The following is a 72,089-nucleotide window of genomic DNA, read 5'->3' as shown; positions in this document are numbered from 1 at the left end:
TTTTAGGATGACATTAATTTCCATTATTCATTTTCCTTTCTTTATTTTCTATTTATGAATTCTAGTGGAGGTTTGAACTACAACAGTGGTTTAACTTTTTCCAAAAATTTTGTAAAAATTACAGTGGGTTGCCATTGGTCAATATAGCCCATTCTAGGAAGTTGAGGTTCAAAATAAAAAGGCTATGCTTTAGACAAAAATAATCAAAAGTTGTGTAAAAGGGCCACTTTGCACTACAACTCTCAACTAGGAGTGGGTTCTGTCCTAAGGGTTATTTTTATTGGCATATAACAGTAATAGTAAGCTTCTGTGCCAAAAATCACAGAAAGCTAAGGGATGGTTATTTAGTTGTGATTTTCCAAAATTTAATGCCAAAAAGGCACTTTCCACTACCTTGCTATTTGAAAAAATGTCAAACAGCAGATTTCATATTTTTCCTATGTTCTTTATAACAAAAGATTTATTATCCCAAAGGTTAGGGTGTTTTCACCTTGGGGTTATTTTTGTAGGGCTTTTCTAAGTTTTCCTTGTTTTCTTAAAATAAAAGGTATCCTATTTATTTTATGCTAAACCAGGGTATAATCAATTTTTCTAGTAACCTACACTGAATAAGTATACTAACAAAAATATGGGGGCTCCCTGGTTCTTTATTTAAATCACTTTTCCTATTTTCTTTAACTTTAAGCATAATGTAAAATAAATGGCAAACTCTACCTTAATGGGGGTGTACAGAGGGGTTTAGCATTTTTAAATAGGTCAGTAGGTGGTCATAAACTTCTCCAAATTTTCTTAACTCCAGTTAAATAGTGCAACTATTTTTCTTCTCATTATTTAGTTTTTGGTCAAATCAGTATTTAAATCAGAACCCTAAAGTTTTCTATAGTACATAGGGGTTTTATATTTTTCCTAAGTAGTTTATATTATTTAAGATCTGACAAAATTGGTTTGACTAAATTTGGATGAATAAAACAGAAGATATGAATTATTCAAGTTCTGTTCGAATTTTAAATCAGATTTAAAAAAGGTTTCCTGGAAAATCACTTTGCACTGAGGTCCTTGGGTTATTTCCGAACTAACTCTCTCAGTTATACCCCCGCACTACTATTTATCTGAGTCACTGACAATGCGCAAAACCCCCTAGCTTTCTTTTCTTCTCCCCCGCGGTCCCTCCCTAGGTTTAAACAGTACCCGCGAGAAAGAAAAGGGTGGCGCGGCTTACCGGCGGCGAGAGAGGTCCGGCGAGGGGCGGGGTTGGCTCCGGGAGGTCCTGGAGGTCACAACGGTGTACGGCTCGACGGCGGGGGTGGCCGGAATCGTCCGGTCCACGTGCGCAGGCGGGGGCTCTCGTCGGCGGCGAGTGTTCCGGTCAAACCACGGCGATCTAGTTCAATCCAATGGCACGGTGAGCTTCACGGGGTGATGTAGAGGCTATCTGTGCATTGAATCGAAAAATGGCGCAGTGACTTACCCGGTCCACGTGCGCCGGGGGGTTCTGAACTCCGGCGAGCACGATTTCGCTATTCCGGTGGCGCGGGTCCTCGGTTCAAGCTCGTGCAAGCTTTACGGCCTCTCAAGGAAGCTATCCGAGGGCTTGGACCGAGCGGAGGAGGGCGGGAAAGGGGTTGGCCACGGTGGTTGCCCTTGGGCGGCTCTAGCGGGTCGCGGGGAGGTCGCCAGAGCTATGGGCGAGCTCGGGGGAGTTAGGCGTGGTACGGAGGAGGCAACGGGGAAGGCAGCCGGGCACTGGGACGGGCTTTATAGCCGTGGCGCGGGCGTGGTCACGGGCGGCCACGGGCGCGCGGGGGTTCGCGCACGGGCGTGCTCTGAGCGCGCCCCCGAGTGTCAGCCCGCGTCGAACACGTGGGAGCTCGCTTCTGCCATGGTTCAACGGCGGATTTGAGCACCTTAGCGTGCGTATCTTGGCAAAACCACTGTGTACGATCTCTTCCCTGCTCCATATCCTATCTTTTTGCTGTGAGTTCCAAGCCAAGATACGGTCGGGGTAGGGAGATAGAGGGGTGAGAAGTTGCCTATGTCATAGCTGTCCAAACCGGGACAAAAGCTATGCCAAGTCGTGTCAAACGACTTAGGGTAGGTGTCAACTTCCACCAGGGCATTCTAGGGGTAATTTGGCGCTACTTTGTCAATTGGGTCGAAGTGTTTTGAATTTTGGATGAGGGTGAACATGTGTGATCTTTGTCCAAAGGTTAGTTTTGGACTTAGACAATTTCTGGTTTTTCTTTCATTCTCAATCCTTTGGTGAAACTTTTGGGGTTTTTCTGAAATCTTTTTGGGGTTACTTTCTTACTATTATTTGTAGGTTATTTAGTGTACTACAACTTTTATATTTGGCCCAAGCCATGATCAAAAGGTTTTCATGACCTTTTGGTCATACTTACATCTAGGGTTCCCATTGCCCAAAGGGGTGTGCTTCAGGGTTTTGGGCAATTCTCCCCTTTAGATGTGCATGATAAGTTAGGGTATGATATCCAAGATGGGTTGCACTTGCTTAGGACTTTGAATTATAAGTTTGATGTACTTTGCTCAAACTAGCCCACATGTGATAGTAGATTTAAATGGTGTAGCCCTGGGTGGACACCCTGAGTAACACCTGGGGTGTTACACTTCCCCCCAGTCATTTGCGCCCTCAGCCGAGCTCTCTTGCCCCCTCTCTTGCCCTGCGCACGCGACCAGCCAAGCTCCGCCCCCGCACACCGAAGACCGCCGTCGTTCCACGACCGCCGTTGAGTCCCTTTCGCTTCCATTGCCCCGGTGAGTTCCGCCTCGCCGTTAACAACTCGGGACACCCCTCGGTTCGCCCCCAGCCCCTCTGGTTTGCCTAGTCCTTGCTCACCGGAGTGTTTCCCGTGCAGCTGGAGTCTGCCGCCGTCGACCCAGGACTTCAATGCCTTCCCGCCGTCCTCCAGGCGCTCCGGAGTTCGTGCTTGTGGTAAGAAACTTCCCCGCACCCATATTTCTCTGTTTATTGTCCTGGTCATCACGCAATTGCTCATCAGAGTAGGTTGTGATGCCCACGGTTGTGTTCATCGTGTCACCTTGAGCGTGCCTGACCCCTTCCCTAAGCTCCTAGAGCCCCGCCATGGTCGTCCCCCTCGTCTCTGATGAGACCTTGCCGCGAGACCGAGCGGCGCCACCGCGCTCATGTCCGGCCACCGGCTGTTGGATCTTGGGCATCCGTCCGAGATCTAGCGGTTTAAATTTAATTAGAATAGATCTGATCTCAGCCCTCTGATCTAGATCTGACCGTTCCCCACCCTCTCCCTCACCCGCGCCCCTACCTCTGGGCCCGGTCTGTCAGCCCTGCCCTAGTTCGCTAACGCCTCGAGCCCACCTGTCAGCGCTCGCCCGCGGATTTAATCTTGGTCGTTGATTTTAGATCTAACGGCTGAGCAGACCCGATACCCCTTCGCGCGGTAATTTTGTTAAAGAGACTCTCGGTTTGTTTGGAATCAACTCGCCGTCCCTGGTTTTCGCGCGCAGGCCCCTGTGTTCTTTTAAACACCCCCCTTTGCTTTTAAATAATTACAGAATTAGACCTAATTTCATATTTTAAACTTCAAAACTTGTTTATTTGATATCTTTTTCATATGAACTCCAAATTGAGTGGTTCAAATTGCAAAAAGTTCATAAGAATATTCTCTGTTAAAATAAATTATGTTCATGTACAGTTTGTGTACTCTAATTTTTGGTCTAAGCTATTAGTTAGTTTATGAATTGATTTATTTATTTAAGAAAATAAGTAAAAAGGAAAACCTTAACTATAATGGATATTTAATCTTGTGAGATTAATGATGTGTATTAGAGGAATTAATCTCTGGTTTAACTTTTAGGTCTCAATAAAATGAATAGAATTAGATTATGTAATCATGGACAACACTTAAAAGAATAATCAACTCCTAAATGAGATTAGTTCATCTTATAATTTGATCTCCTGTTTGTTTAATTAATACTTTACCTTTTGAGATGTGTTCCAATGTTGGTACATGATTCATGTGCTGTTCATTTGTCATTTACCAAATGTATTGAATGCATGATCGCTTTATTTAGACAACGAGCAGCCCGTGGTTCCTGAGTGTGTTGCCGAAGACCTTCCTGAGCAACAATCTAGTGAAGGCAAGTGTCCTCAGTCCTATTATGTCCTACATACTTTATAATTCACTGTCCCGCATTACATTATTGAAAACTTAAGGATTAACTAGTCTGTATCTACTTATCCTTGTTTACCTTTTGGGTTACCATGGTTAGTTTTATGATATTGCTTTACTTTAATCAATGAACATGATGTGAATATTATGATACGATGATGTTATCCCAATGATGTTCTTGTGATACTTTAGGGGACTCGGGCTGTTTCCTGAGTACCTCTTCGTAAGGACCTGTTTGGGGAGTGACAACCCGGGATAACAGTGCAACCATGAGGGTGGAATGGGACGCCCTTAGCTGATTAATTAGAGGAACCAAAGGAGTAGTTGGCTTCGCCGTAGGGCCGTCAATGGGGTCCGGGCACAATACTTGCTCTGCCGAGGCTGGTTGCAGAGGTTCTTGATTTGGTTTTTTTAGTCACCCTTCCTTTGGGGAGATGTACTGTGTTTATCAAACTGGAGAAACCTAACGGGCGGCTATGACCTCTGGGAAATCTTTGTAAATGCTACATAGTGAGACCCTGCTAGGTCACATTGGTAGTGATCAATGGGGAGGCTAGAACCCCGGACAGAATGGGAAAGATGACTTGTGGGTAAAGTGTGCGACCTCTGCAGAGTGTTAGAAACTGATATATCAGTCATGCTCACGGTTAAGAGCAGCCTTGGGATCCTCTTTGATTAGAAGAACTCTGGTTACTTCTATGATGATGGTTAGTAATGATGGTTATAATTTTGATCACTGGTATTCCCTCTTGGAGGGAGTGCTTTTGGGTAATAACTGGGTTTATTACTAAAATTTGGCTCTACTTATAGTAATAAATACTTGACCAACTAAAAGCAACTGCTTAACCTTAATTCCACATACAGCTAGTCCACTTTAGCCAAACGGCAAATTTCCTGAGTACGTTGATGTGTACTCACCCTTGCTTTACAAACCACCCCACCCCAGGTTGTCCCCAGTGTACTCAGTGCTCAAGAGGAGATGCTGGCAACATGGATGACTTTGAGGAGTTTCAGGACTACGACGAGTTTTAGTATATCTTAGTGGCAAACCCCCAGTCAGCTGCCTGTGTAGGCCTTATCTACTACGTTACGTATTTCCGCACTTTGATATTAATGTTAAAGACTATGGCTATGTGTTAGACTCTATGGATGTCTTGGACATCTTGATGTAAATAAAGTACCTTTCCTCTATTTACTTTGAGCATTGTGTGATGATGTCCAATTATGTAATCGTTGTGTACGTGAGTTCTGATCCTGACACATACATGGTTCGCATTCGATTTGTCTTCCAAAACCGAGTGTGGCGCCAAGCCTCTAGATGAAAAGACCTTTAGCAAACTTAGGAATGAGCTAAATATACTTGATTCTTGGAACTTTGATTGAAACATTGCACATTGCTCATTTATATATACCTTTGATCATATCTCTTTAATATGGTACAACTGCATATTTCTTATTCTTCTTGTACCAAGGCTAAGACTAATGTGCTCTCAAGTATACTTCTATGTTTAGCCTCACATTGAAAGGGAAATGGAGTATTTGGCAAAGACAAGGCTTCCACTCTAACTCTGATGGTATCATTTATTCTTTGCCGTTACTCAGGAAACTCTCAATTGGTATAAATATTCACTCATATTTCTTTTACCAAAAGGGGGAGAAATTAGGCCCCAAAAGGGGAGAATTCTAAGGGCTCTCAAGTTCTTCGTTTTTTGTGATTAATGCCAAAGGGGGAGAAAGTATTAAGCCTAAAGCAAAAGGACCCCACCACCATTTTAAAATTTTCGAAAACTAAAGGAAGAAATTATTTCAATTGATATTTCAGTTAATCTCAAAATTTTCGATTGGTATCTCATTTGGTTTCAAAATTTCAATTAGTATAAAAATTTCAATTGGTATAATTGCATTTGATATCTGTTTCAAAAAAGGAAAATCATTTCAAAAACCCCCTTGATAGCTAAGGGGAGAATTTCTTTAGGGAGAGCTTTTATTTAGTCAAAGGAATAGCATTTGAAACAGGGGGAGGAATTTCAAATCTTAAAAATGCTTCTAGAAATCATATTCCTATACCTTTGGCTATTTGCAAAAGATTTTGAAAATATTTTTCCAAAAGATTTGCAAAAACAAGCAGGTGGTGCAAATGTGGTCCAAAATGTTAAATGGAAGAAAGCAATCACATTTACTCTTAGACATATGTATAAAGTCTTTCAATTGGTTTAAATCTAATTAACCTATGCACATCAATCATAATTGCAAACTAGTTACATTTTTACACTCTGTATTTGCTTTGGTTTATGTTGACATCAATCACCAAAAAAGGGGAGATTGAAAGGGAAATTGGCTTAATCATTTCCTATAATCGATTTTGGTGGTTGACGTCCATCACAAACCATGTGGACTAACTAGTTTGCTTAGATGTCATTTATCTCAGGTACACAAGGTTCAAACACAAACCAAGAAAGAAAATAAGTTGAGGACTCAAATAAATTTGGAGCAATGACTTGAGAGTGTGCTGCAAGTGGCGCACCGGACAGTGTCCGGTGCCCCAAGCCGAGCTCCACTCGAACTGGCCACTCTCGGATTTTATCAAGCCGAGCCAACAGAGCAATGGTAACCTGCGCTCAACGGTTGACTGCAAAAGTGCACAGTGCAAGTCAAATGTCAGGCTATGAAGTTAGAACGCACCAGACATGTCCGGTGTGCCACCGGACTGTCCGGTGCAGCTACAGGACAAAGGGTTTCAATGGTCGACCGCTCCAAACCCCAATAGGCGTGCTGACATGGCACGCACCGGACAGTGAACAGTACCTGTCCGGTGCACCACCGGACTGTCCGGTGTGCCCATCGACACCAAAAACAGCCAACGACTAGGAAGTAGTTGGAGGCTATAAATACCCCCAACCACCTCCTTCAATGGCATCCAAGTTTTCTGAAGTTCACATTCAATACAAGAGCAATAGCATTCACTCTAAGACACATTCCAAAGATCAAATCCTCTCCAAGCCTCAAAATCAACTCAAGTGCTTAGTGACTTTAGAGAGGGTGTTTTGTGTTCTTTTGCTGCTCTTGTTGCTTGGATTGCTTTCTCCTTCTCCATTCTTATTCTTATAAGTGCTTTGTAAAGATAGCAAGAGACACCTAAGTGTGTGGTGATCCTTGTGGGGTCTTAGTGACCCAAGTGATTAAGGAGAAGCCTCGACCGGTCTTTGTGACCGATTGAGAGAGGGAAAGGGTTGGAATAGACCCGGCCTTTGTGGCCTCTTCAACGGGGACTAGGTTCTTTGGAACCAAACCTCGGTAAACAAATCATTGTGTTCACTTGCATTGATCTTCACTTGATTTGTTTCCCCTCTTTCCTCTCTCTAACGTTCCCTTGCTCATATTGATTTGAGTTTGCTCCCAAATGCTATCCGCATTGATTGAGCAACTCTAAGCAAGGAGAACTATCCTTTGAACTCTGATTTATTTCTAACGCTAACTCGGCCTTAGTGTGTGCTTAAAGTTTATAAATTTTAGGTTTCACCTATTCACCCCCGTCTAGGCGACTTTCAGAACGAAAGATGAGGGACCTCAACCAAGTTAAATGCATTAAGGATGAGATGGATCAACTCTTGGTGAAAGGTCAAGACATCAAACAGATGTGGAAGATGTATTTTGATAATCTTTTCAATGGCGAGAATGAGACTATGGACATCCAATTGGATGACTCCTTCGATGATTTAAATAGATGCTTTGTACACAGGATCTAAGAATCAGAGGTCAAAGAAGCTTTAAAGAGGATGAAAGGGGGCAAGGCGATGGGCCTGGATGGTATCCCAATAGAGGTGTGGAAATGCCTTGGGGATATTGCTATCGTTTGGCTAATCAAATTGTTCAACCATATTTTTCGATCAAACAGGATGCCCGATGAGTGGAGGAGTACATTAGTACCAATCTTCAAGAACAAGGGAGATATTCAAAGTTGTACCAACTATCGAGGGATTAAGCTCATGAGCCACACTATGAAGCTATGGGAGAGAGTTATTGAGCATCGCCTAATAGGAATGACACATATCACCATGAACCAATTTGGGTTAATGCCTGGAAGGTCAACCATGAAAGCAATTTTCTTAATAAGGCATGTCATGGAGCGATATAAGGAGCAGAAGAAGGACTTGCACATGGTTTTTATCGACTTGGAAAAGGCCTATGGTAAAATACCTAGGAATCTCATGTGGTGGGCATTGGATAAGCATAAAGTTCCAACAAAGTATGTTACGCTCATCAAGGACATGTATGACAAGGTTGTGACTAGCGTCCGAACAACTGATGGTAATACAAATGTTTTCTCAATTAACATAGGACTACATCAAGGTTCAACTTTGAGCCCTTATCTATTTGCCTTAGTGATAGATGAGGTCGCGAGGGTTATACTAGGAGATATCCCTTGGTGTATGCTTTTCGCTAACGATGTAGTTCTAGTAGATGAAAGCCGGGAAGGAGTAAATAGAAAGCTAGAGTTATGGCGTCAGACCCTAGAGTCAAAAGGATTTAGAATTAGTAGGACCAAAACCGAATATATGAGATGTGACTTTGGTACTACAATTAGTGAGGATGGAGACGTAAGTTTGGGAGGCCAGGTAGTGCCAAAGAAGGACACCTTCTGTTATCTGGGATCGATGCTTTAGAGAGATGGTGATAATGATGAAGATGTTAGCCATAGAATCAAAGTGGGGTGGATAAATGGTGTCAAGCATCGGGAGTCCTATGCGACAAGAGAGTGCCACAGAAGTTGAAAGGCAAGTTCTACATGACAACGATTAGGCCCGCTATGTTATATGGGGCTGAATGTTGACCTACTAAGAGGCGACATATCCAACAACTAAGTGTCGCAGAGATGCGTATGTTGCGTTGGATATGTGGGCACACAAGATTGGACCGAGTGAGAAACGATGACATACGCGATCGACTAGAAGTAGCGCCAATTGAAGAAAAGCTTATTCAACACCGATTGAGATGGTTTGGGCATGTCTACCGGAGACCCTCAGAGGCACCGGTGCATAGAGGCATCATAAAATGGGACAATAATGTGAAGAGAGGTAGAGATCGACCAAACTTGACATGGGAGGAGGCAATCAAAAGGGACTTGAAGGAATGGAATATCCCAATGAAGTTGTGTTTGGATAGAAGTGCTTGGAAAGAAGCTATCTACATGTCTGAACCGTGATTAGGCCTTTTTTCTTTTAGTGCTCTCAAAAGCTTTTCCCCTCCCCTTTCTCTCTCTTTATCCTTTTGGTGATATCTTTTTGGGTTTCAACTCTAGCCTACCGCAACTTGCTTGGGACTAAAAGGCTATGTTGTTGTATAGTAGTGAAGATTTTCATTCGATATGAATCACAATCGATCGTTTTCTTCTAATTTTTGGATGGGTCTTCTTCATTCTTATCAAATGAGGATGATAAATCCATTCTTTCTGTAACTCAAATCAAATTACATCACTTATAAATGGATGCGAACTTGATGACAGACGAATGATTTAACGATGTGAATAACACATGGAATAGGCTTCGAGAGTGAAACAACTCTCCAAGTTTGGGACTAAATAGGGATATTTAGAAAGTTGGTATATTTGAGCACCTAATTTAAGAAATTGTTGGAGCATGGTTTTTGGTCAATAACATGCTAAATTAATTTTAGGGATTTTTTTGGAACCAGTGGAGATGCTCTAATTGCCGTGGGTTAATAGTTATTGACCACAAAAAAGATGTATACTGTTTATATACACTTTGTTTAATTATATCGCTTAATATTTAATTAAAAATCGATTTCATATTTGTGTTCTTGATATTTTTCTAAATAAAACTAGACTCCATTTGCTATATAATTTTTTTATTAAAAAATACTTTATTTCATTTATTCTAACCATTAATTATTTTAAGTTAATTTCTATTTGATGTATCTCTTTGTTAATATATCAAACTTAGATAAACGAAAAATAGAGTCTAAGTTGCTTTCTAATTTGTACTAAAAAACTAATTTTTAAGTATTAGCAAAAAAATTAAAATCCTTTAGTTTATCTTCTACTTTTTTCAAAGGAGAAGTAGGTTGAAAAAGCTAAACAACTGAACCAAACACATCCATAAACTTTTACTAGTCGGTTGCCCGTGCATTGCAACGGCTCACAACAATATCCACGTAAACTATCCACCAAAAAGATCTCAAGATTTTTTATTGATTGTCTCCGCTCTCCGCATAATATATTTTTTTATTTGACTAACCGAGTCGACATCGTGGTAAAGGAAAGGCCATATAGATAGGCGATGTCGAGCCATCGAATGGATACCATAGGCAGCAAATCAGGGACCCCCATCCATGGCCTCCTCCACTTCCAAGGTTTCGTAGAGCATGAAGGGAAGGGAAGAGGCAGTCATACCTGTTCGTTGATGGAGAAGGACACGACGAAGACCTGAACATCTAGAGGCGACATAGGTAATATACCGCTAGATACATACAAAGAGAGAGCACGCAAGCGGAGAAAGAATGTGAGTGCCTTCCCAGCCCTGGGCCCGCCAAGGCGACACAACACCACCACCAACTCTGTAGCATATGCCGACTGCTGCCGTGCTACGTGCCTTGGTTATCCAATATCTCAGATCTAGACTCGTCATCGCCAAGATAACCTAAGCGTGGTAAGTGCCATCGTGTCCTCCTCGGTGGCACGCACGAAGAAAATGTTAGAAATATGCCCTAGAGATAATCATAGAGATGAGCATATTTCTTTGTATCCATGATATATATTGCTTAATTGAATATCCATGGAAGGCACCTTGTATTGATTAGCAATTATGTGAATTGTTTGTGAGATTCTTTACTTATATGGTTATTCTAAATGATGTCCCTAGTCAGAGTCGATGACTAGCACATGTATTAGTTGATGACTACATTTCACAAGTCATGAACATGGAGATGTTAAACTAATAATGTGGGCGCATGTATGACATGAGGCTGGACCGACCCACGTGAGATATTGTAATATAGTTCTCTTCTTGCAACATGAATACTGTATCCTTAGACCTGAGATTGTCGCATGTTCTCAAGATGTGAATTGACTTACTTAGGGACTATCAAACGCTATCCCGTAACTGGGTAGTTATAAAGGTAGTTTTGGGTTTGTCAGGAAGCATGCTATGAGGCATGGTCAGTCAAGATGGAATTTGTCCCTCTCTTTGTGAGAGAGATATCTCTGGGCCCCTCGAGTGATTGGATCAAGAAATGCATGGCCGTGCTAGGGTTAAGAGTTAACCATTGAAAGGATTCCAATTCACAGTATCGAGAAAGAGAGGTCAGCTTAGAGCCAGACCAAATATCGTGAGACAAAGGGAACAGCATGTACGTAATGTCGCAATGGTTCGTCTGATATGATCTTTACGTACACATAGGAGTTGACATGTCTTGCTAGAGGCCGCTGTCAATTATTGGGCCAAGTAAGAGTACTCGGGCTATGTCTATTTGTACGTGAACCTATAGGGTCACACACTTAAGGGGAAGGAAGCCTAATTCGGATGAGATCCAAAATTAGACTGGGCTTTAGGGTTAATGATGGGCCTCGGCATCAGAAGCCCACCATAACGCCTATATAATGAGGGGCGGGGGCGCGGTTAAGGATAACCTAATTCGCCACCAGCGAACTAACAGCCGCCGCCCACCTCTCGCCCTCGCCAAGCCGCCGTCGCGAACCTAGCAGTTCGGTACGCGGCGCTTCCTCCCTGTACGTGTGGATACCTCGGAGGTGCTACATCTGGAGCACTTGGACGAACCGTGCGAGGACGTGAAGGACGTCGGCGACTGCACGGCACTGCTCGACGCGTTCGTCTACATCGAGACGTCTTCCGCTGCTCTGCGCGTCTAGTGGTAATTCCATGACCTATAACCGCAGTAGTTCTTGGTATTATGGGGATGAAAAATTTTGTTTTGCGCTAGCGTAGCCTCCCCGTAATCCTACAGTGGTATCGGAGCAAGGTTCTGCGTAGTTTTTAGGTCTGGATCTAGGTTCATGAGATGGATCTACTTGATGCACGGTTTGATTAGATCAATTGGTAAGATAGGGTTGAAGTAGATTACATCGGATATGACTGGAGAGATCAGTTCGTCCTTCTCTGTTGTATGCGCGACTTGCCCCTACCGGCTGGAATCACCATCGGGGCTAACAGCGTACACAACTAGTAGATTGACGTAACAGATCAACGTCATGAGTGTAATCTTCTTCGGGTCGAAAGTCTCGGATTTGGGTTGATTTGATCAACCGCATGAGATTTCCAGTGGAATTTCCATACATACGATGCATGGAATCCTGTGAGGTTTTCAGGGCGCTGACCGGCCAGCGGGACCGCCGTGGCTATCTGCTTTAGTGGCGAACGTATAGAAACGTGTTTGTCTAACCTGTTTTTGCAGGACATGTGATCGGTATGGCTATTATGTGTATGTGATGCATGTTAACAAATTATTCATGACCTGCGTGTCGTGACCAGGGCAATACGGCTGGAGCCACATGTATTGTCCAAATTTAATGTAATGACCTGCGTGTCAACATGTGATGATCCAAAGCGTATATGTAATTTGTTTACCAGCATACGTTAGATAGGTCTTGAAGGACTCATCACCTGGAGGATGGCATACCTATATCATGGAGATGGAGATCATCGTGATGGACAGATTATTGGAGATGGAGATCACCATGTGAAAACAAGCCATACCGAATCACAGCTGTTGTGTGAATGCCATTCTTATTGTTCTACTTGTTTATATTGCATATAATTCCTTGCATGCGATGTTATAAGTAGGACGATCCCTCATAAATGTTTAAGCTTTAATGCCTCTCCAAACCTTGCACTATCATAAGTCTTGTACAATTGGTGGTGGGTCTATGAAATTAGGGTGCCACCAGTTTTCCTTGACTAGATAGGTTTGTATCGGATACGAACTGCAGAAAGGGTTGGTTAACTTAAACAAAGTCAGCTTAATGGTTAAGGACTTTGAGGCATAAGGTTGGGAGCCGAGACATAGAGATGTCACCCAACAACAGGAGTCATATATATGATATGATTAGCAAGGAGTTGCTTACCGATCTACCTTGTCTTCTAGCGGTGATGCTAAAGCTCACTAGTAGACTTGTTAGTTGTGGATTCTGAATCACTAAGTATCAATAGAGGGATATTGATTTTAGTGGGAGTAGACTATTAAATGTTTAATATGATTTACTCTGTCATGGATATTTTTGTCTTAGTATTTTGCATTATTTTGTTGTAGATAAATGGCACCTAGCACACCAACATTTACTTTGCGATCAATTCTTGAAAAGGATAAGTTAAATGGAACAAACTATACGGATTGGATCCGTAACCTGAGAATTGTTCTCAGGGCTGAAAAAAAGGAAGACGTTCTAGACACCCCACTGCCAGAGGATCCTGGTGAAAATGCAACTGCCGCAGCTAAAACCGCTTACAAGAAAGCAATGGATGCTAATCTTGAAGTAAGTTGCCTAATGCTTGCTTGCATGGAGCCTGAGCTCCAGATGCAGTTTGAGACAAACCATGAGGTGTACGATATGATCGTGGCGCTCAAGGATATGTTCCAGACTCAGGCTAGGACTGAAAGGTTCAATGTGTCCAAAGCCTTTCTGGAATGCAAGCTAGCAGAAGGCGCAGCAGTTGGGCCACACGTAATCAAAATGGTTGGTTACAGTCAGAGGTTGGAGAAGCTAGGCTTCCCAATAAGCCAAGAGTTGGCCACTGACTTCATTTTGGCATCTCTTCCGCCCAGCTTTGGAAACTTCATCACGAACTACCATATGCATGGGGCGGAGAGGGGCCTCAATGAACTATGTGGCATGCTGAAAACTACAGAGGGGGACATAAAGAAAAGTGCTGGCAGCAGCGGCCATGTGATGGCGGTCCAAAACAAACCCAACTTTAAGAAGAAGGGTAAGTCTCAAAAGAAAAAGGGCAAGGGAAAGGATACAGTATCCAAGCCCAATCAAAAGCCCAAGGCTGGACCAGCTGCAGATGCAGAGTGCTTTTATTGCAAAGAACTTGGTCACTGGAAAAGGAATTGCAAGCAGTACTTGGCCTCTATTAAGGATCGCGGCGGTAAGGGTACAGCCGCAGCAGGTACACTTGCTATTCACATTACAGAAATTTTTCTTGCTGATTCTTATATTAATTCTTGGGTATTTGATACCGGATCGGTTGCCCATATTTGCAATTCGATGCAGGGAATGATAAGAAGTAGAAGCGTGAAAAGAGGAGAAGTTGATTTCCGGGTAGGCAATAATGCAAGAGTTGCTGCGTTGACCGTCGGGACGATGCAACTCCACCTCCCATCAGGATTTATTTTGGAGTTAAATAATTGTTATCTAGTTCCTAGTATGAGTCGAAACATTATGTCTCCTTCATGTTTGATGAAGGATGGTTATTCATTTGCGAGTGAAAACAATGGTTGTGTGATCTCTAAGAATGGCATGTTTGTGGCTTTTGCATCCATTATGAATGGGTTATTCATTTTAAATCTTGATGATGCACCTATCTGTAATATTAGTGCTAAAAGGCCTCGGCCTAATGATTTAAGTCCTACCTACATGTGGCACTGTCGTTTGGGTCATATAAGTGAGAATCGCATGAAGAAGCTTCATTCTGATGGGCTTTTAACTTCGTTTGATTTTGAATCATACGAGACATGTGAAGCTTGCTTACTTGGTAAGATGACCAAGGCACCCTTCACGGGTTTACCGGAGAGGACGTTAGATTTATTGGAACTCATACATACTGATGTGTGCGGACCAATGAGTACGACAGCTAGGGGAGGATTCCAATACTTCATAACCTTCACTGATGATTTTAGTAGATATGGGTATGTCTACTTAATGAAACACAAGTCTGAATCCTTAGAAAAGTTCAAAGAGTTTCAGAATGAAGTAGAAAATCAGCGTGGCAAGAAAATTAAAGCACTGCGATCAGATCGTGGTGGTGAATATTTGAGTCATGAGTTTAGCAATCATCTAAAGAGTTGTGGAATTGTTCCACAGCTTACGCCGCCTGGAACGCCTCAGAGGAATGGCGTGTCTGAGCGACGTAATCGGACTTTATTGGATATGGTTCGATCAATGATGAGCCAGTCGGACCTACCTTTGTCGTTTTGGGGATACGCTCTAGAAACAGCAGCTTTCACACTAAATAGGGTACCATCTAAGTCCGTAGTTAAGACACCATATGAGATGTGGACTGGGAAGACTCCCAGCTTGTCTTTTCTGAAGATTTGGGGTTGTGAGGTTTACGTCAAGCGACTACAGTCGGATAAACTCACTCCAAAATCGGACAAGTGCATGTTCGTGGGATATCCAAAGGAAACTTTAGGATATTACTTTTACCACCGGTCAGAGGGCAAAGTGTTTGTCGCCCGGAACGGTGTGTTCTTAGAGAAAGAGTTTCTCAAAAGAGAGAAAAGTAAACAAAAGGTGTATCTTGAAGAAGTTCAGGATGAGCCAGTGGGACAAGATTCAACAAGTGATGCTAATGTAGCAGAACAAGTTGAGACGTCTATGGCAAGAGAATCACCACCACAACCACGAAGGTCAGCAAGGCTTCGCGAGGCACGAGGAGAAGTGCTATTGTTGGGCAATGGGGAAGTGTTGTTGTTAGACAACGACGAACCTGCAACATATTCAGAAGCGATGATGGACCCAGATTCCGAGAAATGGCATGTCGCCATGAGATCCGAGATAGATTCCATGGGAGAAAATCAAGTTTGGAACTTGGTTGACCCGCCTGATGGTGTTAGACCTATAGAATGCAAATGGATCTATAAGAAGAAGAAAGACATGGATGGAAATGTTCACATCTATAAGGCTCGACTTGTTGCAAAGGGTTTTCGACAAGTTCAAGGAGTTGACTATGACGAGACATTCTCGCCAGTAGCGATGCTTAAATCTATTCGGATCATTCTAGCTATTGCCGCATATTTCGATTATGAGATTTGGCAGATGGATGTCAAAACAGCTTTCCTTAATGGAAACCTTGATGAGGACGTGTATATGATACAGCCCGAGGGTTTTGTCGATCCGATCAATGCTGGAAAGATATGCAAACTTCAGAAATCCATTTATGGGTTGAAGCAAGCATCTCGGAGTTGGAACATTCGTTTTGATGAAGTGATCAAAGGGCTTGGTTTTCATCAGAATGAAGAAGAAGCTTGTGTTTACAAGAAGGAAAGTGGGAGCGCTGTTGTATTTCTGATCTTGTATGTGGATGACATATTATTAATTGGGAATGACATTCCTATGCTGGAGTCCGTCAAGGCTTCACTGAAAAAGAGTTTTTCTATGAAGGACTTAGGGGAAGCAGCATATATTTTGGGCATAAGGATCTATAGAGATAGGTCGAAGAGGCTTATAGGATTAAGTCAAGATACGTACATTGACAAGGTTTTGAAACGGTTCAACATGGAACAGTCCAAGAAAGGTTTCATACCTATGTCACATGGTAAACACCTTAGCCAGATGCAATGTCCTGCGACGGCTAATGAGCGAGAGCGCATGAGTAAGGTACCATACGCCTCAGCGATTGGATCAATCATGTATGCCATGATAAGTACACGCCCAGATGTTTCATACGCTATAAGTGCTACGAGTAGATACCAGGCTGATCCAGGTGAGGATCACTGGACAGCGGTAAAAGGCATTCTTAAGTACTTAAGAAGGACTAAAGATATGTTCCTGGTATATGGGGGTAAGGAGGAGCTCGTTGTAACTGGTTACACCGATGCTAGCTTCCAAACTGACCCAGACGAGTTAAAATCGCAATCAGGTTTTGTGTTCACAATAAATGGTGGTGCTGTTAGTTGGAAGAGTTCCAAACAGGAGACTGTGACTGATTCTACAACAGAAGCCGAGTACATTGCAGCTTCTGAATCTGCGAAGGAAGGTGTTTGGATAAGGAAGTTCCTCATCGAGCTTGGTGTGTTTCCTAATGCATCTAGCCCATTGAACCTCTACTGTGACAATAATGGGGCTATTGCGCAAGCTAAGGAGCCAAGGAACCACCAGAAAAACAAACACGTACTGCGGAAGTTTCACCTCATACGGGAATTCATTAGGCGGGGTGAGATAAAGATATGCAAAATACATACGTATTTGAATGTTGCTGATCCTTTGACAAAACCTCTTCCACAACCTAAGCATGAGGCACACGTGAGATCTATGGGTATTAGATATCTTCTAGATTAACTCTAGTGCAAGTGGGAGACTGTTAGAAATATGCCCTAGAGATAATCATAGAGATGAGCATATTTCTTTGTATCCATGATATATATTGCTTAATTGAATATCCATGGAAGGCACCTTGTATTGATTAGCAATTATGTGAATTGTTTGTGAGATTCTTTACTTATATGGTTATTCTAAATGATGTCCCTAGTCAGAGTCGATGACTAGCACATGTATTAGTTGATGACTACATTTCACAAGTCATGAACATGGAGATGTTAAACTAATAATGTGGGCGCATGTATGACATGAGGCTGGACCGACCCACGTGAGATATTGCAATATAGTTCTCTTCTTGCAACATGAATACTGTATCCTTAGACCTGAGATTGTCGCATGTTCTCAAGATGTGAATTGACTTACTTAGGGACTATCAAACGCTATCCCGTAACTGGGTAGTTATAAAGGTAGTTTTGGGTTTGTCAGGAAGCATGCTATGAGGCATGGTCAGTCAAGATGGAATTTGTCCCTCTCTTTGTGAGAGAGATATCTCTGGGCCCCTCGAGTGATTGGATCAAGAAATGCATGGCCGTGCTAGGGTTAAGAGTTAACCATTGAAAGGATTCCAATTCACAGTATCGAGAAAGAGAGGTCAGCTTAGAGCCAGACCAAATATCGTGAGACAAAGGGAACAGCATGTACGTAATGTCGCAATGGTTCGTCTGATATGATCTTTACGTACACATAGGAGTTGACATGTCTTGCTAGAGGCCGCTGTCAATTATTGGGCCAAGTAAGAGTACTCGGGCTATGTCTATTTGTACGTGAACCTATAGGGTCACACACTTAAGGGGAAGGAAGCCTAATTCGGATGAGATCCAAAATTAGACTGGGCTTTAGGGTTAATGATGGGCCTCGGCATCAGAAGCCCACCATAACGCCTATATAATGAGGGGCGGGGGCGCGGTTAAGGATAACCTAATTCGCCACCAGCGAACTAACAGCCGCCGCCCACCTCTCGCCCTCGCCAAGCCGCCGTCGCGAACCTAGCAGTTCGGTACGCGGCGCTTCCTCCCTGTACGTGTGGATACCTCGGAGGTGCTACATCTGGAGCACTTGGACGAACCGTGCGAGGACGTGAAGGACGCCGGCGACTGCACGGCACTGCTCGACGCGTTCGTCTACATCGAGACGTCTTCCGCTGCTCTGCGCGTCTAGTGGTAATTCCATGACCTATAACCGCAGTAGTTCTTGGTATTATGGGGATGAAAAATTTTGTTTTGCGCTAGCGTAGCCTCCCCGTAATCCTACAGAAAAGCCAGGAGCAAGACCGACTCGCCTGTACCCGCGTGGACGAGCGTCAGTCGGTTCCCGGCTGCGACCGTGGGCGGGGGCAGCTGGTTGGGGAGGAAGAACATGGCGAATGCCGGGAAGACGAACGGGACGTCCGATGACGATGAAAACGATGGTGCGTGCATGCTGTGAAACATCCTCGTGGACGTGCAATAGCCACTGTGCAGGTCGGTGTCAGAGCTGGTGTCAGACGAATACGGGAAGGAGACACCTGCTCCCACGCCCTCTGTCGAGAATGGGGAACGAGATGGCGGCAGCCGAGGACCATCATTATCGTGCGGGTGTATAGATGACCAAATAGGTCGTGTTTGGCGGGCTGGTCTGGGACACGACCCATTTAATAGTGCCTAGGCCAGCCCGACATGAGCGTTGTGTCGTAGCCTCGACCCGTAGTGCTAACCCGGCCCGACACAATTTTTTTATTTTACAAAAAATCGTATATACATATGTACAATTTATATTCAATATTAAAAACACTTGACCATGATGTTTTACTGGTTAGACGGCTTCACTCAGTGTCTCTTTTTCTTCTTCCATCAGGGTTAGGTTCGAAGCCCACCTCGAGCACCACTTTTTTAACATTTTACGCTAATTTAACCAAATGGTCCAACTTTTTTAACATTTTACGCTAATTTAACCAAATGGTCCAACTGGCTAACGGACCGGACGTAGAGGTTGTGTGCATAGAGGGATGTAGCGGGTTAATTTGAGATAGATGTGAGCTGTTATTTATAAAAATACGACGCGGAACGACCGTTAAAACTGGTGCTTTAATATAAGCCGAGCCTCGATGGGTAGAGGAGATCCGATTGATTGTGGTTGTTTCTGCTATGTTCCCTCTATTGAGCCCATTAAGGGTATGTTTGGAAGTAAAATATTTTTATAGTTATAGTTTTTAATAATATCATAATATTTAATGTCGTAAGATGTATATTTGCAATTCTGAAAACTATGTTTTCAAAATTATAGTATTCAAGATACTATGGTATTTTTGGAGTATTAGAAACTCCACTACAACCTAATTTTTATATAGAGTAACTAGCTTTTATCAAATACCATGATCTATAATGTTGTATCTAAACAATATTTTTTGAAACCATGATATTTTTGGAGCGGGCTAAAACTATGAGATTGTTGACAAAGTATTGTAAAACTATAATTTTGAAAAACATTGTTGCCAAACATCCCTCCTTACCTAGTCACCTCAAGCTGGTGAGAGTGCATACAACCAGACTGTTAGAGGGTAGACTGGATTTGGGGCTGCTGCAGAGTAAACTGTGGCTCCTCTTCACTGAAAATACATATGTACCCCTCATGTTCTCGGTGTTCGTATTACTGCTTGTAGTGCCATACGAGTTTCTCTAGAGATCTTTGGTTTCTTGAATTTTTGTTCGAGGCAGAACAACCTTTTGTTTCCTTTCCTGCCCCCTGGAGGGGGCTCTCACCTCCTGATCCTCCTGTTGCTGATCTGATCATTGCTAAATCTGCCCAACTGAAAGAGGCTTGGCCTCGGTCCATTCTCAAAGGGCTTGGCCCTGAGCTAATCTGCCCAACTGAATGCTGAGACTGAGCTGCTGACTTCTAGTCCGTCATTCAAAATTAAACCATCACTCGATCTTCTAAATTGTTTGCAATGAAACCATAACAAAGGAGATTATTGTTCAAGCAATTTCAATCAGAAATACAATAAAGGATTTCACGTTACAGTTCATTTAGCAGATAACTCAGCACATGAGTTATTTTATTCAAAGTAAAACAACTTGTCTAATTGCTATCCTCCTGTCCCCTTAATTGTGGTACCTTACATATAGATAGAAGGAACATTTTAATATTACCAGCCAAGCTGCACATAAAACTTCAATAAATTTTCAAATCTTCCTACATTTCAAACAAGTGAATTATGAATGGAAATCAATGACCAGATGACAAGCTGAAGTTTAGACAACTGTAAGCTAACCAGGATCATAGAAGATGAATTATCACAGTGAAGTTGGAATTCCATACTTGCTGTGGGAGTTCAATAGCACGTGGTAGATTGGATCTTGATATGATACTTTGAAAAGTTGGATGACAATGTAGCCGCATGTTGTGATGCTAAGGCACAGAAGGGGGGATGAAGGTCAATAAATGACTTGAATAAAATCATCAATATGGCTCACAACTTTGTATACCAACATATCATCTAGTCATACGAAAGCATAATAACCATAGAAGGAAACAAGTTTAAATATATGCACTCCAAATGCAAAACTGATCCATCAAATACTTCAGTTGACAGGGTTAAAGCAGTTTTATATATGTACTAGATCATATTGTATTATGAAGGAAAACGCCAGCCACATATATGAATTGGGCGTGACCCGAGAGAAGTATTACATAAAATTCCAGTACTTAATGTGTGAAAACGTATACGTATCATGATAACAAACTAATAATTTACAGACGTCAAAAAAACAATAACAATTAATTACATCATTAAAGTGACATAAACTAAATAGTTACACCTTACATTAAGATTTGCAAGTAGGTATTCTGACAATTTCTTAGGCCATTCCTAGTGAAAGTTTCATTGCACGGTTTTCAAAAGTGACACAACAACTTTTGTCTATGTAACCGTGTATCCTGAGTTTCATCTGGACGAAACCCTCTCTCCTCCCGTGAAACTCTCTCCATCTCTCTCATCATAAATACCATGTCATGTCATCAAATATGGTGGTGTGTCATCTCATTTAACGAGAATGAAACTATGATAGCCTTAAGAAAACATTGGACTCCAAAAATAATAATTGCAGGGTAATTACTAGTACTGTTTATGAGGATGGGGTACATATATGTAGGCAAACTGTTGCTGGCAAAGTCCAACATCCACAATAGCCCCACCTTGCATGCATGCAAGGGCAGACCCAATTATGGTACTGACATGGGTGTGTGCTGTCATGGGAGTGTGCAGAAATGCAGAAGCTGTGCTAAGGGCAGCTGTACATATGGCCCACCAAGGTGCTTGCACAAAGAACAGCAATATTCTCTCTAAGCGCTAGTGCCTGAACACCTTCCCGATGAATAAGGGCACCCGGTAGGGAAGAGAAAACTCAGGAGAGAACGATATGGCCATGAATGACGTGGCCATTTCTAATAAATAAAGATTACTTCCAACAGAATGATATGCTACACCAATCAATAAACTGAAGATAAGATAGAAAAAACTTGGCTAACGAAGTGTTGCATCAAAATCAGCACACATTAAATGGATTCTACTCTCTGTTCCAAATTGTAAGCCATTCAGGCTTTTGTAGGTACATAGCTTTTACTATATTATCAGATGTAACGTATATCTAGGTGCATAGTAAAATTTATAAAATCAGAAAACCCAGAACGAATTACAATTTGGAACAGAGGGAGTATTAGAGTAAAAAAAGGTGGTAAGATGTTGGTGCTTGGAGCTTTAAAAAGAGATTTATATACCTTCCAAAGCATATCAGCAAGACAATCCAAATGGTAGTTGATATCCATGATGATTCCTTGTGAGCAACCCAGACCTGTAGGCATATTATCAAATATTAATACCTGACCATAATACCTACTAGGGAGTAAAATGTTAATGCTAAAGTGTATTCCTATCTAGAATCATCTTCACATAGGCTTAAAAAAATCATCTTCACCCGGTAAGAATCCAGAAACCATTAAATAAGTCAGATAAATAACCATTTGCTCATCATCGTTTGGTTGGGGAAGCGGTTACATCACAGGTGACCATACCAACATGGCCTCCAATGCGAGTTAGGAAATAAGGGAGGAGCTGCTGGACGGTTCTAACATGCCTCCCAAGTCCCAATGCAGCTATCGCTGATGAATCTGGGGGAGAACGTCGAGTTACTTCGATGACGTCTGCTTTTCCTTCGGAGTTAATGAATCAAGGAAACGATGTGGCTCCCGAAGGGACAGACGTGGAGCCGAATTCAATCGTGCCTACGGCGGCGTCTCCTTTCTATGGTGCGTTGGAAGCGAGCTCCCTTTGTGGGCTACCCGATGTTGCTGGGCCGGCGGGGTTTGTTGGTGTGCCTCTTTCAAGCCCAGGGACAAATTTGGGGAGCGTGTTGCCCTCGCCGACACCCTCTCCAGCTCCATCGGCCCTCACCTAGCTCGTTTCGCTGACACCTAAGTCGCACCCCTATGGAGGGGGGATATGTTGCCCAGGTTCTACTCTAGAAGGACTGGAGGAGGCGTGTTGCCTCTCCAATGCCGCCGTTGATGATCACCATCAATGCTGCTCAAGGGCCGGTTGTGGGTGTCGTAGCGGTGGCGACTCGCATCAAACCTCCCGATTGTTGAGGCTTCTCTATGGGGGCCATTTGCGGGTGTTGTAGCTAGGGCTGGAAAAAAAGATCGAGGCTCGTGAGCCAACTTGGTATCGCTTAGGCTTGGATCCAATGATTTCAAGTCGCCTGGTCGCCTGGTCGATCCCTGGGACCGACCTGGCGACTAGTCGCGATTAGGCGACGACTAGGGCGATTAGTCGACTCCTAGTCGGTCCTAGTCGTTCCCTGGTCGTCCTAGTCTAGTAGTTATACTTATATAGCTATATATATAAATGTACATGTATACAACTACATTATATAAATTAGAAAGTCACTACTTAGCACAGGCTTAGGATTAGGGCAGCTAGCAACCATCCACTAATTTGGCAGAACTGCAGAGAAGGGGGGGATGAGGGGAGAGCAGGAGGAACCTTGAGATGACGAGCTCATCTCCTCAATGGTGCAGGTTTGCTGGAGCTTGGGAAGGGGCAGGGTGGAGACTGCAGCTGGTGAACCATAAGACAGTCGCCGCATGTGGAGACTGCAGCAGGCGAGCATGGGAAGGGGCAGGGTGGTGTAGCCGCTGATGATGTAGCCGTCGGTGAGCTGTAGGTCTGAAGGGCCAGCCACCGGCGATCAAGTGTGAATAAGGGCTGGAACAGTCGAGCTAGCAAGAGAGGAGAGTAGGAGACGTAGTGCACTATTTGGCGGCTAGGTATTACAGAGGAGAGGAGAGGGTAGTCTAAAGTATAATGTAGATGGGTTGAAAATGGCCCAATAACAAAACCCTAGCCAGGACGACCAGGAAACAGCAATCGGGCGATTAGTCGCCCTAATCGGCGATTAGTCGGACGACCACCTATCTAGTCGAGTCGTCCAGCTAATCGAGCTCAAATAGCCGACCAGCCCGACTAATCGCGATTAGTCGGACGACTTGAAATCATTGATTGGATCAACAACGATATATATTGATCTCAAGTATAATATTTATACACGTACAAGCAATGATTAATACAGCAAGCGGGTGTTGCGGGAGCGAGCGCGTCGAGCGGGTGACATGGTGCTCTTAGTTAGATCATGGACGACATGAGCCCGAACAACGCGGTCATGGCCATTGGGTCGTTGTAGTTGTTAACAGATGCAATGACTAGTCCGAGGAGTAGAACGAGAGTCGGGAGGACTGGACCGATTCGACGAGGAGGCCTAGGACATGATTGTTTTAGCCCACTCAACTCTTCAACTTTTTCTGTACTTAATAGTAAATAAACATATGTATAAAAGGTTGTACAAATTTGAGGTGGGGCCATGGCCCACTTTGCCCCCCTCTCGGTCCACCCCTGCTACAGGTGATTGTTGGTTCTGAAGGTGTGCAGCAGGCTTTGGATGATTACTCAAAGCTATTCAAGCATCCCTTAACCCAATCTCATGTGGAGGCCCTGGCGGCCTTGTTCCGGGTGGACTACTCCTGAGGAGTTTTGCTCCCAGTGGGTGTTCTCTCTGCTGATCGTGTTGTTTTTCATCTGTTATCAATGGATCCTTCTAAAATATTAATGTGGAACGTTAGAGGGTTGAACTCCTCTGCTCATCAAAATTCAATTAGGGAATTGGTGTGGTCTGTTCGAGCTGATATTGTTTGTCTCCAGGAGACTAAAATGGTTGATGTGCCAAGAAGCGTTGTTCTCTGTATGCTTGGATCAGATTTCAGTGAGTGGGTCTCTCTTCCTTCAGTTGGAGCGAGTGGTGGGATTCTGGTTGCCTGGAAGAGGCACCTAGGTTCCATTGATCATCTAAGAGTGGGTGATTACAATATATCTATCCAGTTTCACAAAGATGGTGGTCTGGCCTAGTGGCTCACTTGCGTCTATGGTCTGCAAGGCAGCAATGAAAAATCCTCTTCTTCCAAGAACTCACTTGCCTGTAGTGGACCATGGATGGTGGCCGGGACTTCAACCTCATCTATAACGCTTCGGATAAAAATAACTCCAAAATAAATAGAGCTATGATGGGTTGCTTTAGGAGGTTAATTGATGATCTTGCCATAAAGGAAATCCCACTCCTTGATAGAAAGTATACTTGGTCCAACCAACATGAAGATCATGTGTTAGTGAAGCTTGACAGGGTTCACTGTTCACTGTGTAAGGAAAAAGGACCTTGGCCCATTTAACTAATTGATTTTGGTGTTTGATGATCAACATAACCTGTGGACTAATATGTTTGGAAGTGTTTATGTTTGTTGTTCACAAGATGCAAAAGTGGACTTGGACTGAGGCACTGAGGAAGCAATACCTCAAAGAAGACACTAGAAGACCCATAAAAGACCTTCAAGTATCAAGCATATGTCCAAGGCACAAGACTAGAAGAGCATAAGCAAAGAAGATTGAAGAATGAAGAAGTGGGCTGCTTCTGAGTGCACTAGACCGAGTTGCCAAAGGGCATGTTTTCGGGCACCTAAGCCAGCTGGCGCACCGGACCACGGCCAACGGTCAGCAGCGACTAGTTCCAACGGCTCGCTGGTCACTGGACCAGGCCAGTGGTGCACCAGACCTCTGGTCGATTGCAGGAGGCCAATGGTTAGCTAACGTGGGGGGCATCGGACCGGTCCAGTGCGATGCAGAAAAGCCTGCTTTCCTGCAACAGCTACTTTGGGGTTGGGGCTCTATATAAACCCCCCAACCGGCCATTTGAGAGTGTGGGAGCCCAAGCAACATTGCAATAGAGTTGAAACACATTTTCGTAGCTCCGAACACCCAAGTGCTTAATAGAACGATGATTAGCGTAGGTGCTTTGCAAAGTATTTAGGTTAGTTAGACCATTATTATGCTTGCTCTAGGTTGTTCCTAGTAGATTCAGTGGGGTTAGAAAAACTTACAACCAACCTCGGCTCTTGCGTGAGCAGTTGTAACTTGTACCGAGTGGGGCGACGTCTTGCGAGACCACATCTACTGCGTTTGTGGTGTGGCCGCCACCGTGTACCACAGGGAACGAGGCATGCAACGTTTCGGCCGGAAGCTCGATAATGAAGATGGCGGGGAGCATCTGAGAGGAGGCAGGAGGCCGAAAGCGAAGCACCACTTGCGCATTGAGAAGGCCCGCAACTCTTTAGGGAGTTACTCAATCGGGTGCTTGGCCTTCGTCTAAGCTTCCCTTTGCGTAAAGGCACCAATGAGAATTAGTTAGAACCTTGTGCGGATCAAGATACCTCGGTAAAAATACCGGCACGTCAGCGAAAGTTTGCATCTCTACCTTTCTCTTTAAACTTCCACATTTATTGTTTGCTTAAGTTGTGATCTTTACCATTCTTGGCTTAGAATATAGGCTAGTTGGTAGGATTGGAACTTAGGTTGCTAAACTTCTTTTGCTAAACTACTATTTATGGGAAGGGACAACAGAAGGAAACTGAAAGAACATAATATATCCAAAGATTTAGCCTTGAATAGGAGTGCGTGGAAAACAGGCAACAACTATCCATATGCCCAAAGCTTGACCTGTGGGTTTTTGTTCGGTTTTAACTCTAGCCTATCCCAACTTGTTTGGGATTAAAAGGCTTTGTTGTTGTTGCACGGTGCGAAAGGGCCTCTAGTAGGTGGTCTGAGTAGCACTCCCAGGTCCTAGGTTTGACTCCATGTGAGAGCAAATTTTAGGTTGATGTTAAAAAAGTCACTAGTTGGTTCCCTTTGTCGTCATGGGTGAACCGACCTATGGTAGGTAGACCCTCGTGTAAGGGACTAGTCATGTGAGTTGGGCCTCAGCACGAGTTAAGGGCCCGAACCATAGAGAGCGGCATCCCCATGTACGAGGGGGCTAGCTTTCGTGGCTTTTTTCGGTCAGGCTCTAATTGAGCTCTTCTTAGTGAAATATTGTGGGGGAGTCTTTCCCCCATCGGCCGAGTTGTTGTTGTACAATTCCTCATAGATTTACTGTGTTTATCCTAACACAAATTATCTTTGAACTTCATTAGAGATATTACTCCCACCGACTATGCCTACAAAGTATCTCACTTGATTGAGTTGAGGATCTACCAAAAAAAAGTTTGTATACTGCATCTATCTCATGACTTATATTACATAGGAGCCAAAGCTTAAGTTGCCTTACCGATATCGCAAAGACATTTATGTAGAAATCAATTAAGGTTGCCGCCATCCACCTGAGTGCACAATTGAAACATTAAACTTGATTTGTGTTTGATAAATGATAAGTACGCTTTGAGTAGAACTATGCATCTAAACCATCTAACACATGTAGGAGGTTTCCATTTTAATTGTTGGATATTGAGTTGTAGTAGCTCTTGCTTTTAGTTCACATGATGAACAAAAACCTATTCACTTGCCACCCTATATCGTTAAATCAAGTAAATATTTACTGAAATTTTGTCAGAAATTTTTAAAACACTAACAGACAAATACAAAAAATAATAGTTCTCTGATTTGTTGACATTTGCAAAAAAAAAACATTTGTTGAATTCATCACAAGTACAACCTCCCCCCTCTAATCCAGCTGTTATGCCCTGGTGGAGGAATTGGTGGTGGAGGGCCAAGGCTTCTTAGGTGGTAGTGGTGATCAGCCGGTTGTCACGGCTCCTTGCCTCGTCACTCCTGATCTATGTTGGCCGTGAGAAGTAGAGAGAGGATAGGAGGAAGATTGTTTCAATGCTAGATTTTCAGCATACAACGTCGGAATTACATATGCAACAAGCCAACCAGTTCTTCTAACTTTTCTCCCAATCTAACTAATTAATTGACTAAACCTATCACCTTCCTTTCCTCAATCAATCAGTAATCAACCTAATTATGCTGCCTTCTTGTTCTGCAGCTGTGGGTGCGACCCTATATGACACCAGCACTCTCACAAAGAAACAACTATAGTCATCTAGGTTTCCACTACCTATCGCCATGACTTGCAACTGCTGCAGAAGGAAAGGGCAGGAAGAAGTGAGTGATGCCAAGGTTGAGTGGTGTGGCCGTGTGGGAGAGACTGAAGCTCACTTGTCAATACATTGGGACATGGTACCTACTGTTAGAGTGGACACGCTAACTAGTTCAACCTAAAAGTTTAAGCTGATGGTAGAAGGTAATCAATCCACTTATACATTTCAACACCCTCACTCGCGTGCAGTCAGAGAGAAAGGCGCAAACGTGGAAATAAATGGGTGGAGGCATAAATAAAACCACTGTCAGGATTTGAACTCGACACCTCTAGCCTTGATATCATATTAAAGTGGACGCACTAACCAGTTCAACACAAAATCTTAACTTGATGGGAGAAGGTAGTCAATCCATTTATACACTTCAACACCTACTAGAGATTACACACAGCCTTTAACAAGATTCAATGGGTTAGATTTTTTTTGGTGGGTCTGGGGAGGGTGCGAGGTCACATAGACTGAGTTAACCAGAATATCTACGAAACTTAATTTTTTTAGGGATCTGCAAAACTTAACTTGGACATGCAGTTTTTTTATGGTTCTGGAATAATACCTACAGTTTCATTAAAATAACTCAATATAAAGTTTAGCAATTAAATCTTGACTGTAACTTCAGTCATAGCAGGATTCCCATATGTCACATTTACTCCATATTTGGACAGTTAAAACAACCTAGAACTGCACAGTTATTGTTCCTAGGATGCTGCAATCTCGCATTTACTTACTCTTTTCACAATTGCATAGTTACATTGAGCTCAATGAGCTTCAAAAATCATCAAAACAACAAAGTATGAACTGTATACACTTACGGTGTCAACAATTCCTTCCTAAAAGGTAGTCCATCAGTGATGACAGTATATGTGACAACCGCAGCCATGAATATCCCCAAAATGCTGAAAATAACCCTTCCAATTACAACATAAGAGCACTTTCTTTGGGATAGATTACCTTGCCTGAAAATGTTTCAAGAACAAATGTCAAGACAAATTAGCAAGGACTTAATTTTGTTGGATATCTCATTCAATCAACAGGGTCAACATGTGGGACTACAATATGCAGAGTAGCAGAAAGGAATATGGTGGAACAAAATTTGCTGCTTCAGTATATCAGACAACATTTAGAAGCATCTAACCTGGGGCTTTAAGTATGCTAGCTAAGTAGCCCAAGGTATATAAATCTAAATAACTAGTCGTGAAGATTTTGGCACTCTACCTGATAAATAGAAGGTCAAGAGGATCTTGGGATGACCCTGCAGATGTTACTTCAAGAAGTTTCTTAACAATATAAGCGCAAGTGACAGCACTGAAAAAATAAAAGAATAAAAAAGGGTGGATACCATCAAGTCGACAATACCCATCCAGTCAAACAGAAGTATAGAAGCACACAAAGAAGCTATAAAATGAGTCCAAAAATATTAAATATAAGGAGTCAAATACCTGCCAAAGCAAAACAACAGAACCACCCACACAGCAGAACTAACCCAGTTTGCTTCCTTGTAGATAACCCAAGCCTGAAACACCACACCAAAAGCATCTCTAACTTAAGTCAAGTTAGAAATGAAATTGAGTCCACATAAATGTACCAAAAATAATTAGTTCTTGTAAATAGGTAAGAATTAAATTATTCAACATTCTAAGGCTCAATCCCTAGACCTTGTGGCCCAAGTTTAACAGGAGCATTAACTCTTCAGGAATTATTCAAGCTAGTCAGAGGCTAAGATTCACTTAGAATACGACACAAAAAATTATTTGAATGGTAATTTTCTAGCCAGTATGCACAAAGGTCGGAACTGGGGTTAAGGTATCTGCAAAACTCAAAATAGAAAGTTTCAGCTAATAACTTCAATACACAAACTGACAAAGGATAACATAGCTAAGACAGATAATGCACAAAAGAGAATTCCTTCCTTATTATTTGGATGCTCATTTCTGAGATACAAGTATGCAACCAATGTGCGATCATGTTCATGACAACCTGAACCAAAATGGCTAACGCAAGTAAGGCATGTATTTGGTTTTAGTAGAATGGTGATGGATCATCCAATATAACTCCGAACCTAATGTTGTTGTTTAATTTGAGAGAGTGGAATGGGTCGATCCATCACAACCTCATCTGTCAAAACCAAATGGCTAGTAAAATGTGAGGAATGGATAGAGGGACCATTCGAAATAGTAAGTCATAAGACTGATAGCTCCATAATGCACTATTCCGCCTATATGTGAAATATGTTATCAATGGTATAGCTCAATGACTAGACTAGTAGCTGCTTTTACTTCACTTTCCACAAGGACAAGGAGTCATTTTTCCAACCATAGGAGGTACCATCAGATTGTACTTCCAGAAGTACCAAGGAACCTCCCCAAGGCCCAAGTAATAATTTGACGGTTCCTCTTGTTACCTACCAAGGATTATAAAAAGGCCCTACCAGCAAAACCATCCTCATAAAGATGGTAACTTGACAAGTTTTTGGTTGTTAGAGTATATTAGGCAACTCGTGATATGGTTGGTTTATAATTGATTGTAATTTCGGGATAACCTTCCTTATTATATTCTTCCCCTCCAAATCATGTACTCATGTGCTCCTATATATTCTTACCATCCAAATCATGTACTCATGTGCTCCTATATATTCTTCCTAGAGGCTCAATGCAATATATCCAACATATTATACACAATCATTCCTTCTTATATGGTATCAAAGCCAAAGGTCTTGAGTTCGAATCCTGACAGAGGCTTTATTTGTGCCTCCACTCATTTATTTCCACATTTGCACCTTTCTCTCTGACTACACGTGAGTGGGGGTGTTGAAGCGTGTAAGTGGATTGACTACCTTCTCCCACCAGCTTAAGATTTTGGGTTGAACTGGTTAGTGCGTCCACTCTAACATATCACGAGTCTAGATTCAAACCCTTGGGTCTTCGTCTTCCTCTGCCGCTACTGCCCCGCCCCCGGGGAGATCGCTCTCCGCTGGGGGCAGCGCCCTTGTAGGATGCACCGTGGATCCATCTGATCTGCTGCGTTCGTTGTCACATCGATAAGCATAGCACTAGATCAGAACTCACCATCAAGGCCCCGTCAACGATCTTTGTCCACCTTCCCATCGGTTACCCCAACCTGATCTGGCCCATTGCACGTCGTCGTGGTGGTGGCTGTGATGGGGTTGTATCCCCGCCGCTGGCACATCGCACGCCGCCATGGAGGCGGATGCGACCTCCGCTGTCGGTTGGACCGCGGCTGGGCAGTCCTCAGGTCCGGCATGTCGTGGGGAGGATGGGTCAGGTCTTGCTCTGCCCCTGTTCCGCGTTGCACTGCGCTCGTAGTGGCCTTGGCGCCGTGCCGCCCTTTGTCTTCTCCCCGCGCTAGTACTAGGTGATGTACTAGATCTGTTGTTGCTGCGTCTTTTCGTTTTTCTGGCCAGTGATCGGTTTTGCGTCTCCATCGCCCACTGCCCGTTGTCTCGTGCGTCATCGACATCGGCCTAGACAACATCGACTCCTTCATCTTCTCTGACTATGCTGCATGGTGTGGATAGCAGCGTGCCAGGGGACGCCCGCATGCTGTTTCTGCGCCTCTTCGCCGGCACGTCGATCTCTATTGGTTCATCGTCGCCGCTACTGACCAGGAGGTTTTGCCATCGTCATCACCATCATCGTCTTCGCCTAGCACGTCGTCGGTCTGGCCAACCGATCGTGCGCGACCTCACCCTCCCATGACGTCTGTCGTATGGCGTGAGTTTCTTAACCAAGCACGAGGGTTGCCGCTGCATCGCCTCTTCGGGCAGCAGCGTCGCCGACCCCCATTGTTGTATCTATGCTGCGTTGACACCCTCCATCGCTGGTCTGCACCATGTTCGTCATCGAGTTCTTCGCCGACAAGTACCACCGTCACGCTCCCTGCGCGTCGTCGAGTCTCTTCTTCGTGTGTGTCGTGGCTCTCACCACCGCGACTCCGGATCCTCGATGCGTCGCCATGCCTACCTCTTCGCCTTCTTCCCGCACTACCTTGTTGCCAGCGTCGTCATCTCATCTTCGACTACTTCGTCTACTCCACTCTGATAACCGTGAGCTGCGACGGCACTCCCACCATACTGCGCCACAACCGTCGTGGAGGTCTTCTCTGCTGGTCCCTTCAGACGCTAATACTTGGTTGGAGCCTTCTACCTAGTATGTGCGGTACTGGCAACAATGACACGTGCATTCATCTACGACGTGTTTCCAGGTAGGGCTGGAAACGAGCCGAGCCGAGCCAGGCTCGGCTCGGCTCGGTGAGGCTCGGTGGAATAGCTAGCCGAGCCAGGCTCGACTCAGTCACTTCGCGAGCTCGGTAATGAGGCTCGGCTCGGCTTGATATAGGTGACTGGACACTAGTAAACAAACTGACAACACACTGGTCACTGGATCTAGATGAGCCTAAACGAGCCTAAACGAGTCTCCTGATATGGTTGGTTTAGGATTGATTGTAATTTCGAGATAACCTTCCTTGTATCTAGGATAACCTTCCTTACCCATAGGATAGCCTTCTTGCCCTCCAAGTCATGTACTCCTATATATTCTTTCTAGAGGCTCAATGTAATACATCCAACACATTATACGCAATCCTTCCTTCTTACATTGGTAAAAAAGCATTGTAGAAAAAAGGGCTGCTTAAGAATTAAAGTCATAAAAATCAAGACATTACCGAGATTGCAATAACATTAACATAAAAATCAGCCAGTGTTGCCACCATCCACCTACACACAGCAAAGAATCACAATTTTGAATAAATGTATCTTGCATAAATGTAAGCATGAGGAAATGGAACAAAAAGTTTGGTTGTTATAAATGTACCAATCTCTCAAGAACAAGCTTCATTGTGTATAGCAAAACAACCAACACAATTTGCAACAATGAGTAGGACTAGCAACTTTGCAAGATAAACAGACTGATGGAATAATAAAACAGACTGAAAGGATTATAAAACATTCATTGCGTAGTATATACATAAACTAAGGTTAACTCACGATGTGAACTTCAGAACACAACTAACAACATAGACGACCTTGCAGGAGCAACACCATAACCAGTTTCATCATGTCTCCTTAATTAGCATTTCACAATGAAAAATACCACGTACATATGCAGCTTACTGCTTAACACCAGTCACCAGACAACGTAAGGTAATAGGACTGTAACTGTAAGAGTGGCTCGTTGATACTTTGAAATGATCAACGGGCAGACAAGTTCCACAACCCTCACCAATACCCGTTTCCAAAAAATCGCTGTGGGTTCCTACAAATCCGAGCACATAAGAAGCTAGAAACGTTGCTAAAAGCAGCCAGTACTTACGGCGTAAACAGCTCAAGGCGGAACGGCGAGCCGTCGGTGGCCAAGGTGTACACCAGCGTGGCCACCATGAGCAAGCCCAGCGCTGCGAAGACCGCCCTCCACATGACGAGGGATCCCTGAGCCGCCATGGTCACACTCGAGAAGAAACGGCAGCGGATTTAGTGGCGACTGGGGAGGGGCTAATAGTTGCCGGCGGAGCAAGTAATAGGAGGACAATGTGGACTCTGTAGTGGACGGGAAGCTGACACGTCGGCGCGGCGAAAGCGGAGGCGGAGACGCAGCCACGTATGATGTGGGCGCCGCCGCATCGTGCGACTTGGAGGCCGTGCAGGGCGCCGAGTTCGCGGTTGAGAGCAGGTGAGTTGCGGGAATGAGTCGCCGGCGAGGACGGGCCGATCCCGCGATGACTGCGGGGATCGAGATTGTCAGTTACTCGGTGGGTTTTCGGATTTGGTCCGGCGGCCAGACAATGAGACAACGGCCAGCAAGCAGGACATGACGTATCGCACATTTGGTATTCCAAAGCAAATATGGCTTAGTCCGAGAATGGGTATTTGAGTTTGAGGCCCATGAAAGAAACGGGCTGCATTGGTTTCAAACTCTTATAGAGCATAAAATGTATTTCTGTTTTTTGTGATTAAATCCGAGATTCTTTGTCCTTTCTTTCACATAAGCAAAAGACACTGAAGTTGTCTTCTGTACGTCGTCGAAAATTATAAAAAATGATGTGATCTATTTCCTCAAATTTGTAATGTAAATTCATCTAGACTAGTTAGTTGTCCGTGTCTTGCTATGTTATTTAGGTACACCTTATTCAAATGAGATATTCGATCTATCAATCTTTTGTATAACCCAAAAAAGCATGAACTGCAGAGGTAGAGGATGGGCGCTCTGATCTAAACGACCACGGTTCGAACCCTAGCATCCTCATTTTTTCAACAAACAACTAAAAAGATGTACTCGTGACAACAATGTCAAATGTAATATTATACAAGCATCTCCTTTTGATGGATATAATGTGCACAAATCCACTAGAGAGTGTCAGCACATTAAAACAAAAAATTACTATTTTTTATATATAGTCAGATTAATTAAAACCTCACAAATGGTAACCAACGCTACAAAAATCCCTAAAGAACAACATATTATATACGTCTTTTTGGTACAGTTGGACAAACAAAGATAAAATATCATCTTCTTCTGTGCGCATTGAAAATTAGTATAAAACATAAATACAAAACAAAAAACATCACTATGATATGTAAAATTCGTGCGGTAAAATATCATCATAACGATAATATTATATTAACGATATAAATATGTAACATTATTATAAATACGCCGACTCAAATAGAAGGAACTTATGTCGAACAAAGATTATAATATCGCACAAAATTGTTTTTAAATCAATATAGAATTTTGAATGATAGACAAATAAATCGACAAAACACTAATCTCATACATTAATTTAATCTTTTTTAGCGATATTGATAAGTCTTTGTTATATGTTTGCAAAGATGACATATCAGCATGAATTGTCCTCATAACTTAACAGATCGATCACAAAGTTCCTCCAAAGAAATCTTTGCATCCTACATACATCAGAGAATAAGGGCATTTTGATGGGACCGCCCAATCTATAAAAGCACAAGTACCAAAAATATCTACTTCCACAGTTGTTTAAACATACTTGAGCCTATATAGATCCAGTAGACCGCCGAGTATCCTGGAGGACCTCGGTAAATCAACTCACAACCAAGATCACATATTAAGTAAATACACATTCACATACTGAAGTTTTGCAGCGGAAATAATATTACAATGAGTTTACAAATAAGGAGATAAGAGAGTACAAAACTTGATTTGAAAGAAATACAACTTTAAGCAATATAGATATAACCATAGTTTTAAAATACATTGCAGGCTAATATATAGAAGGTCGAGCCCACTGGCACTTATCCACCATCTTCAGCAGGGCTACATCTTCACCTGTAACATGGTGGGATAAACTCTGAGTACTCGAATGTACTCAACTAGACTTACCCGTCTAAAACCAGGAAATAAGAAAGTAAAAGACATCAAGTATCATGCAAGGCTTTATCTGGAGCTAGCTCTTTCTTTTGGAAGAGTACATGAATTAATGGAGTTATTAGCAACTTAAGGGGCATCATGATTATTAATCATATTTTAGCCATTCACTTTTATACCTATTCTACGGTAAATCTAGGTTAGCACCTGATTAGCTAGATGATATTTGCCAATTCACTATGTTTAGTTATAGCTTTAGTGATTAATCAAGTTTGACAAGTATCTTATTGAGTAGACAAGCAAGAGTAACCCAAACCCTTGATTAAAATTATTCATGTCATCATACCTTATCAATATCATCATTCTCATGGTTATCATTGTTCTTACTACGACGAGATAGCTAGAGTCAAGTGCTCACTGTCCAGGAGCGATGGTGATTCGAATTGATTACTAACCAGCTAGCGGGGTATTCCTAACACAAACCGTACCCACAATACTTTGTGGCATACGATCACCACCATACATATTCTAGAAGCAACCCGACTGCATGTCGCAGATTCAACAGGAGCCACCGTATCTAGGGACCTCCCGACTACCAGAGGGTTAGGGCGCACCGTTCACCATGGGTCATCTCGCCGAGTCCCCGTCTCTCCTTAACCACACCAGTAGGTGCAGTGCGAGGTTGAATTTGGCTGGAATAGTACTCTGGCTTCGCGGTCGGAACGAGTTATCCGGCTAGCTAAGTGATTAGGCATGCGTTTAACATTATTCAAGGGACCCCAACAGTATGATCCTTAATCGAAACAGACGGGAATAAGTAGACACCCAAGACCTCCATGCCTTGTTGTTTCCCTATCTACATCCTGTCCGACCTAATATTAACATTCATATTATCATGTATATTTCCCCGATGACAGTACCGAATCAAGCATAAGGTAATCACCTATATCTCGCAAGTGATAGGGAATCACCTGACTTCTACTGGTCTAAATAGGCCTAAGCGTACTTAATTTACCTAGGTGCAAGGATAGGGATAAGAAAGTTAATCAAGGATAAATGCAGCAATTGTTTCCAAACAACTCCTACAACCTAATGCAACAATCATAGACAGGTATGTGAATAAAACAATTATTGCAAACCATGGGAATTAGATGCTGGGGCTTGCCTAGAATCCAATACTAGGTTAGTGTTTCTGTTAATCGGCACCCACTTGATGAAGATCTACTTGATCAGTCCATTTTCTTCGGGTTTGTCTCCAACACCGTCTTGTGATTTGTGCTGGTCCACATTCTTTATCTCGCGTGATGATCACCTAGTGTACCTAAATTATATGCATGATGCACATGTATACATATAATGAAAGATAATATAAAATCATACGACACCACATGGTAGTGAACTAAGCACAAATAGCAACGCACTACAAACACTCATACCCTAGCAGTAGCTATCCATACATCATCAACACATGAATCTAACACCACTAAAGACATGGGATACTCGACCCTATACTTAACTTAATCTGCACGCAAGCATAAGATGGGAAATGGCAAGCACATCAATCAAGGGACACATGCTAACTTGAGTATAGAAACTACAAGTCTTCATTAATCAAGAACTAACCAAACATACTTAGCCAAACAAGAGTAATTCTAAGCAACTAACTTAACACTTGTCGATTTTGGACAGCAACACGGACTGTACTTACTTTAGCCATAACCAGAGACTTAAGCATCCAAAACATGTGATCTAAAACTTTCTAGAAACCTAATAAAATTGTCTACAAAGCGTTTATAATCATCTCTAGGTGATTTAATCTCTATCAAGGTCAATCAACACAAAGAAGTTACCTCTGTTCAGATTTGGACATATTCAGTGTTGGTCACTTGTTCTCAAATGTTGCGAGTCAAGAACAAGGCAACACAATTGTTAATCATTAAAGACCTTCGTCTCTCGATGCTTTATCTCCTTACGGGTATAAAGCTTCTCAGACGAAGGTAAAGAAAGATACCTTCATCGTATCAATACAAGAATAAGAATGTGAAGTAATAAATGTGATAATAATTTCTCCATAATTCATTTATATTCACATCTCACATAACATATATGAATATCGATAATATCAATATTACAATGATACCTTCGTCTTGTTCGAAGGCGAGGATGCGAGAGAGTGAATATTGTAACACTGTAAGGCCCAAAATTTGTATAAGAAAAAAAATTAATAAATAAATCAAATAGTAAATTCAGAAATCTCAAATTATACTTGAGAGTTGAAAATTGAGAACTGAATTTTGAAACCAAGAAATATTTTAGAAAAGAAGTAATAGAAAAGTTTTCTAATCAACTAAATAATTATGTATATCATTAAATGATGCACCTTAAACATTTATTTACATGAATATCTAAGTTTGAAGTAACTTTTAATTCTAGCCCCACAATCAAAATACCATTTTCCTAAAAAGAGAGGAACAGTATGAGTGTGTCTCATATTTCAAACCTTTAATCAATTAAAATAAATGTATATCTATTGTTTCATAATTGATTTGGAGTATGTAGAGAAAATGTGAATTCCTAAACTTTATCTTAGATTGGAATTAGAATTTTGTAATGACAAAAAATATAATATGGGAATTCAAATTATGAATTTGAAAATAAGAAAGAAAAAAGGGCAAATAATAATATTGTAAACCATAGATGTTATAATCACATTAGTGATTAACTTTGACACTTGGGAATTTGAAGTTCAAAATGGAAGTTTGAATTTGAATTTGATTTGAATGGAGAAAAGAGAATAAAGAGAGAGAAACACTATAAAATACAAGATAAATTTGTAAATAAATAAATTTATTCCATAATGGTATGACTCAAATTATACATTCAAAATTTAGTGCAAATTTGCCACAAAACTTTGAATTCAAATCTGGAATAAAAAGAAAATAGAGAATAAAAGGGGAAAATAGAAAAGAGGAAAGAAATCCGGTTTGGGCCGTGATCTTCATTCGGCCTAGGACACCATAGAAATCTCGCAACCCACTTCTCCATTTGCCGCTGACGCGTGGGCCCAATCCATCAGTCCCACTAAACCGCGCACCACACTTCATCAGCCACGTACTGACTAGCGGGACCCCTCAGTCAGACCGCGGGTGAGCGCGCTCAGTCGCGGATGCTGGCTCTGCTCTCTGTTGACCGGGCCCACTGGGCAGTCGCTCAGCGCCGCGCGTGGGCGTCTTCCTCACACGGCTCCACCTCCGTTCCGCATGGCCAGCCTTCCATTCTAGAATCTGTCGCGACCTAGTCAATGGGATACCCCTCGATCTGAAACCCGCGCTGGCCTAAGTCTATCCTCCGGTGCTATCGCGGGCACATGGACCGCGTGCTCAGCCTGTTCTCGTCCCGCGCGGACTTTGCGGCCGGGCGGTTGCGCCGTCCCGGAGTTCTCGCTGCCCTCAGACCACGTTGGCCAGCTACAAAGGCACACCAAACTCCCTCCTGTGCTCTCTCTCCCATAACCTATCCGTGCACCACGTTCAACCGGGTGCGGGTGCGGAGTCCGCCGGTAACCGAGGGGAAAGAAGCGCCGCCGCACCTGATTTCCGGTGTTGCTGGCGGTCAGGAGTCGAGAGGGGCCTCGACGGGTTAGTAGCCGAGCGTGAATCGCGCACACCACCTCCTCGGACGCAGAAGGCTCTGGACGCCGGAGAATTTGATCGTCGGAGCATCAGAGCCACCGCGGATCTCGGTCTTCCGCGGCCAGTTCCCTACTCCGCGTTATCTTCGATATGCATACCTCCCCCGTACCCACCATGTTCCTATCAACGTTTAGCGCGTTCCAATTTGGGGGATTGCGCTCGGCTGGGTCGCTCGTCGGAGTAATCGCCGCCATCATGCGGTCAGCACCGCCGTTGCGTTAGCTGAGCTAGGGGAAGAAGTAGAGGAGACGCGTGCGGGCCGTTGGATCTAATGCAGATGGGCGAGATTATAAGGTTGTATAGCACTTCGTTCGGGTCGTCGGTTCCTCGATGAGCGATTCAGATTAGATCGTGCGCCCCCTTCGCGAGATTCGCTTTGAACCGTTGGATCGCGATCGGGCGGCCACGATTCGATACTGGTTCATAAACACGCGCTAGGTCCACCCACGTGAGATCGGATGGCTCAAAGACCTCCATACCCCTTCGGTCTGTGTCTTTTGCAAATAAGCCCCTGGCTTTATTATGATTAAACCCGCGACCCACATTAGGTGTTGGGGGTATAGGTGTACATTCGGGCCGCCCGGCCCAAGCCCGAAAAGGTCCGTATTGTTTGAATTTCGGGCCGGGCCGGCCCGTTTGAATTTCGGGTCGTGCCGGGCCGGCCCATGGGCCTAGCCCTCGGCCCACGGCCCGGCCCGTAATTGCTTAAACATGCCGGGCTCATTTCGGGCGGCCCGAAATTATAAAAGCCCGAAATTCACATTACGACCCGAAATTCAATTTTTGGCCCGAAATTCAATTTTTGGCCCAAAATTCATATTAGAGCCCTAAATTCAAAAAAAATAATAAAACAAATAAAAGATAAGACAAATAAATTTGAACAAAATCATATTTAATATTTGTATTAAAGTTACCACAGCTATGCAATGACTACCTCGTTTATAAATCATTTTGTTAGAAGGAAAAAGTGTATAATGAGCTCTATACAAAGTTCATAAGTTCAGTTTATTGTCTAATGTTCATAACAAAAGCAAAATTACATCACACACTCTAATTCAAAGCTATAAAAAACATCTAACTAGCATTATCTTTAGCTTTGTGTTCTTTATCAAGTATATGAAAGTGTGGAAAGAAGTGTGGTTTTAATAAATATATGGGCCTTTTCGTGCCTCTATATGGGCCATTTCGTGCCTGCCTTAAACGGGCCGTGCTCGTGCCCGCCCATGGGCCGTGACCTCGGCCCAAACCCGGCTCGATATAACGGGTCGTGCCGGCCCGGCACTAAATTATTTCGGGCCGTGCTTTTTTTCCATGCTTCGGGCTGGCCCACCAGGCCCGGCCCAAATGTACACCTATAGTTGGGGGTTTAAACCATGCCCTCGGGTTTCTCAGAACAGACCCCGAGCTTTTGTCTAATTGTGGTCGCGGTCCATACACGTTTGGTTAGAGATAAAATTAATTCAAAAATGGTTTTTAATGCAAAAGTAATTCCAAAAGCTTAGAAAAAAATATAACTAATTCTTTTTAGCTCCAAATTAATTCATTCCAGTTACAATAATTTTGTTTCAATATTATTTATCACTTAGTAACTCTGTTTAATCATGAAACCAGATCAAAATTTTCCCTTTGATTTATTCTATACTAGCTATTTAATAACTTCGGAAAATCATAACTTGAGAACCATAACTCCAATTTGATCCATTCGAATTGTGTTAGATTCATAATAATATCATCTATACAGTAAGACACTAACATTTATCACACCCCATACTTTTATTATTAGAAATTTGTCTAGCCTATGTTTAATGAATTAACTCCTCTAATCAAAGTTAACCTATCCTTAATTATAGTTAGATTAAAATATGATGTCTAGTTAAGTTATAATTAAGATTAAAGTTGAATTAATTATTCTCATATGGGGTATCTTAATCAATTTATAATATAGTTTAATATTTAAACCACATAGATCTTCAGCAAATCATAACTCTGTAATAGTAACTCCGATCATAGTGATTCTCGTTCCCACGATCTCGTAGCTTCACATAGATCATTATTATTCAATTTGTTCTCATGTTTGGTGTGATGTTGATTTTATCTAGACCATGTTTGTTTGTATTGCTACGACTAGTGCGAGGTTTCGAGGATCTGAAGAATCACCCTGGTAACTGGAATCTCAAGTGCCAGGCAAGTTGTGCCCTTGATCCACTTTTGTTACCCAATAATATTCTTTATTATTACTATTCATGCATAGGTTTAATTTTTATGGGACCCAATAGGTCACCCTAGTCTGTTTATCCTGTTTACCTTGTTTACCTCTGATTCAATTGGGTAGTTATGCTATTGCATTATGTGATTTCGAGTTAATATTTCATTATATCCATGTTTCTATTATTCTGTTATGTTATTTATGTTCATGGTAAGATCATTATGTTAATGGGAACATGGAGCGACCACCCGGGAAAACAGTGCTACCACAAGGGTAGTATGGGATGCCCTTGGCTGATTAACTCGGAAAGCTAGTGGATGACTACCTTACCCGAAAGGGGCAAGGGCAGTAGGGGAGTGGTCAGTGTAGGGAGGTCCTTGGGTTGATTTTGCTGCGATGGCGGTCAGGTGAGGGATTCCTGCACTGGAGCTTCCTATAAACTGTAGCGGGTTTTCTGAAGCTAGTGGAACTTTGTAAAGGCCTCGTAGTGTTACCCTGCCTCGCCTCCTTGGTAGAGGTGTATGGGATTCATGACCCCTTGGCAGATGGGTAGCATGACTTGTGGGTAAAGATGTGCAACCTCTGCAGAGTGTAAAACTGGTATACTAGCCATACTCACGGTCAAGAGCAGCTCGGACCCTCACATGATTAATCTATGGAATTAAAACTCAATTTGTCATTTGCATCACATTGGGATTATTTTATTATTTTTTTAGTTATTATTACTAAGGTTTGGTATTTACTTATACTTAGTAATTGCTAATAAAATTTTGACCAACTTATAAAAGCAATGCTCAGCTTCAACCTTTATTTTATTGATCAGCCTTACACTTCACATGAACTCCCAACTTTGGTGAGTTCATGCACATTATTCCCCACAGCTTGTTGAGCTATGATCATGTGTGAGCTCACCCTTGCTGTCTCACACCCCCACAGGAGAAGAACAGGTGGTTCAAGTGGAGCCATACATCGAGGAGTTCGATTCGATCTAGGTGGCGTCTCCCAGTTGACTTTCTAGCGCCAAGGATGGATTTTAGATCCTGTTATATTTATCTTTTATTTTGTAAGACTTCCGCTATGTAAGAAGTACTCTGATTATATTGTGACATTTATCTCTATACACTCTGTTATTATATATGTTGTCTTCTTTAGCGCATGTATGAGATGCACCCGACTTTGTTCCTTAAAGCGCGGGGTGTTACAGAAGTGGTATCAGAGGAATGTTGACTGTAGGACAAGACCTAGATAGAAATGGACAAACCCTTACCTGCTTACCTTACTCTGATTCTTTTCTAAAACTTTCTTAATCTCTTCTCATCTATTTCCGCTTCACTCTGATTATTCTTACCTTTTCCTTCTAAAGACAAATGTGGATTTCACACTTTGAAATCCTATGCCAAAAGTGACCTTTAGGAATAGGAGACCTACTCTTAGGAACAAGAAAGTAAAACTATTTTTATAGGCATCTATACGCTTGAGTGTTTGTTCTTATGATACTTGTCTGATTTGGATCTTTGATTGAGTGTGATGAGTTGTGGAGTAATGCCCACAAATACATCTGCATATACGTATAGGCATAAATATAAATAAATGAAATTCATGAGATAACTAAACAACTTAGATTATCCTCCATTAAAGTGTATCTATTTTAAATGGATCCTTCTTACCTTAAAATATTCTTTCTTACTTCAATGGAACCCTCTTAACTTAAAGGAATTTATCTTATCTTAAAAGATTCCCTCTTATCTTAATAGATCCATCTTATCTTCAAAGATTCTTTCTTATCTTAATAGACTCATCTCATGTCGAAAGGATTTTCATCTTATCCTAATCGATCTAACCAATCTCAAAAGATTCTGTCTTATTCTTAGAGACTCACCTTGTCCTAATAAGCACACTTATCCCCACCACTTTGCTTATTTCATAATAGTGTAACCAACATGATTTATTCCAAAATAAATTAAGTACAACTTATCTTGTCGAATCCGATTACACCGATTTAATTCTGATCCCATCCAATCTGATCAGATCTAACCTAATGGACAAACATGCTAGATAATACTAGTAAAATAAGGATCCTACTCTTATTGGAGTCTTAGTCCAACCTAGCTATATGCAACTACCTTAACCATCTGTGGTTGCATAACCCCTCTGTTTTAACCTAACCGCGATTCTGACCTACCTACACTATATAATTCATCCTATCTCAAATGATTCTAACACATATTAATAATACATATTCTACCCTGGTAGATCTATCTAACTTAAACTAGTCTAATCTAGTTATATCCAATTTAATCTAGACCCTACCTAATCTAATATGGTCTAATCTATGTTACAAGTATTAACTAAACCATATTCCTATAAATGGGTTTTAAACCTAGATTGGTGTCTTAGACCAACTTGTCCGAGAAACCACAACCTAGCCCATGTTATAGGTTGCCCAACCCATTTATCTTACAAGCAAAGTAAAACTATGTTCAATCTACCTACCCTACCCCATGTAACCGCAATGGTTATCCTAGCTCAGATAAAGGCATCCAACACCGCAACCGATGGTTCTTAGATCAGATCCAAGAAGAAGGTTAACCTCGACAATGAAAGATACAAGTAGAAACAGATCTTCGGATGAATCAAGATCCACCACACAGGATAAAAAGTCTATCTTACTTAACTTTCTTTTACCCCCAAATCTGCTCTACACTCACCAAAAAGTTAAAACATGATGCACCCTTGTTTTCTATGCCACACCTGTTGATGGCATGAAAATTTTAGATGTATAAAAATATATACTAATTGGAAGTTCCACTAAGATAAAAAAATATATATATACACTAGAATTTCATAAAGATAAAGTCAGCTTGATATGCTTAACTAAATGATATTCTTGAATAGAATCATAGAATCTAATGTGATCTAATCTAGTGTGATCCAATCCAATGTGGTCTGCTTAAACAGATTAGTAGTACTTGGACCCTTCTAGCCAAGTGTTAACTTAGCACATTAGACCAACTCAACCATGAGCTAACTCAACCAATAGAGTCATGATGAATTGAATAATCCATCTATTCCCACCTAACCTCAAACAAACTTTTAACCTATATCATGTAGACTTTATCATCTTGACAAAATTCTATCCTACCTTTGGATATTCACCTTATACGACTAGTTACCCCCAATCTGGACATAAAATAGAGATTAAGCCATGTTAAAGAATCTTCAGATCATAACCAGCTACTAGCCTATTCATTCTGCTTACAATTAAATTCCCTTAAAACTATTTTGCCATATGCTTCTGACTTTCATGGTCAATACTAGGAAGGGAAGATTACCAGACAACAGCAAACAGAAATGAATCCTCCAAATCCTCCACCTGTTGGAATCGATCAAGTGGTTGCCGCCCAAATGCTGGTAATACAACTAATGTCAGACATGGTTACCGAAATGCAAAATCAGATAAGACAAGAACGCCAGGAAATACGTCAGGACCGGCTGGAGATACGTCGAGAAATAAGACAAGCACAGTTGGAAAGACAACGACAACAACAACCTCCACCAAGCTACATAAACATATATATATACGTTACTACTATTTGTAAGATCTAAATGTTACTTTAGTTAGTAGTTAATATGATACTATTTTAGGAGGAATAATAAGGTCTAATTGACCCCATGTGTTGTTAATAAATTATGCATCATGCCGAGATTTTTGTTTGTGCATATGTGTTGAGACAATATGAGTATACACCCTTTTCTTACAAATCTCGAAGACGAGATTTCTGTTAAGGGGGGTAGGATTTGTAAGGCCCAAAATTTGTATAAAAATTGGAGATAAATTGGCATGAAAATGGACTGCCAGGCACCACCAAAGACTGAATTATGACCACCAGTGAAGTCAGAGGAACTTTTAGATCGAATTTGAGTAGGATCCAGTGATTAATTGGGTATGGTTTCTATAACAAAATCAAAGCTGGATTAGAGGACAACAACTTTGTTACATATGGATTAATAAGTTGCCACATAAAAATTAGAGATCAAGGCCCCGCAAGTAGCTCTGTCAGGCGCCCTGAATAGAGCTCCCATGGTACAGTACTGAAAAAGATCTTCAGGTGTGATGCACCTCGCGCCGGTGACCCTTGCGCACGGATTCACGCTGGTGCTGTGATTCGCGCCCGGTGATGCATGGATAACGACTCTAGGTGAAAAGATCTTCATCGTGGATGAGGTCAGGGCACTATGGCAGCCCTGTTGTCGTACCCACTTGCGTCGCGACGTGGCCACGCGGCCGTCGCGGTGATGATCGTCGTAAACCCGAGCACGCCACGCTACTGACCTTGTTACAACGCTGTAGTAGGTCGTGGTAGATAGCCCCTCTGTCGCCGGGGACTTAGCTCAGTGAATGCCACGTTGAGCGGTCTACGGTGACTCCTCCCCTTTCTTACCGCCAGCTCTTCTCCACCCAAATTCGTCGTACTCGTGATCGCTCTCTATAAATTGATGCCCCAGTGAGCTCCGCTAGGTTTCTTACGTGCAAAGTTGCCAGCGCGGGGGCGCGTTTCTTCTGTTGATGGGCTGATCTGGGCTGATTTAAGCCCGTTACTATTCATTCTTTTCCTTTTTCTTTTTCTACCAGGCTTAGGAAATTTATAAGAAATTCTAGAAAAATGATAAAAATATGGGATCAATTTTACTAGACTCCTAAATTCCTCTTGTATTTAATAAAAATAGTTCCAATATTTTTAATCCCTACCATGAATTGTTTAGCATTTAAAGATGGCTAAGCCTAGTCTTTTAGAATTTTAGAATTAAATTGGTAGCTCCAAAAATCATAAAACTTTTTGGGTAAGTTTAATATGATAATTAAAACCCTTGGGTAAAGTTTGACATGTTTTGGACATTGTTTGATCCCAAACCCAAAACCCTAGCTTCCTAAGGTAGAATTTGCCTAACCTTAATAGGGTACTAATTCAAGAAACCCTAGTGACTTAGAAGTACCATGAAGGAAAGTTATATTCAAGACACAAATTAATGTGTTTCTATTGTATATCCATAGCATCACATGAGCATTCATGTATATGTATTGTTATGTATAGAAAACGAAGAAGAAGTGATTGTCGAAGAAGAAACTGCCCCACAAGCTGAAATTCCACCTGTCGAGAACAGTTTCTACTTTGATATTTGTGGAACAGATCCCGAGTCTCCTACAACACAAGGCAAGCCCCGGTGCATTTACCCCTTTCCTTGTTGTTTTAAACTCTTTATCACTTGAAATGATGCATTAGGTGATAGGAGTTGGGTGATAAACAATTGATGCATTTCCTTCCTTGGAACTGTTTACCATTCCTTGATACCTGTTTTACTTAAAAGTTTTCTGATGCTTAGTCTTGCCTTAGAAAACAAAATGATTTGTTTTAAACAAAGATGATGCTTCATATGGGAAGGGAAGTTTTCAAAGAAAAGACTTGATGGTGGATCCATCATGGCCGTGATGGGTTCAACATCGGAAAAGATGTACCTCTGCTAGGTGCCAAACTTTGGGTTGTAAATAATAAAGATGAGACCAGGCGGGTGACTTGCACGAGAAGGGAGTCTCGTTGTAGTGTCTCCGTCTGAGTCGATTAAGGACCGTGTTGATGTGGGCCTGCTGACCGAGGACCCTTTAACTGGCCACATGCCTCGTCAAGGGTAAGCTTTGCCTCGGGCAGACCAATACCAGAAAGGCCAACACGCAATGGGAGTGGAGAGATGGCGAGAGTAGCATGTACCCTCTGTGGCAAGTGGCTGGACTATGGTGTATCTGTGCTCTCGGTTGGCGTGAACCCGGTCTGGTCTTGAGAAACCCGGTGGCTAGTTGACATATGCAAGGGTTAAGTGCTACTTATGTCATGTGGTTGGAGATCCTCAGCTGAGTATTAATCGATTCCGGACGCCATTACTTCTCGGACATGAAGACTTGGTCACTGACTTACACGTAGCAATCTAGTGAACTGAAAGGGTGATAAAAGACGGTTAGTATAGGCTAAGTGCCTGAACTAGGGTAGACAGAACTCTAGATGCAAGTAATGACTTAACCTAATAATAAAACTGGATTTTTAAGGATCCACTGTTAGTAAGCATTTATGCAAACAGAGTCTTTGATTCTTGATTAGCCTTACCTTGACTCCCTTAAGCCAACATATCCTTGAGAGTCTTTTCCTTTGTCGGGTAAGACTTGCGAAAGTACACTCCGTACTTAGGGTTTTCGAACCCATGTTGTTGTAGGTGAGGAAACAACATAGTTTTGCTATTTCTGTTCAAAGGTGGTACCAAAAGAGGAGCCAAAGCAGTGATCGTGTGCGCAGGAGGATGTTTGCCTCCCAGTTTGAAAACAATAAACTTTTGTGCAGGAGAGTGTTTTGCCTCCCTGGTTTGTAATAATACTTTATGCACTCATAGCACCCGTACTGTAATAATACTCTTTCTCTCGATATTTTATGAATGTGAATTAAGTTATTGTAATCGGCTTTCGCTTATTCTTTCCTCCGATGTGATGTAATGTTTGCGTGATGGGTGAAGCGCTCTTGGGCGGTATGATGTTGTTACAGAAGACCGAACTCGTCAAGTGATTATGTGCATCTACATGGTTGTCTAAAGTCCTTAGGACAAGGACGCATGTAGGTGGGCCTAATACCTTGGGAGGTTCCGTCACAGCTGGTATCGGAGCGAAGCACATTTATTCAGATATTACGTAGTACTTCAAAAGAATTTTCAAACACTTAGCGAGAAACATTCTTTCATTCTTACCTTATCACTTTCTGGTAGTCCCTTATCTTGTAAAGTCGGGTAACAGAGTGCAATATATGTAGGAAGTGGGGGATCAACGAAGGTTGATTTCATAATTATTAGATTATGCATGCATCATGTTTAAAACTATACTAATAAATCTTCCCCTCTTATGGAGATATGGCGCGCACTAAGACTACCCACCGCAAATCGACTGGACCTCATGGTGTGCCACGACATCAGCTAGCCTCCAGGCATGAAGGAAGTAGTAGTGGCAGTAATGACCCAATTGGAGACCTGGAAGCCAGGGTGGAGCAACTCCGGTCAGAACTACGCCACAGGAATAGGGCACGTGAGTGGGATAGCCACCGTATTGCGGAGCTGTCAGCCAAAGTGAGTCGTCTGCAGTACAAACTTTCGGAATGCGATACAACCATTGATTGGGCCGTTAACTCGCGCTCTTTCGCTTGGGGCTGTGAAGCAAAAGCTCTAGCTCGCGTGGCAAAACTTAGCACATCCTTCGAAAACCTGCAGGCATACTACAACACTTTGCACGAAGAAGTGCATGTATTTTATGATCGGCTGCACCCAGACGTGCCACCAGACGTTGCTGCAATGGGAGCCGGACCATCGGGAATAGCTAATGAAGGACCTGATGGGGAGCTGGACCTTTTTAGGCCCCCTTCTTCCATGAACCTTGCTGACGAACGATCTCCTACAGCAGACAATGGAGCAACGAAGGATGAAGAAGACTAGAGTAGTATAGTCTAAGTATTGTACTTATGTAAAATAAGTAAGAAAAGTTGAGTTGTATAATGGAGTCTATATAATTATTACATTTCAGCAATGTAATATGATGGTGTATGTTGGCATGTTATATTTTTTCAAATGTTTCTTTGCCTCAGATGCCATCCTGGACTCGTGCACATGATGGTGCGGGGACATCCCGCGGTGGGGAGGACACTCCCAACCCGCCACCTATACCACCTACTTTGGCCGAGGCTATCACTGCCTTGGCCAACACCACCGTGGAAAATACACGCTTTCTACGCGAGATAGCGGCCAACCAATTTCAATAGCACGGAGGAAGAGCTCCTCCTCAAGGACCACGAGATACTACTTACCTAGAATTCTCCAAAACTTGCCCACCGCTCTTCATCAAGGCGGAGGAACCCTTAGAAGCAGATGAATGGGTGCGAGTAATGGAACGAAAGTTTGGGCTAATTCGATGCACGGAGACGCAAAAGCCCCTGTTTGCTGCGCAACAGTTGCGAGGACCTGTCAGTACCTGGTGGGCGAATTTTTCCGCAATCCAGCCTGTTGGACATCAGGTTACCTGGGAGGAATTCAAGCTGGCATTCTGGGAGCATTATGTTCTGGAGGGAGTGCTACAAATGAAATTAGAAGTGTTTATCCGGCTGAAGCAAGGAGGAGATACGGTGATGCAGTATCTTAATAAATTCAACCATCTCTCCCAGTATGCCATTGACCAGGTGGATACAGACCTCAAGAAGAAGAATTGTTTTATGAGGGGACTTAATGACAGGCTCCAGCGAAAAATGGCAACATGTTTGGACCTTACTTATAGAAGGGCTGTTAGTACAGCACTGGAAGTTGAAGCTAAAAATATGGGACATGGAAAATCAAAAGGTTATGCGGGTGAGAGATCCACTCAAGGACCTGAGAAGAGAACAAGGTTGGTAATCCGACCTTTCAATCAAAATCGTTCTTCGCCTCGCCCACCTTCATATCCATTCAAGCAGCCCATCTTTATTCATCTCATTACTGCCCCTGCTCCTACCAATCAGCCGAGTGCCCCTGGTACTCGTTTCACTACCCTTCCCAGTTCTTCCAGTAGATGCTTCAATTGTGGAAAGTCCGGATATTTCATTAAGGACCGCCCTTATCCGAAGCAAAATAAATCCAACTTTCAGCAGACTCCTGGGAACTCAAATCAAGGAAAGGGGAATACGGCCAATTCTTCAATGGGCAAGAATTTCAAGAAGACTGGACGGTTCTATTATACCCAGGTAGCTACTACACTGGAGGGAGAACCGGTGATGATGGGTATGTTCCTTGTTGCCAATCACCCAACAGTTATCCTCTTCGATTCTGGTGCATCACATACCTTCATAAGCAAGCATTTTGTGGAGAAATATTGCATACATTGCATTGAATTAAGGGAGGGATTTGTTATCCACTCACCTAGGGGCCAGATATATACTAAGGAAGTAGCCTTCCATATACCAGTAACACTGGCCGGATGGGAATTTCCTACAAACATGATTGTTATAAAGAGGCAAGACATAGATATAATTCTGGGCATGAACTGGTTAGCCCAGCATAAGGCCCTCATCAATACAAACTTAAGGATCATTAAATTAAGCCATGGTCATGAAGAGATCCAATTGTCCATCCCTGTAACTATCCCAGTTCAAGCATTTGGACAATTTTATGAGGCTATAGTACAAGAAATCCAGGATATCCAAGTGGTATGTGAATTCATGGATGTATTTCTTGAAGACTTGCCTGGGTTGCCTCCTGAAAGGGACGTGGAATTTGTGATTGAACTAAAGCCTGGTACGACTCCTATTTCCAGAAGGTCGTACCGAATGCCACCTAATGAACTGGCAGAACTCAAGACTCAACTACAAGACTTGCTTGAGAAACGGTTCATTAGACCAAGTTCATCACTGTGGGGATGTCCAGCAATTTTCGTCAAGAAGAAGGATCAGACACTACGAATGTGCGTGGACTATAGACCCCTCAATGAGGTTACCATCAAGAACAAGTACCCTCTTCCTCGAATTGATATCTTATTCGACCAACTTACTGGAGCTCGGGTATTCTCCAAGATTGATGTCAGGTTAGGCTATCACCAGATCCGTATTCGACCCGAGGATATACCCAAGACCGCATTTACCACGCGGTATGGGTTATTTGAATATTTGGTCATGTCTTTCGGATTAACAAATGCTCTAGCCCACTTCACATACTTAATGAACTCGGTATTTATGCCTGAGTTGGATAAATTTGTGGTGGTCTTCATTGACGACATTCTGATCTATTCCAAAAATTAAGAGGAGCATGCAAAGCACTTGCGGATCGTGCTAACGCGCTTAAGGGAACATCAGTTGTATGCCAAATTCAGCAAATGCGTGTTTTGGTTGGAGGAAATCCAGTTTCTTGGACATGTATTATCTGCAAAAGGGATTGCGGTCGATCCCAGCAAAGTCAAGGATATTTTAGAGTGGAACTCACCAACTACAGTACATCAAGTTCAGAGTTTCCTTGGACTGGCTGGATATTACCGCAGATTCATTCTGGATTTCTCCAAGATTGTTAAACCCATTATGTGTTTATTAAAGAATGATACAAAGTTTGATTGGTCCTCAAAATGCAATGAAGCCTTCGAGCAGTTGAAGGTGTTGTTAGCCACTGCCCCGTTGTTGGCTCAACCAGATATCAAAAAGCCTTTTGATGTATATTGTGACACATCAGGCAGTGGACTTGGATGTGTCCTAATGCAAGAAGGCTGAGTCATAGCTTACGCTTCACGAGCGGCATGAGGAGAACTATCCAACTCATGATTTGGAACTAGCTGCAGTCGTTCATGCCCTCAAGGTTTAGTGTCATTATCTGCTGGGAAATACTTGTCATTTATATATAGATCACAAAAGTCTGAAATATATCTTTACCCAGTCAGAGCTGAATATGAGACACCGAAGATGGCTTGAGCTAATTAAATATTATGATTTAGAAATCCATTTTAACCTAGGAAAAGCCAATGTGGTGGCAGATGCATTGAGTCGTAAAGCTCCTTGTCATTGTCTTACAGTAAGGACACCTAACACCACCCTATGTCAAGAAATGGAAAAGTTGAACCTGGGTATGATACAACACGAAACTTTGGCACAATTGAAGCTTGAGTCAGTTCTTCTACAGAGAATTATTGATGCCCAAAGAACCGACAAGGGTATGAAGTGCATTCATGAGAAAATGGAAGCTGGCAAAGCAAATTGCTTCAGAAAGGATGACTAAGGAATAATATGGTTTAAAGATCGCATAGTTGTGCCAAAAGATGCTGAAGTTCGTCAACAAATTCTGAACGAAGCTAATCTTAGTCAATATTCCATTCATCCGGGGAGTACTAAGATGTATCAAGACCTAAAGCAACATTATTAGTGGACAAAAGTGAAGATTGAAATTGCACGCTATGTGGCAAGATGTGACACCTGTAGACGTGTCAAGGCAGTGCATATGAAGACCGCTGGACCATTACAATCCTTGCCCATCCCAACTTGGAAATGGGAAGATATTAGTATGGATTTCATTGTGGGATTACCAGACAACTAAAGGATTTGATTCTATCTGGGTTATAGTTGACCGGCTTACAAAGATAGGCCATTTTCTTCCTGTCAAAACTGATCACCTAGTTGTTGTCTATGCCCAGTTATACATTGCTCGTATTCTCAGTTTGCACAGAATTCCAAAAACGATAGTATTGGACCGTGGACCACAATTTGTATCCAAGTTCTAGAGTGAACTGCATAAATCCTTGGGTACTAAGTTACTCCACAGTTTGGCTTATTATCCTCAAACAAGTGGACAAACTGAGAGAGTAAACCAGATAATTGAAGATATGCTATGGGCATGTGTCCTGTAGTTCCCACAGAAATGGGATGATTGTCTGCCACTGGCAGAATTTTCTTATAATAATAGCTACGAAGAAAGCATTAAGATGGCACCGTTTGAAGCATTGTATGGACGACGATGCCGAACACCCTTAAATTGGTCGAAGAAACAGAGGAAAATGTTCAGTAGATAAGACACCACTTGAAGGAGGCTCAAGCTCGGCAGAAAAAATATGCGGATAAACGACGTCGACCTTTATTCTTTCACGTCAAGGATCATGTATACCTAAAAGTATCACCAATGAAGGGTGTTAATCGATTCGGGGTAAAAAGAAAGTTGGCACCCCGATATATTGGTCTGTTTCCTATCCTTGAGCGATACTTCAACTACCTGGATCATTATCCACGGTGCAAAATGTGTTCCATGTATCTCAATTAAAGAAGTGCCTTCGAATTCCTGATCGAACCATCGATGTGATGGATGTTGCTTTGGAACCAGATTTGACTTACTCAGAACATCCCATTCGAGTTTTGGGTCAGAAGGATAGAATCACCCGAAAAAGGACCCTCAAGTTCTATTAGGTACAATGGAACTAGCATACTAAAGATGAAGCTACCTGGGAGACTCAAGACTTTTTGGAGAAAATTTTTCCTAGGTTTTTAGCTTCATGTAACTTGTAAGATGTGTATATCTGATTGTAAACGTTGGAATAAGCCCCATACCATCCCCTGCTCTGTAGGACAAATAAGGAAATAAAGATTTGACGTGTTTCCTTTTCCACTACTTACCCTAGGACCTTAAATCTCGGGACGAGATTCTTTTATGGGGGGAAGGATGTAACACCCCTGGTGTTACTGGCACTAAAACTTGATCATGACATCATATGCATTGACATTTCATTTTGTTGTTAAACCTAGAATGCATTCACTAGGTAAAATTTCAAAACATGTGTGGTGTGGTGACTTGAAGTGTACTAAACCCTAGGGTAGGATAACGAACCCTAGGATTAGGGCATATGGGTAATAGTAAGCCAAAATGAGTAAAATCTCAAAAGTCATTGGAAGTACTCAAAAGAGATTAAGAATGATGAATTGGAGTGGCACAAAAACCCTAGAGTGCTCAAAACCCTAGAAGAAACCCTAGAAAACCCTAATTTGTACCCTAGGGGGTGAATTCAAATTCTATACACTTCTGGACCAAAGTGCAAATATTAAAGTGATAGAACATAAAAAACTAAGTAACTTTTACATTGGAGGAATTTTAAGTATTGTGGAGTAATTTGGACTTAATTGCAAAAGACCCAAGAATCCCTAAGTGGCTAACTCTGAATTTCAGTGGAATTGGGTCACCTTTGGAGCTTTGTATCTCTTGATTCATGATGATTTTGCTCTAAGTCAGTACATCAATTTTGTAGATCTATGATAGGAGTACAACTTTGCTTAAGTGACTGAGCCTTGATGCTGTACAAAAATTGGAGATAAATTGGCATGAAAATGGACTGTGAGGCACCACTGAAGACTGAATTGTGACCACTAGTGAAGTCAGAGGAACTTTGAGATCGAATTTGAGTAGGATCCAGTGATTAATTGGGTATGGTTGCTATAACAAAATCAAAGCTGGATTATAGGACAACAACTTTGTTATAGATGGATTAATAAGTTGCCACATAAAAATTATAGATCAAGGCCCTGCAAGTTGCTCTGTCAGGCGCCCAGAGTAGAGCTCCCATGGTATAGTACTGAAAAGGATCTTCAGGTGCGATGTACCTCGCCGCCGGTGACCCTTGCGCATGGATTCACGCCGACGATGTGATTCACGCCTGGTGACGCGTGGATAACGACTCTGGGTGAAAAGATCTTCGTCGTGGATGAGGTCGGGGCACTGTGGTCGCCCTGTTGCCGTACCCACTTGCATCGCGACGTGGCCGCACGACCGTCGCGGTGATGATCACAGTTAACCCGAGCACGCCACACTACTGACCTTGTTACAACGCCGCAGTAGGTCGCTGTAGATAGCCCCTTTGTCGCTGGGGACTTAGCTCAGTGAATGCCACGTTGAGCGGTCTACGGTGACTCATCCCCTTTCTTACCGCCAGCTCTTCTCCGCCTAAATTCATCGTACTCGCGATCGCTCTCTATAAATTGATGCCCCAGTGAGCTCCGCTAGGTTATTACGCGCTCAGTACACCAGTCCTCACCTCCGATCATCCACCACCGTGCCCCAATTTGGGATTTCCGCCAAATCGGTTCTCCGTGCCGCCGTAAGCCACCGCGTCGTGGACCACTGTCTCCAGGTCTGCTCTTGCCCTCCTTACCCTCGTTTCAGCACCCTTGCACGCTAGGGATGCTTGTCAGCCCAACCAATTGAACTAGACCACGCTAGATCACCGAGAACACCTCGGGTTATCCTCGGTTTTCGTCGTCGTCGTGGACAGAGGGATTTCAGGCCAGAATCGTGCAATTGATGGAAGGATTAGGGTCGCCAGGGGTGGAATTAGGTGTCGACCGAGTGAGAAGCCTAGTCATTGTGTATTCTGGCCAGTATAGGTTCGCCGGAGAATGCTCGTCGCCGTTCACCGTCGTGGACTTGACGTGGTAAAGAAATAGAACTCTGAGGGCCTTAGTGCAAACGTCAGAGACACATATGAATAGTGCTCAAGGATTCTTAACCAGTTATTCAAATAGCTGAGGTCCTCTGTGCAAAGTCGCCAGCGCGGACGCGCGCGCGGGCGCGTTTCTTCTGTTGATGGGCTGGCCTGGCTGATTTAAGCCCGTTACTATTCATTCTTTTTCTTTTTCTGTCAGGATTAGGAAATTTATAAGAAATTCTAGAAAATGATAAAAATATGGGACCAATTTTACTAGACTCCTAAATTCCTCTTGTATTTAATAAAAATAGTTCCAAGATTTTTAGTCCCAACCATGAATTGTTTAGCATTTAAGGATGCCTAAGCCTAATCTTTTAGATTTTTAGAATTAAATTGGTAGCTCCAAAAATCATAATTTTTTTTGGGTAAGTTTAATATGATAATTAAAACCCTTGGGTAAAGTTTGACATGTTTTGGACATTGTTTGATCTCAAACCCAAAACCCTAGCTTCCTAAGGTAGAATTTGCCTAACCCTAATAGGGTACTAACTCAAGAAACCCTAGTGACTTAGAGGTACCATGAAGGAACGTTATATTCAAGACACAAATTAATGTGTTTCTATTGCATATTCATAGCATCACATGAGCATTCATGTATATGTATTGTTATGTATAGAAAACGAAGAAGAAGTGATTGTCGAAGAAGAAACTGCCCCACAAGCTGAAATTCCACCTATCGAGAACAGTTTCTACTTTGATATTTGTGGAACAGATCTCAAGTCTCCTACAACACAAGGCAAGCCCCGGTGCATTTACCCCTTTCCTTGTTGTTTTAAACTCTTTATCACTTGAAATGATGCATTAGGTGATAGGAGTTGGGTGATAAACAACTGCTGCATTTCCTCCCTTGGAACTGTTTACCATTCCTTGATACCTGTTTTACTTAAAAGTTTTCTGATGCTTAGTCTTGCCTTAGAAAACAAATTAATTTGTTTTAAACAAAGATGATGCTTCACATGGGAAGGGAAGTTTTCAAAGAAAAGACTTGATGGTGGATCCATCATGGTCGTGATGGGTTCAACATTGGAAAAGATGTACCTCTGCTAGGTGCCAAACTTTGGGTTGTAAATAATAAAGATGAGACCGGGCGGGTGACTTGCACGAGAAGGGAGTCTCGGTGTAGTGTCTTTGTCTGAGTCGATTAAGGACCGTGTCGATGTGGGCCTGCTGACCGAGGACCCTTTAAGTGGCCACATGCCTCGTCATGGGTAAGCTTTGCCTCAGACAAACCAATACCAGAAAGGCCAACATGCAATGGGAGTGGAGAGATGGCGAGAGTAGCGTGTACCCTCCGTGGCAAGAGGCTGGACGGTGGTGTATCTGTGCTCTCAGTTGGTGTGAACCCGGTCTGGTCTTGAGAAACCCGGTGGCGAGTTGACATATGCAAGGGTTAAGTGCTACATATGTCGTGTGGTTGGAGATCCTCAGCTGAGTATTAATCGATTCAGATCGCCGTTACTTCTCGAACATGAAGACTTGGGCACCGACTTACACGTAGCAATCCAGTGAACTGAAATGGTGATAAAAGACAGCTAGTATAGGCTAAGTGCCTGAACTAGGGTAGACAGAACTCTAGATGCAGGTAATGACTTAACCTGATAATAAAATTGGATTTTTAAGGATCCACTGTTAGTAAGCATTTCTGCAAATAGAGTCTTTGATTCTTGATTAGCCTTACCTTGACTCCCTTAAGCCAGCATATCCTTGAGAGTCTTTTCCTTTGTCGGGTAAGACTTGCGAAAGTACACTCCGTACTCAGGGTTTTCGAACCCATGTTGTTGTAGGTGAGGAAACAGCAGAGTTTTGTTGTTTCTGTTCAAAGGTGGTACCAAAAGAGGAGCCAAAGCAGTGTCGTGTGCGCGGGAGGATGTTTGCCTCTCGGTTTGAAAACAATAAACTTTTGTGCGGGAGGGTGTTTTGCCTCCCTGGTTTGTAATAATACTTTATGCACTCATAGCACTCGTACTGTAATAATACTCTTTTTCTCGATATTTTATGAATGTGAATTAAGTTATTGTAATCCTCTTCCGCTTATTCTTTCCTCCGATGTGATGTAATGTCTGCGTGATGGATGAAGCGCTCTTGGGCGGTATGATGTTGATACAGAAGACCAAACTCGTCAAGTGATTATATGCATCTACATGGTTGTCCGAAGTCCTTCGGACAAGGATACCTGTAGGTGGGCCTAATACCTTGGGAGGTTCCGTCACAAATACAATCCAGCGTGAACAGTACGGTGTTATTATTCATCTAATTATAGGCATGGGACGCAGCCCAGGTAAAAGTACATTTATGTCCTTAATGTTTACACATGATAGTAATACAAATCATAAAGGACTAAATAGTCTTTTCCTCCTTCGGCCATTATCAACATTCTTCCGCTTCACTGCGAGCCGAAGCTTTCCCGTCTTGTGATACCTTCGACATTTGTTCTTATCTTCTTTGGATCTATCTTCATCCTGTGTGTCCTTCATCATAGAAAGGAGGTCTATCTCCCGAAGGTGAAGCTTCCTGTAATAGCTTATGCTAAAAACAAATGGTTAATTATGTTTTTGAGGACCTTCGGAAGGAGAAGGCCCCAACATTCAGACTTTATACTTCAAACATCTATAACTAAAGATTTAGACCACCAAAAAGGGTGATCCATAACTTTATGGAAAGCTTAGGAAACGTACTTCAACTCTTCTACAATTACTATGAAGTGATTCTAAGTTTAACTTAGTCAAACATTGTCATCTTTTAAATCTGGACAGAACATAGATAGATTCTGACATTGAACTTACGAGAAGCATAACTTCCAAACTATCAGACCTACGGCCATGAAATTTTAACACAAGTAAGATAAAAAGTGATATACCACTTTTGTATAGAACATTTCTATAGAAAATATAGTTTAAATCACTAAACTAATGGCACAACAAAAACTATGCATGCAGCCCAAACAACAAGTATTTTGTTTTAGCTCCTATTTTGCTTCTACAGTGACCATGTTCTTGACACTTAAAATACTCTAGCACTTTATCATTGATTAGAGTGAAGACCAACTAGTAAGCACCAACAATTCAAATCACTAATTACATTCAAGTCATTTTGTGCACTAGAGTTACAAACATACAATTAGCAAGCACGTTTATCGCTCTCTCCTATTTAACACATCATAGCTCCTACATTAAGAAAACACTAACTCACATATAAGCCTTACATGTTCCTTAGCTAAGCATAATATCGGAAGAGTAACAAAACTAGTCTCAACCTTTTTAGGACACCAAAAACTTCAATTTATAGGTGGGAGCAATTTAACTAGATTTTCCTAACCACTTTTCTAGACTAAAGTGGATAGCTAACAAAACTAAATAAAGCATCATATTCTATTTGCTCTAACAAGTAGAACATCCATTCCAACACATAAACAAAATCATCGCAAGCATCACTAAACATAACCCATCGACTAAGCGTTGAAGTATTTATTCATCCATTGCATCACCAAAATAACTATACTCGGTATATATGTCTATCGATGCACTCTTCACACAATAACTTGCATTTCAACTTAGACATCAAATCAACATTACTACTTTTCACCACGACCAAAACCATCCGCACCTATGCAACAAACAAATGAATCAGTGCAACCACGTACTTAGCCAAAGCCATCTAACAAATTGGCTAACCGAAGTAAGTGGCGTGAGGTAGGAGATGAGGGGAGGACAAAGTGTGTGCAACGGCTGGTGGGAGGAGAAGGGGGAACTTTTCCTATTTTGATGAAAGAACTCTTATTTATACTCAGATTCTAGGGTTAGGGTTTTAGTGAGATTAATGGGCCAGCCCAAAACGCTAAATGGGCTAGGTCTTGGTTATTATTTTTAATTATCAATTTTGTAATGGTTAATTTGATTAAGCACGTATTATTAAAATCAGACATTGTCGGGTAGTACTTGTTTCATATTGGCTTTGAGAATACGGTTATGGGTAAATATCATAGACGAATCGTATTCTAAGTACTTGACTCAGATTGGATCTCAGCCTTTGACGGATCGAAATCGAATACGGGTAGATAAAATTCATATAATTAATATTACTACAATTTAGTTGATAGTTAACTTGATTTCAGTTAGTTTGATTCGATCCTAGTTGTTTTGATTCGATTTATTTCACTCGAATAACTTTTGTTGTCGGTTTCTAATAAACCCGTTTTGGCTCAAAATCACTGTTTAGCTAGTGATGAACACTTGGGGTGTTACAACCCCCCTAAAAGAATATCGCCCTGAGATTCAAAGAGAAAGACTTTTAAGAGTATAGAAGTATATAACTCTAATTCCAGATGTCACGATAGCTTAAGGCCATTTGGTCTTCACATCACTAACAAATGTGAGTGATCGTCTAATGGTCACAATGATAGGTTGACAGTAAAGGTGTGATTGTCATATTGATCGTCCCGGTGGTTTTAGCCTTTTTGATCCAAGCACAAGCGATTAGATTATTTAGAATACGACAACTTTCTGATATTTCACATCACATTAGAGGACAAATTTCTATTTGAAGAATTTCCTTCATTGACTCTCATGGAGCATTGTTTCGTTGGAGAGGAATCCAATATCACTTGGTTTTAAGCAAGGTGATTCCTAGTAAGCATGATGAAATTTAGATTGTAGGTGAGTGATTTCAGGAGATTTGTTTTCCCTAGTGGATATAGTACGTACCATTCTAGTCATATAAGATGTAATCAAGACTAGGCAAGCATTTATTGATGTTGAGCGAAATTTGATTAGCTTACATATAATGTTCATGTTAGTTTTAGATGCCAATTCACGTAGATGTTATGTGACAAAAAACCATATAAGGTTCCATGTTTGCAGTTTTTTTCTCGGACAACACTGTATTATTTGAGTCTATTGAGCGAGCGATAGACAAGATAGCTGACTCTGCCTACCTTGCACGGTTAATGACTATTCATTAAGGGAATCTATAGTTCTAGTTGGTAGTAGTTATCCTGGTTGAATTCGTTGTAACCTCTTGGGTAAAACACATCAAAAGGCAATCGAAAATATGCCAGCTTTGGAAACAGATAGCACATGAGATGTGTTTGTACTTTGTTGTTCATACGATCTTCAAACCGTGATTCTTATTTTGCGGTTATCAAATTTCACCATGTGTTGTCTTAATTTTTTTCCTTATGATGTCTTAGAATTGTGGTTGTAAGGAATTACTATTGGTGATAACCATTTCTAGCAAGATTGTTGAAAGGGACATATAGGATGCCTGACCTTCGGTCTACGGTTGGTTTGTTGAACTCTTGATTTGTTGTTGTGAGGTAGTCTGTGACTATGAACCTCTAGGTTTTGGAACAATACCATTTTTAACTTCATGATTGATGGCTATCTTTATCATGTACTATCATACCTATGGCTTACCAAACACGTTGGAAATCCACATGTGAGGCGAGCGAGGCATGAGTTGAGTTATGGTTGGGTGGTTACCAATTAACAGTAAGGATGATAAGTTACTACGGGCAACAATGTAGGTGTATCGATACCGATGCCCATAGTCCATTCCATTTTACACCAGTTTTGTGTATATAATTGTGGCGGAACTGCCCGAATTATTCCAACTTAAGTGCCTAAGTCCCGCCTTAGAGGCTAGACCACACTTAAATGGGAATAACCCGTCAATCCCTCGGATCTAGTCCGACACGGCCACTGACAGGATCAAGTACAACAATCTCACTCGATGGTGAGTCACAGAGCAAATACAATAAAGCATAAATCCATACATTAAAGAGTATTAAATTATGACATCATCATCGAAGTTTTGCAAAAGTAGTCATCATTGTTCGAAGTGCAGTGGAATAAAACTAACGGTAAATAAACAGAGAGATGGGGAAGCCTGTCCCATCACTCCTCATGCTCCCCCTCAGCCGAGGTAGGGTCCCACTCGACAGTCCAACCCGGTGGCAAGATGGACGGCCAAGTCACTCCAGCAACCATGTCCTCCAGAGAACCTGTAAAAATTATGCCACAAGCAAGGCTGAGTATACTAATACTCAGCTAGACTTACCCGGTGTGAGGAGTCTACTCCTCTACCTCTAGACATGCAGCTGTTTGGCTGTGGGGTTTGGTTGCCAAAAGCACTAGCTGAGTTTCTAATTCAAGTTTTAACTTTGTCAATTTAAGTGTGACTCTCTTAAGGCTAAATGTGTACTATCTACTCATACATAGTAGCAAACATTTTTAGCAATCAACATCTTATATCAACTCATCATATTTCCACTTGTTACTCAATGCAGTACAATGGATCAAGCAGTCTCATTAGCTGCGAGAAGCAGACGATTCGAATCGAGTTTTTATCCTTGCAAGGTAAACCTAAACAACGACATGTAGGGGCACTCCGTCCCCACACACATCAACCGTCCCCGTCGATTCCCCGTCAGCAGATCAGGGCTCACCGCCTTGGCGTACAATGCCTCACTGACCCCGACTGCCGTCGTGCAGTGACCGCACTTGTACCCACCATAACCGGAATGGGAGACCACGTCTCAGGTCGCGTGAGGGAATATGTCCACTGCCAAGTTCACTCAGGTACTAGGTTTACCGATTTACCATATTTCTCGGCATGTGCTTAGTACGTTCAATCGCTTGACACAGGTATCCGCACGTTAATCCTTATTCCAATTTCACCTCGTAGACCACGCATCCCCATGGATCCGTGTCCACCAACCAACTATCAATATGATATGAAAAGTGGGTACAACCAGTTCCTGATCTCGCGCGAGTGCTAGAAAAATCACTCGTCTTCTACCGAGATCCTAATTAAATAAAGCAACTACTCGACCTAGCATACTAGTATCCATCTCAAAAGGATTCCTGAGATCATGCAACTAGGGTTTCAAACAACTCCTACACCTAAGTGCACATTCAATCCTACAATCATTAAGTATAGTAAAATAGCATAAATAACAGGTTATGCATAAAACCGGGGCTTGCCTTCCAAAGCAGTGGCAGGCAGGTCCTCTGGTGCAGGCTCTGGTGCTGGATCTGGGGCCACCTCCTGAGCAGCTCCTTGCTCCGGTACGAGGACGTACTCTCCGTCAGCAAGGTTACAGTCTATCGAATGCAATGAACATGTATGTCATGATTATGCAGGATTTAATAACATTATGCTAAAGAAGAAGACTGAGTTAAGGAGTAACTTAGGGTTCCTTGGTCATGCGGGGCTTTTAGTGGGTTATGCTTATCACTTTTAGGTTTAAGTTTTTATTGAGGATAAATATAGGGAATTGGTATTGCCTTTATATATATTTCAGTGGACAAGTTATAAAGAGTTTTTAGGATGACACTAATTTCCTGTTATTCACTTTTCCCTTTCTTTATTTTCTACTTATGGTTTCTAGTGTAGGTTTGAACTACGACAGTGGTCTAACATTTTCCAAAAATTCTGTAAACATTACAATGGGTTGCCATTTGCTATTCTAGCCTGTTTCAAGAATTTGAGGCTTAGAATATAAAGGCTATGCTTTAGACAAAAATAACAAGAGTTGTGTAAAATGGGCCACTTTACACTACATCTCTTACTTAGGGGTGAGTTCTGCCCTAAGGGTTATTTTTGTTGGCATCTAACAGTAATAATAGGCTTCTGTGCTAAAAATCACAGAAAGCTAAGGGATGGTCATTTAGTTATGATTTTCTAAAGCTAAATGCCAAAAAGGCACTTTCTACTACATTGTTATTTGAAAAATGTCAAACAGCAGATTTCATATTTTTCCTAAGTTCTTATTAACAAAACTTTAGTTATCCCAAGGGTTGGGGTGTTTTCACATTGGGGTTATTTTTGTAGGGTTTTTCTAAGTTTTCCTTGTTTTATTAGAATAAAAGGTATCTTACTTATTTTATACTAAACCAGGGTATGATAGATTTTTCCAGTGAACTACATTGAATAAGTACCCTAACAAAAATAGGGGTGCCCTCTGGTTCATTATTTAAATCACATTTTCTATTTTTCTTAACCTTAAGCATATTGTAGAATAAGTGGTAAAAACTAACTTAATGGGGTGGACAGAGAGGTTTAGCATTTTTAATTAGGTCAGTAGATGGACATAAACTTCTCCAAATTTTTCTAACCCTAGCCAAATAGTACAACTATTTTTCTTTCTATTGTTGAGCTTTTGGCCAAAACTATAATTAAATCATAACCTTAAAGTTTTCTATAGTTCATAGGGGGTTTTATATTTTTCTTAAGTAGGTTACATTTTTTAGAGTCTGACAAAATTTGTTTGACCAAATTTGGATGAACTAAATAGAAGTTATGGATTTTCAAAGTTTCTGTTCAAATTTAAAATCAGGTTTAATAAGGTTTTCTAGAAATGCAGTTGACACCGAGGTCCCCAGGGTCTTTCCTAATTAATCTTCGCAGTTCTACCCTTGCGCCACTATTCCTCTGTGTGACTGACAATGCGCAAAACCCCCTGACTTTCTCTTCCTCTCCCCCGCGGTCCCTCCCAGGTGTAAACAGTATCCGCAGAGAAGAAAGGGGCGGTGCGGCTTACCGGCGATGAGAGAAGTCCGGCGAGGGGTAGGGTTGGCTCGGGGAGGTTCTGGCGGTCACAACGACGTACGGCTCGACGGCGGGGATGGCCGGAATCGCTCGGTCCACGCGCGCAGGCGGGTGTCTTCGTCGGCGGCGAGTGTGCCGGCCAAACCACGGTGACCTAGTCCAATCCAACGGCACGGTGAGCTTCCTGGGGTGATGTAGAGGCTACCTGTGCATTGAATCGAAAAATGGCACAGTGATTTACCCGGTCCACGTGCGCCGGCGGGGTGATGAACTCCGGCGAGCACGGTTTCGCTATTCCGGTGACGCGGGTCCTCGGTTCAAGCTTGAGTAAGCTTCACGGCCTCACAAGGAAGCTATCTGAAGGCTTGGATCGAACGGAGGAGGACGGGAAAGGGGCTGGCTACGGTGGTTGCTCTCGGGCGGCTCTAGCGGGTCGCGGGGAGGTCGCCGGAGCTAAGGGCGGGCTCGGGGAAGTCAGGCGTGGTACGGAGGAGGCAACGGGGAAGGCAGCCGAGCACTGGGACGGGCTTTATAGCCGTGGCGTGGGCGTGGTCACGGGCGACCGCGGGCGCGTGGGGGTTCGCGCACGGGCGTGCTCTGAGCGCGCCCACGGGTGTCAGCCCGCGTCGAACACGTGGGAGCTCGCTTCTGCCATGGTTCAATGGCAGATTTGAGCACCTTAGCGTGCGTATCTTGGCAAAGTCACTGTGTACGGTCCCTTCCCTGCTCCATATCCTACCTTTTTGCTGTGAGTTCCAAGTCAAGATATGGTCGGGGTAGGGAGATAGAGGGGTGAGAAGTTAGCTATGTCAGCTAGGTCCAAGCCGAGACAAAAATGGTGCCAAGTCGTGTCAAACGCCCTAGGGTAGGTGTCACCTCTTTCCAGGGCATCCTAGGGTTAATTTGGCGCCACTTTGTCAATTGGGTCGAAGTGTTTTGAATTTTGGATTAGGGTGAACATGGGTGATCTTTGCCCAAGGTTAGTTTTTAGACTTAGGCAAATTCTGAAATTTTCTCTTGTGCTCAACCTTTGGTGAACTTTTTGAGGCTTTTCTGAAATCTTTTTGGGGTTACTTTCTTACCATTCTTTGTAGGTTATGAAGTATACTACAACTTTTATATTTGGCCCAAGCCATGATCATAAGGTTTACATGACCTTTTGATCATACTTACATCTAGGGTTCCTATTGTCCAAAAAGGGGTTTGCTTTAGGGCTTTGGGAAAACCTCCCCTTAGATGTGCATGACAAGCCAGGGCATGATATCCAAGATGGGTGGCACTTGCTTAGGACCTTGAATCCCAAGTTTGAGATGCTTTACTCAAACTAACCCACATGTGATAGTAGCTCAAAAATGGTGTAGCCCTGGGTGAACACCCTGAGTAACACCTGGGGTGTTACAGCCCTCCCCCCTTAAAGGAATCTCGTCCCGAGATTTTAGGTAGAGTCCCTTGGAGGGGTGCCTGAAGGTGTGTTGGTGTGCTACTCTTTCTTTATACCCAAGTTTCTCTTGTTAACTGCTCTTCGAATGTCATTCTCTTTGCAACTTCAGAAGGAAGCCCTTCCTAAATTAAATCCACAACTTAGACTATCCTTGTTATCTAAGTTTTTCTTATAATTGTATTCAAAGAGCAGGTGGGGGTGGGGTTTTGGGTTACGTACCGATTCCTTTGGGCAGAAAGTCGGGGAAGCAAGAGCGTAGAAAATCCTCAGTCTCCCATGTAGCTTCTTCTACTGAATGGTGACTCCACTGAACTTTATACATTCTGACTAACCTTGCCCGTGTTGATCTCTCCTTCTGATCTAATACCTTGACGGGGTACTCTTGATAGGACAAGTCGGGTTCTATCTCAATGTCCAGCTCTGGCAGCACTTCAGTGGGTAGGCGAACACATTTCCGCAGCTGAGATACATGGAACACATTGTGAACTGCTGACATGCGAGGTGGCAATTCCAATTGATAGGCCATGGGTCCACAACTTGCTTTGATTTCATAGGGTCCAATGTAGCGAGGAGCTAACTTGCCTTTAATCCCGAATCTCTGGACACCCTTGGTGGGTGATACCTTAAGATAAACATGATCTCCCACCTCAAACTGTAGAGGCTTCTGCCTCTTGTCATGATAGCTCTTTTGCCTGGCCTGAGCAGCTTCTAGGTTCTTCTTGATAATTCTGACCTTTGCCTCTGCTTCAAGTACCAAATCTGGCCCAAAAATTTCCCTCTCTCCTGCTTGAGACCAATTCAGTGGGGTCCTACACCTTCTCCCATATTAGGCTTCAAAAGGTGCCATCTTCAGACTGGACTGATAGCTGTTATTGTAAGAAAATTCTGCCAAAGAAAGACACTTGTCCCAATCCTTTCCGTAGTGTAGTGCACATGCTCTTAACATATCTTCCAAAATCTGGTTTACCCTTTCTGTCTGGCCATCTGTTTGGGGATGGTATGCTGAGCTTCGTATTACTTGGGTCCCAAGGGATTCTTGTAGCTGCTCCCAAAAGCGTGCCACAAACAGTGTCCTCTGTCAGATATAATGGTCTTTGGAATACCATGCAACCGCACTATTTGATCAACATATATTTCTGCATACTTCTCTGTCTTGTGGGTGGTATGCACTGGCAAGAAATGAGCAGTCTTAGTCAATCTGTCCACAATAACCCAAATGGAATCATGGTGCCTGGAGGTATTGGGCAATCCTACGATAAAATCCATGCAAATGTCCTCCCATTTCCAAGATGGTATGGGAAGGGGTTGCAAAGGGCCTGCTGCCTTCAAGTGACTAGCTTTTATCCTCTAGCAAGTGTCACACTCGGATATGTACTTGGCAATTTCCCTCTTCATTCTGGTCCACCAATATAAAGATCTGAGATCATGGTACATCTTGTTGCTACCAGGGTGCATGGAGAATTTGGAAAGGTGAGCTTCATCTAGTATCTTCTTTCTGAGCTCAGAGTCCTTGGGAACAACCAATCGATCTCCAAACCATAGAATTCCCTTGCGGTCTTGCAGGAAGCACTTGTATTTTTCGGCCTTTAGCTTGATCATTTCCTTGATAACCTGAATACCCTTATCCTCAATCTGTGCCCTGACTATTAGCTCTTGCAATGTGGGCTCTACCGAGATATAACTTAAGTCGCCCGAAGAAACAACTTCCAGGTTCAGCTTGCACAATTCATCGCACAAGGTGGTAACTCTTGCATCCATGCTCATACAATTGCACTGGGCTTTTCTGCTCAAGGCATCTGCCACAACATTGGCTTTGCCAGGATGGTAATGCACTTCCAAATCATAGTCCTTGATCAACTCCAACCATCTTCTCTGCCTCATGTTCAAATCTGCCTGAGTGAAGATGTATTTGAGACTCTTGTGATCAGTGTAGATGTTACAGTGAGCTCCCATCAAGTAGTGTATCCATATCTTAAGAGCATGAACCACAGCTGCCAATTCCAGATCATGAGTAGGGTAGTTCTGCTCATGGGGTCTGAGTGCTCGGGAAGCATAAGCAATGACTCTGTTATCTTGCATCAAGACACAACCCAATCCTGTACCAGAAGCATCACAATAGACTTCAAATGGCTTGGTGTTGTCAGGTTGAGCCAGCATTGGGCTGTTGTCAAATGCTGCCTCAAAGTGTGAAAGGCATCTTCGCACTTTTGGCTCCAATCATACTTGACTCCCTTCTTTAACAGTTCAGTCATTGGTTTGGCAATTCTGGAGAAATCCGGAATAAATCGTCGATAATACCCTGCCAATCCCAGAAAACTTCGAATCTGCCTCACTGTAGTCGGGGGTTTCCAATCCATCACCTCTTGTACCTTCTCAGGATCAACTGATATCCCATCCTGAGAAATTGTGTGACCTAAGAATTTGATCTCCTTCAGCCAGAATTCACATTTAGACAACTTAGCATAAAGACGATGATCGCGCAGTCGCTGAAGCACGATGTGCAGGTGCTCAGTATGTTCGTCTTCATTCTTGGAATAGACCAGAATATCATCAATGAAAACGACCACGAACTTGTCCAATTCTGGCATAAACACTGAGTTCATCAGGTACATAAAATAAGCCGGGGCATTAGTCAGCCCAAAAGACATCACCAAAAACTCATACATCCCATATCTGGTTGAGAAGGTCGTCTTGGGAATATCACTGGTCCGGATCTTAATCTGGTGGTAGCCCGAGCGAAGATCTATCTTGGAGAACACTTTGGCTCCCACTAACTGATCAAACAGAACATCAATGCGGGGCAGTGGGTATTTGTTCTTGATAGTCACCGCATTGAGAGGGCGGTAGTCAACACACATTCTCAAACTCTCATCCTTTTTCTTCACAAATAAGGCGGGACATCCCCAAGGCGAAGTACTTGGGCGAATAAACCCCTTGTCCAACAACTCCTGCAGTTGCTTTTTCAGTTCTGCCAATTCTGCGGGAGGCATCCTATAGGGTCTCTTGGAGATAGGAGCAGTCCCGGGTTGCAACTCGATTGCGAACTCAATGTCTCGGTCAGGTGGCATCCCTGGCAATTCATCTGGGAAAACATCTGGGTAGTTACAGACCACTGGGATCTTTTCCATTGGGGGTTCTATCATAACGAAGGCACAGGAATGGGTACAACCCTGGTCAGGCAAATATAGCGTGGTTTCACCACAAGTTGGTGAGTGCACCTCAATGGCCCTAGCTACAATATCCATCACAGCCTGATTTCTGGTCAACCAGTCAGTTCCCAATATGATATCCACACTATCCAACCCCAAAATGAGGAGGTTGGTTTTAATTATCAGACTACCAAATTTATAGGCACATTCTTGTTAATTTGGTAAGTGGCAACCCTGCCTCCTGGTGTTGAAATTGTGATACCCCCATTGGTGTGGTGAAAAGGTAATTGACACTTGGCACTAAATTTGGCACTGATAAAACTATGCGATGCACCAGAATCAAAAAGAATAATGGCAGGATAATTCAAAACTGTAAAGATACCGGTCATGACGGGTGCTCCCTCTGGAATATCATCCATGGTGGTGAAGTTTAGCCTGCCTTGCCTCACTTGCACCTTCTGCCTCTTGCCTTGGTTCTGATTAACATTCTGCCCCTGCCTCTGCTGGTTCCTGGGGCAATTTTTGGCATAATGTCCGGTGTTGCCACATGTGAAACACCTGTTATCGTTTGCCTGGCGGTACTGCTGCTGGTGGTTGTTCCTCTGAGCTGGAAACTGGGTGCGGTTGGGTGCCTAGCGCTGCTGCTGCTGCTGTGGTCGGATCACCCACCTCCCTTGCTGCTGCTGGGGTCCCCTGCTCTGAGTGTCGGACACAATCCTGAAGCGCTGTGGCTGAGCTGAGGGTCCTGCCACAGGGGTCTTCCTCTTCTTTTCTGCCTGTCGAGCTGTAATGCAGTCCTCCTGGGAGATAGCCATGTTGACCAACTCATTGTAACTGTTGGCCCTGACGGTGTTGAGACGGTCACGGAGCTTAGTGCTGAGCCCCCTCCTGAACCTGTCTCTCTTCTTCTCATCCGTATCTGCGTGATATCCAGCATACTGGCACAGGTCATTAAAAGCCTGGGCATACTGCAACACTGTCCTGTTGCCCTGAGTGAGTGCTAGAAACTCGTTGAACTTTCGGTCCATAATCCCGGCTGGTATGTGGTGTCCCCAGAAAGCTGCCTTGAATTCTCTCCATTCCACCTCTCGGTCCTCTGGCTGCATAGCAAGAAAATGGTCCCACCAAGTCCTTGCGGGTCCGCGAAGCTGCTAGGTGGCGAACCTGACTTTAGTCACCTCTGAACAAGCTCCATGGAGTAGCGGGAATTTGGATTCCACTACTCGCAACCACACATCTGCATCAAGTGGGTCCTCTGCCCTTGTGAACAATGGTGGCTGGGTACTGAGGAACTCCTGGTAGGTAGCTACCGCGGGGTGACGCTGATGGTCTCCACCACCATAGTGCTGAGGTGGTGGCTGACGCTGAGCTAGCTGCCTCAAGATCTCATTCTGCTGAGCCATTAGCTCCTGCAGAGTGGGAGGCGGTGGCGGCGGTGGAGGAACGCGCTCATTCTGGCCACGATGCTGCCTCCCGGCCATCTGAAAAACCACATATATACTTAACACCATATCTCCAAGTTCAAGGTTTAATCGCGGCGAAAAGAGTCAAAAGCAAAAATGATAGATTCCAACTTAAAAAAAAAATCAAAAGTCATAAATTTTTCCTTCCAAATTTTAAACTGATAACAGCATCCATCAATCATGCTTCCAAGAGAGTTTATCACGGTTACATCATTGGTCCCAAAAAGACTCAACTCTATCTAGCCTAGTACCCCAAGGGTGCAAAAGCTAAGCTAGCTGCGAGGAGTCCTACCATCACCGACGTCTAACTCTATCCCGTACACCTAGTGAGCGAACGAGGCAACACTCGACTCGGGGGAAGGTGGTCTCCCTGAGCCAGCAGTGTCCAAACTAGAGGCAGGCTCATCTCCTCCCTCGATGTCGACGTCCTCGTTGACCTCCATATCCTGGATCTCATGGTGATGCATATCCAAGTGCTCGTTAGCCTCAGCAAGCTGCTGCTGAGTGTTAATGAGCTGATCCTCGAGAACCTCGATGGTGTTCTCCCTGGTGCCCACTAATTCCTCCAACTCTTGGATATCAGTGGATAGCTGCTCCACTTGCAAGTCCTTTTCCACCATTTCAGTGGACAAATCAACCACGAGCTCCTCTCTGTTGTCCAAAGTGATCTTGGTCGCCTCCAATAGTGCCATCAGATGGGACATCGCCTCACCGCGCATCAATTGCAGACGGTACAGAGCATTCATGCACCGTACGGTCAAGTGCGCAGTCTGTCTTGGGTAGATGGCCCAGATATCCTTGGCATGCTCCACCCGATCCTTCCACATTGGGTCGTCCTCCCTTTCGGCGGGGAACAAGCCAATGGGGTGGGTAGACAGCTCCAAAGGATGGAATTCGCAGAAAGTGGTCAACCCGTGCAGAGCGATTGCCTCGATCGTGTACTCAGCTCAGTATCCAAAAGACTCAGAGTCCAACGAGCGCCAGCCTGGCTGCAGGGGATGAGGCTCCAAGGTCATCCTCACCCTACAGCGGGGTACTCGGTGCTTCTCGAACTGCTGCACCGTGTACTGAGGGGGTGTCGCGTATTCGACCCCCTGAAGTACCTCCCACAAAATGCGGGGAAAGCCCTCTCGTGCAAGCCCGTCAGTGTGGGACAGTGCATTTCCGTCATCTGAGGATCCGTGGGAAGTCATCTGTGTACGATTAAGCGTAAGTAAAAGAAAAAGAATTATAAAAAGAATAAGAAAAATAAGACTCAACCTTTCTCTAGTTAAATAAAATGGTACTGGGGACTTAGTTGGTTATCATCTTGTTTTTAAATCTTTACTCAAATATCCATTTGTTTAATTTAAGAAATGCATGCATGCTCGTCCTGAACGACCTCACCAATATAAAGGGGATAGGGAAGAACTCCCATCCCTTAAGGTGGCCTGTAGGGCCTAATTACGTAGCCACCTAGCTACCCTTCTATCATCCTAAGGCTTCACGTCCTAGGTCTATCCTGCTCGTCCCACTATCTATCCAACATTGTTTCTATCAAGTTTTATTTTGGAAAAAGATGGTATTTACATTTTATTGATTCCTCTGTGGTGGTACAAGCTCTGATACCAGCTGTGGCGGAACTGCCCGAATTATTCCAACTTAAGTGCCTAAGTCCCGCCTTAGAGGCTAGACCACACTTAAATGGGAATAACCCGTCAATCCCTCGGATCTAGTCCGACACGGCCACTGACAGGATCAAGTACCACAATCTCACTCGATGGTGAGTCACAGAGCAAATACAATAAAGCATAAATCCATACATTAAAGAGTATTAAATTATTACATCATCATCGGAGTTTTGCAAAAGTAGTCATCATTGTTCGAAGTGCAGCGGAATAAAACTAACGGTAAATAAACAGAGAGATGGGGAAGCCTGTCCCATCACTCCTCATGCTCCCCCTCAGCCGAGGTAGGGTCCCACTCGACAGTCCAACCCGGTGGCAAGATGGACGGCCAAGTCACTCCGGCAACCATGTCCTCCAGAGAACCTGTAAAAATTATGCCACAAGCAAGGCTGAGTATACTAATACTCAGCTAGACTTACCCGGTGTGAGGAGTCTACTCCTCTACCTCTAGACATGCAGCTGTTTGGCTATGGGGTTTGGTTGCCAAAAGCACTAGCTGAGTTTCTAAGTCAAGTTTTAACTTTGTCAATTTAAGTGTGACTCTCTTAAGGCTAAATGTGTA

The 72,089-nt window shown here is 42.9% G+C and overlaps 1 protein-coding gene across 11 annotated transcripts; it reads right to left on the bottom strand.

Moving 5' to 3' along the window:
• Nucleotides 1-19,881: 19,881 nt before the first annotated feature.
• Nucleotides 19,882-33,784, bottom strand: LOC100276065 (uncharacterized). Of its 11 annotated transcripts, none has more exons than XM_035962186.1 (9): nucleotides 33,291-33,784; nucleotides 32,644-32,695; nucleotides 29,403-29,476; nucleotides 29,179-29,268; nucleotides 28,776-28,919; nucleotides 27,138-27,189; nucleotides 22,213-22,286; nucleotides 20,708-20,844; nucleotides 19,882-20,369 (listed from the first exon to the last, which is right to left on the bottom strand). In XM_035962186.1, the coding sequence occupies exons 1-8, from the start codon at nucleotides 33,416-33,418 to the stop codon at nucleotides 20,730-20,732; spliced, it is 729 nt and encodes a 242-aa protein (XP_035818079.1). In that variant the 5' UTR covers nucleotides 33,419-33,784; the 3' UTR covers nucleotides 19,882-20,369; nucleotides 20,708-20,729. The 11 variants fall into 11 exon arrangements, with proteins under 11 accessions (XP_035818079.1, NP_001390629.1, NP_001390630.1 ...); NM_001403700.1 differs by having other exon boundaries at nucleotides 20,094-20,369; nucleotides 20,755-20,844; nucleotides 33,291-33,693; NM_001403701.1 differs by having other exon boundaries at nucleotides 20,362-20,628; nucleotides 20,755-20,844; nucleotides 33,291-33,693.
• Nucleotides 33,785-72,089: the final 38,305 nt, after the last annotated feature.

Source organism: Zea mays, chromosome 9 (genome assembly GCF_902167145.1).
Source record: "Zea mays cultivar B73 chromosome 9, Zm-B73-REFERENCE-NAM-5.0, whole genome shotgun sequence".
NCBI classification, from domain to species: Eukaryota; Viridiplantae; Streptophyta; class Magnoliopsida; order Poales; family Poaceae; genus Zea; species Zea mays.
Note: the sequence above shows the minus strand (reverse complement) of the source record. Positions and strands in the feature narration are given on the sequence as shown.

Bases quoted from the DNA above. Each gene is read 5' to 3' on its own strand.
- LOC100276065 (XM_008660137.2), bottom strand. From the start codon at position 33,418: ATGGCGGCTCAGGGATCCCTCGTCATGTGGAGGGCGGTCTTCGCAGCG. The intron at 27,190-28,775 runs GTAAGTGTATAC...TTGTGCACTCAG, and splicing joins AGGAAGGAATTGTTGACACC to GTGGATGGCGGCAACCTTAA. The intron at 20,594-20,754 runs GTATGGAATTCC...TTTTATGTGCAG, and splicing joins CTATTGAACTCCCACAGCAA to CTTGGCTGGTAATATTAAAA.